The following is a 70,471-nucleotide window of genomic DNA, read 5'->3' as shown; positions in this document are numbered from 1 at the left end:
TGGTGGAAACCCAGAAAAATAAAGGTCAGGAGAAGCATGGTTTATTGGGAACATTCCTGCATAGTAGAAAATCCTTGTGCAAATCATCCCAGGCAGCACTCACATGTTTAATTGCTTCTCTTCCTGGGGAAGCAGAGTTGCTTTCTTTACTCCAAGCAAGATTTTCTCCCTCCTCCCTGGCAAAGAACAAGCTCCCATCCTGGCAAGCGCTCGCTGCATTCCTTAACACTCATCACACCCATGCTAAGGAGAGTGGAGCAGGTTAATTTATCACTTGTTGCAAGTTCTAAGTCCTTCTTAGATAAGGACCACGTTCAGCTGAGTGACAGTGAAGCAAAATGGCAAGCCAGGAATACATTGCCCTGCACACAACATCCTCCATTCCCATGGATGGTTTCTCACTGGCACACGGGAGGAAGGAAGGAACCCAAATGCATCATTGTACATCAAGTCATACATGTTGAGGGATGAACAGATCTCACGGGGATATGGAAACCCCCCCCTGAAAAGCAGTTCAGAGAAATCCTGAGCTGTTTTGTGGTCCTAGGCATGAAGATGCTCAAGATCTTCCACAGATGCTCAGCAGGCAGTAGGATTGCGGTTGGATGTCACTCTGCAAATGCCAGTGGCTCAGCAGAGAGCTCTGGGAATGACTGACACTGCACTGAGAGGGGCCACAGTCCTGCAAGGGGCTTTCATCAGGAGCAAACAGCAGCCTGGAGGGTGGGCAATGCTGGATCTGTACCACTGCGTGCTCATCCTTCACCTGAATGTGGAGCTGCCCCCAAAGTTGCCATGCATCACTTTTTCTTTTTCTCCTCTTGGGTATATTTTGGAGCAGCTGTTCTATGTGGCTTTTGATGGTGATCCTGTGGCAAGCAGCCATTTTCCTGCTGTGCTATCCTCACAACTAATACTAACTCTTCATTTCCTTTGGTTTTATTTGGCATTTTTTATCTATTTGTTTGATTGGTTTGCTGCTGGGTGTGTTTGTTTGATTGATTGATTGGGTTTTTGTCTGATTTGGTTTGAGTTTTTTGTTTGCTTTTTCATAAAAGACTGGTGAAGTTGCCAAAGCCAAACTCAAGATAATGTAAACCAGGATCAGCTTTCCAGAAATTCCTTTTGGTAGGGTTTATCTGCATCCCCTAGGCTCAGGATCACTAGTGTATTTTCAGGTTTTGCTCTGCATATCAGCCTGCCCAGACTCCGCTTGGTGTTTCACAAATGGAGAAGACAATGGACATTGTGCCAAGCTTCCTTTCAAACAGAAAAAATCTGGGTCAGCATGACAGAAAAGAAGAAAAATAAATCACCAGTTAGAACAGAACCAGTGTCCCACCATCTTCCCCTCCAATGTTATTTTGTACATTTAGAGGCAAACCTGGGTCTAAAGCTTGCATCTCTCAGTTCCTGATGCTATTTGCTACCCTTCAGCCTTGACTCGCCCTGATGTGACAGACTGCTGGGCAAGTGGGGCTGGGGATGCTCAGCCTGGAGAGAGGAGACACTGGGAGGCCTCTCTGTGGCTGGGCAGGACTGGAAGGGTTCCACAGGAAAGAAGGGGACAGAGTGTTCAGCAGGGCCTGTGCTGACAGGACAAGGGGGGATGGCTTTCAACTGCAGGGGGTTGATTGAAGCTGCATCTAAGGAAGCTGCTCTTTTCCACTGGGGGTGGTGGGGCACTGGCCCAGGCTGTGCACAGAGGCTGTGCATGCCCCATCCTTGGGAACAGGGCCCTGAGCAGCACGCTCTGGGGGAAGACTGCTCAGCTGGGAACAGGATGTTTTTCCTCAGACTCCCTTGCAAGCCCAACCGCTCAGGGACTCCATCATTCCATGGTCTCCACTGTCCACTTCAGATGGAGCCTGGGAACTGTGATGTCACAGCCCACGCTCCAGCTGGAACGTCCAGCGCCCAGCAAAGGGCACAACACAACCCTTGGCCGCTGTGTTGACACGCTCTGCACCTTGCTCCTGCCCTCACTTTTCACTCTTCTTATCCCCCCGATCCCTCGATCATTCCTGACACCTTCTGAGTTCCTGTATTTCATCATCCAGCCCTGCAGGATGCTCCCCTTTGTTCTGAGGAAGGTATGGTGCCATTCCATGGAGGTGGACACCCCGCACCTGCCCGGGTGGGCTGGAGCTCTGTGGGGATGGAGTGGGACAAGGACTCCACTCTGAGCTTTTGCTACCTCTGCAGGCTGTCCCAGACAGAGAGGAGGAGATGGAGCTTGATACAGAGATTGATATGGAGGAGGAGATGGAAATAGATGGAGAAGACCCTGGAGAGGAAGAGATGGAGGTGGTTGTGAAGGTGGAAGAGGAAATGGATGTGGATATGGAAGAGTCCATTGTGGACATGGATATTGATTAAAAAGGTGAGGAAGAGGCCATGATCTTGGCATGAAGACCAATGCCAGCAGCAGGACAGGCAGAGTGGATCTCCTGCTGCCAGGCTGGGGCTGGGCTGGGTGCTCCCTGCTCAGGGACATTGTACCCAGTGCACTGGATTCTGGTGGCCATCCACAGCCTGTCCTGTGCCTGCTTTGCTCCACACAAGCTCCATCCCAGACCCAGCCAGGCTCAGTTCTGGTAGCAGAGTCCTGCTGCTGGGCCAGCATTTGCCAGCCTGGGGACACATGCAAGAGCCCTCTGTGCCTGACTGGAGTGACCGTGGCATTTGCTTTTCTTCCAGGTGCAATGGACAGCACAGACAGAGACACCACCCTTGTGTATATATGTTCTACAGTTTGTTGTTGTTGTTCTTTAGAATGTCGATTGTAGGGCTATTTTTGACATCTGTAAATACGTTTCCCATAGTTTTGCTAGGTAGGTTTTTATGTATATATGTTCTATCTATTGTTGTTGTTACAAATATTCTTGCAATGTAAGAATATTTGTGCATTTTTGCTGCTGTTTTTCTGTAATAAACAAATTTTACTTTTCCCACCCCAGTTCTCCTTGCATTTGCTTCAGGCACAGGCAGCATTTTGGAAAGTGGTTGTTTCCACTTGCTCCAGGTCGCCAGGACTGGGGGTCCCTGGCACAGCCACCCCAGGAGTGGGGGTCCCTGTGCACAGAGGGGTTCCCCTGACAGAGGTGAGCCTCTCCTTGCAGTTTCTCTGGACACACTTGGGAGCTGTAGGGGCAAAGCCCAGCGTGCCCTGGCCATGGATCCCATGTTGGAGCAGGGCTGAGCCTGTGTGCTCCTGCAGAGCCTCAGCCATGGCTCTTCCCTGGGCAGCCCCAGGGCTAAGGAGGGTGCACTGGGCTGTGGGCAAGCCCTGCTCCTGGGCACCCTGAGGGGCTGGAGCCAGCCTGGAGGGAGCCTCAGCCCTACATGGACCAAGATTTCCTTTGGAAACCCCCTCTCTCCCCAGACTCTGCTGAGCACAAGAAGAATTGATCCTCCTAGCTCAAGGTGTGAAGTTAATTGGCACAAATTTGTCCCTTGCACTTTCTAGCACAGCAAATGTCAGTGCTCATAATCCCTGTTCTGCACACTCTGCTCAGGCAGCAAAACATGTGAACCTGAGGGAACATCTGGAATTAGCACCAACCTGCAGAGAGCTCCAGGGAGAGAACCTACCCGCAAGCACCCAGAGAAATACTTGACACTGACAGTCTGGGGCAGAGCTGAAACTAAAATATTTTAATGCCAAGAGAGAGGATTATTTTATTGCTGAATTCATTCTCCAAGAACAAGAATGGAAGCTTTTGGTCTCCTCACCTGCCATAGATGTGTATTGCCAAGGTTTGCCTCTGGGTTATGACTGATTTTGATGAATCTGTTCAGAACTCTGATGCTGTTCCTGGCTAAGGTGCAGAGATGATATTTCAGAGCCAGATGAACTCAGCACATCTTGTGTAATGCAGAATGTCCCGAGCCAGACATTCAGGCCATGCAAACTGATACTTTTTCATCTCTGTGCAAAGATCAGTATTAGGACATCACTGATGTACCACACACTTCTCAGATGCTCCTCTGACCAGCTTCCCCATGGCATTGCTCCTGGCACAACGTTAAAGCCAGGCAGGTCACACATATTCTCTTCCTCTGACTCCTGCAGGGATGACAACATCAAAGAACAGAAAAGAGATATAATGATCAGGGATTTTCATTGTGTGAGCTCTGCATTCCCCAGGCTCTTGCAAAGGGGAATGTTCATCGGGCAAAGGACACGAGAAGGAGCCTCAAATTGTCCAAAATCTCAGTAAAAATATTATTTCCTATGGAACCCTTCACCAAAGCTGGTCACACTTCAGGCCTTTTATGCACCCATTTCCTAATGTGCATCTCCCTGTGGGGTGTTCCCACTGCTCCAGGGACCCAGCACAAACCTTATAGCCCCACACCAACACACCCCCAGGAGCTGCAGCCTTCCCTCCAAACCTGGGCACCTGCAGCAGCCACCTCTGTGCTGAGCTGAGCCGGTTTCTCCCAAAACCAGGTTCTCCATTTATCCTTGAAAAGATTGACAATAGCATTCTTGTCTTCTCCAAAAGGGCCATCGTTTCACAACTGTCATCTCCACACTGAGACTTTATTCCCTTCAAGTGTTCAAGTACACAGGCAGCACCAAGGAAGGCGCTGAAGTGAGTCAAGGTGAACCCCAAAGAGCTCTGAGCTGCCTGTGAAAGCTCAGACAAGCACTAGAGAAAGAATTAATGCTCCCATAACTGGCACCTAACAGCCACAGGGCAAGTGAGAAGTTGGTATTAGAGAATGAAGAAAAAGCACTGAGTAATAAAAGGTGAGAAAAATCCATCACTCCAACAGGTGAATGAAGGTAAACCACATGAAGAATCAGAAGAAGATGGAGGGGAAAAAACCCACCATTAATAGTGTCCGTGACACCCAGAGCCAAAAGAAGCGCAGGGCATCAGGAAAGAGGGAAGCACGTGCTCCAAACCACAGCAGAAATTAAGTGAGAGCTCTGGAGGGAACAAAAGAAAGAGGCAGCCTGAAGAAAGGAAATAATGCCTCCCTACAAGGTGTTTTGGTTTTTTCAAGTGAGTGTCTCTTGTATCATGTGGTGGAAACCCAGAAAAATAAAGGTCGGGAGAATCATGGTTGATTTGGAACATTCCTGCATAGCAGACGAGATATAGCCTTGTGCAAATTATTCCATGCAGCATTCACATGTTTAATTGCTTCTTTTCATCTTCCTGGGGAAGCAGAGTTGCTTTATATACTCCAAGCAAGATTTTCTCCCTCCACCCTGGCAAAGAACAAGCTCCCATCCTGGCAAGTGCTCCTGGCTTTACTTAAGGCTCATTACACCCATGCTCAAGAGAGTGGAGCAGGTTAATTTATCAATTGTTCCAATGATTAACTTGCCCAGCTGCCAGGTTCAAGAGCCCCAGAGTGCCTCAGGTTGTACAGGATCACAGAAGGAAAAGTTCCATTGAATTCAGCTGCTGCCACACTGGCCCTCTTTGCCTGTCAAACACATTCAGCTGCTCTTGCTCTGCCCTGTCAAAATCCCCCATAAAATACAAGTGAAAATCCCTCTCCACCTGTGAGAAAACACAGTTGGGTTCTGCTCAGGGCATTTCAAATTATGTGGGGTAGTTGTGACCTCCCCTTGCAAAGGCAGCATTTCAGGAAAACCAAAAGTTTCTTTTCAGGGACTCACCAGACTCAGGACACCTTCCGCAAGATCAGGTTGCTCCAAGCCCCATCCAACCTGGCCTTGAACACTTCCAAGGGTGACACAACCACAGCTTCTCTGGAACCTGTTTTGCTCCTCCCAGGTCTAAAATCATACCCAACTTAGCAGCCTCAGAGATAGATTTCTATTCAATAGCTGCATTTTTCTAGGAAAGAAATATGGCAAACCTTGTTTGCATCTGACTTTGCAAAATCAACACAAGCTCTTCAGAAAGGGCTGCTGCCCACTTGTCTTCTTTTTCCCCATTTGGTGGAACATTTTCATTCTGTTGTTGTTTGGAGCAGTATTTTAATCGATCTGGCTGAGGCTGCTGAAAATAGTATAGCAAGTTACTTGTGTGAGGGGTGGAAAACTGAGCTCTTGCACATCCAGTGTTTCTGTTGTTGGAAGTCTTCAATCCCACCTCTCTGGTGGCATGAAATAGGTGCTACTAATCCAATTTCTAAAGTATCATGCATCGAGCTGACACTATTTGAAGACTTAAAAAGAAAGCACCAATTTAAACAAACCCCTGCCCCTTTCCATTTTCTCTGTCCCACAGTTGATGACAGAAGATAGGAGAGAAAGACTGTTTTGGGAACAATTATTTCAGAACTCTAAAAATAATATCAAACCTGCTCTGCCACACTCTCAGCTGTTACAGCCCCAAAAAGCACCGGTTGTCTTTGCTCACAGAGTCACAATTGTGGTGGGATTTCTACCACAGCACAGGACAGCCAATTTTTGGTTTGTTTTCCTGGGAATAACTAGAGCACTTCTGGGTAGCAAGGCAAACATGTGCCTCTTGTAGTGGCCCTTGAAACTGGACATGTGAAATGAGGCAGACAAAGCCAAAGGCCAGCTGAACCCGTGATCTCTGAATGGATCTTCACATTGTTATATTTGCCCAATTATCCCTTCAAAAAAACAAAGCAAAATTATATGTAAGGGAATTTTAATTAAATAGCTTAAAATATATAAATCTGAATACAGTTGAAATATTGACAATGTAATTTGGTTAAAATAAGGGACAGTTTGGTTTTAATAATAACGCATAAGCAAAAATAACCGTGCGAGATAGCGCGGGGTACGGAGTTCAGGGCTTGACCCCCGTCACCTCTCATACAAGCTTGCCAAGCCAAAATTCCCTCTTTTATATTGTATGTCATTACCATCTCCTCCCATTTTCGGTTTGTCACACTTGTATCTCCACCCCCATCATCACCTTTACCACGCATGCTCCACCATTTTTTAGGTGGTCGCACCACTCATTAGAGGTCATCCCTGATGAAGGCCTCTCCTCTTCCTCGATGTATTTTGATTCCCCTTTTGGAATACACATGCGCAGGAAGATAGTATAATGTAAGCCAAAACTAATATAATATAAGCCAATATTATGTTCCAGCATCAAAGCAATAAATCTCATATAATTAGCATTTTCATGATGTCCCACCAAATTTTCCTATCTTCCAACTAAATTTAGTAATACTTATCTCTTGCTTCTTCCTGTTCTGAACATCTGCAGGAGATAGGCTGGGGGGAACCCCTCCTCTCCCCTTCTTTCTTGGCATTATGCCTTTAACTGTTTTATTATTTCCAAATATTAATTAGTGTATCAATATTGATTACTGTTTCAATTGTATCAACACGAATCACACCTATTTATTACACTTTGTCTCCAGTAATAATGATTAGGTGCATTACCTTGCTTCTTTTTGCTTGTTGCTAAAGCCAAGCAGGTAGTTTTATTGAATGTATAATTTAACTTTGCATTGCCTTAACACTCACAGTAAAATAAGACCATTCTTCCCATTGCTTTCTGTGTTCTTTAAATCACCCCACTCAGCTAGCAGAACAGGTATCAGAACCTGATGAAAGCCAGGCTCTGCTGTGATCTAGCTGGGCCCCATGGACTGCAGAGGGCCGCTGTCAGTCCATGGAACCCATGGAAGCAAGGCTCAGATGTGAAAAAGGCGTGCACCATGGAAGCCAAGAGTCCCTCATGGAACCAGGGCTGCAGTGTGTCACCGAGGGAGGGACCTCATGGCAGCAGGAGAGCATTGTGAGGCTGTGCAACAACAGGGCACCAAGGCTCCACTGTGACTTGACAGAACCCCATGGATGTGAATGGCCCCAAACCAGGCCAAGAGACACTTCCCAGACAAAGCCCAAGGAGGGGATTTGCTTTATTCAGCACACCGGGTGTGCGGGGATATCTCCTCCTGACAGCGCACGCAGGCACACAGCAGATTACAATATACAGTTATACTCTATGCATATTCATGTTTCTCCTCAGAAAAGGTGTGGTTATGCAAACGATTTCTCAGTACTCATTACAATCATTAGCATACACGAGGCACAGGTGCAGTGCACACTGGTGGTGGCACTGAGGAAGGCTCCATGACTTCCTCGGGGGTCTCCTGATGAAGGATGGACATCTTCATCACTGTGCCCTTTTCACCTTTCTCCTCTAGGCATGCACAGTCTCTTGTTGGCTGTTTCAGCAATTTCCTCACTGGTTTTAGCAAGCTCTGCCCTTCATTTCTGCCAGTTTTGTTCCCTATTTCTTGCCAAGTTTCATCCTGTGTCTTTAGCTTGTGGCTGAATTTTTGCAAGCTTCCTTATTGGGTGCAATGTCTCTTATTCTTGCCCAAGTATGCCTAGGCACAGTGCTTTTAACCCTTTCACAGCCACAGAATGGAGAGCCACTCCTGGACACTGGGAGTTCCTGCAGGTGCCTCCACCTTTGCAGCCAGTGAGGCTCCAACCTCGCTGTGAGAGGCCACAGCTTTTACAGTGTTAAACAAACAAGCTGACATCACTGCTAGTGTGGGAATAACTGGTTTAATTCTCCTGTTTGGCTTCTTCCAAAGCCTGGCCAGGGCTCAAGGAGGAACCAAGGGAGGTGAATTTGAACCTTCACCCCCAAACAAGGCCAGATAGGGCCTGGTCCAGTTTCCAAACACAGAAAGGTAAATCCATGTTTCACCAATGAACACATACAGAAATCATATTGCTAATAATGATTCATTAATGAGCAGATACAAATATAACATTTGGTTGGAAGGTTTATCTAAAGGTCAGCTTTGGCTCAGGGCCTGTTGTTGAGGCTTCAGTCAGGCAGGGTCTGACTAAAACAGCCCTAATTAGTTGTTATTCCCTATGTTCTTTATTACAGCCCACTTTTTCTTGAGACTGTGTCTCTTTTTAGACAAATCTCAGTACTCCATTTCCAGCACAAGGTGACACAAATACTCTAACATGGATTCATAACACACCAAGTGCTCACACTGCAATGATCACAATGACTGTCACAAATGCATTTCACAGCAGCTTCCAATTCGGGAGCCAATCCCACCAGGAAGAATTTTCTTCTTTCTGCCACTCTTCTCCTGATCTTGCTATCAAGGAGATTCCTGATGGTTGGATATCAAACCCAGCCCCGACAGACATCCCTGCAACATTCCTGTCCTAGAATAGCCCAGGTTCCTCCCTGGCCAGCAAGCAGATAATCCAAGGCCATGTGGTTCTGCAGAATCCCATTTGTGTTTTTTGGAGCTCACAGGATGTACTATTGGACATTTTCACAGCATAATTTTTTACTACTTCTAATAATCAACTTAGTTTGTTAATGTAAATTGGGTGCAGCCATGCACAGCCAGGGGTTTCCATTTCCCCAGTGGGCCATTGTTAAGGGCATGGAGCACATCTGGGAGATGGGGTCTCCATGGGGACAGGTTCCCATCTCCTCATTTTGTCAACTGCTCTTTTAACAACCCCTTCACCCATTTAACCAATGCTGCACCTTGTGGATTGTCTGGAATATGAAAAACCCAGCAGTCTTAATCACTGTATTTTTCACAATAACAGACAAAGCATTCCGCATCACAGTATAAACAAATCCTATTAAAAAAATGCCAATTTCATCCCTTCCTCCTTTATTCATTACGCACAATTCACAAAGTTTACCACTGACATTTGGGTCTTGACCAGTCCTTTTCTCCAGGGTATTTAGTGTTTACAGTGAGCAGCCAAAGCTGACAAATTATTGTCAGCCTTATTTCACATTATCAATTTTTAATAATACAGATATAAATATAGATAATTGTGTTATATATCATTATTATTATTATATCACTTGCACAAACAAACCTGAGCTCAAGATTGAAACCTTCTTCTGTCACTCCATGTGGCAGTGTTCCAACAACAGTTTTTCCTTCAGTTGATGCTGTTTCCAATGTGTCATTAACAAAATTCACCCTTGTCTTCCAAAAACACAAGTTTTTTTTCTTATTCCATATGTAATTTTTGGATGCATTTTAAGACATCCAGGGGTTCAGCTTCTTTTAACTGACTGCCCCACTGCTCACATCTGCTCTGACCTCAGCCCATTCCAGAGCCAGCCAACTCCAGGGAAGGGCTTCCCATCTGGGAATTTCTGATGGCACTGATTCCTCACATTTACATTTAAAAATAACATTTTCTTGTCATCTGGCCCGACTCTGCCAGTTTTGTTTTACCAGTGGGCAGGGTCAGCACCAATGACACAGGCATCAACTGAAGGAATCAGTGTCATTTACTGCAGCTCAAAGCAGCAAAGAATCACAAAAGGAGCAGCTCAGCAATGCACCCAATCATCACCACCAAAGATTGCCTGCAGTGATTAAGAAAGATCCCGAACCAGTTACCCTCAGGCTTCACCATCCCCCAGATCCACACAGCAGCTGGGGGAAGCTGTCCCAGCCAAGGGCTGCAGAGCCCGTCCTGGACACTGGGAATTCCTGCAGGTGCCTCCAGCCACAGGTGAGGCTCCAACCCCGCTGTGAGAGGGCCCAGCTCTGACAGTGCTGAATGAACAAACTGACACCACTTCTAGTGCAGGAACATCTGGTTTCATCCTCCTCTTGGGTTCCTCCCAAAGCCTGGCCAGGGCCCCAGGAGGAACCAAGGGAGGTGACTTTGATCCTTCAGCCCCAAACAAGGCCAGATGTCAGATTTCATGGCCTTGTCCAGTTTCTAAATACAAAAAGGTCAATACAAATTTCACTAAGGAGTGGCTACATCTATCACAGTGCTAATGACCATGCATATTTCATCAGTGAACAGATACAAAGATAACCTTTGGTTGGAAGGTTCATCCAGAGGCCACCTTTGGCTCAGGGCCTGCTGTTCAGGCCTCACTCAGGGCTGTTGTCCAGGCCTTGGCACTTCAGGGACGTGGTTTAGTGCTGGGCTTGGCACTGCTGGGTGAACAGCTGAACTGGATGAGCTCAGAGGTCTTTTCCAATAGAAAGGATTCTGTGATTCCGTGATTCTATCTGCTGAATTCAGCTAGGTCCATGTTAATAGCACTCATTTGCTCAGAAAGTCTCCGCTTGCTCAGCTCTTGTGGCCTGAGGCTTCAGCTCCTTCAGCTCCTGGTGCTAAGCTGCTCATGCTGAACGACACGACTCAGAGAGAACACAGTCCATCCAATTCCGTCTGGGACACTGGGAGGGGAGGGTGTGGAAACAGGAGCATTGTTTGCTGTGGCCTCCTCTCTGCCCTTCATGCATTTCAGTGCTTTGAACCAGCCAAGAGCTTTTTCCAAGAGTGCAATGGAGCAGCTGCTCCTGCTCCCAGGTCTGGCTCTCTCCAGTCTCTGACCTTGCCTGGTTTTGTCCCTCATGCTGTGCCCTCTGTTCCCCCAGGGCTCGGTGGCTGCTGCCCAGGACTGTGGGACTGGCTCAGATCCAGTGGTCGAGACCCTCCTTGCTGTGGCCTTGGAGCTGCCTGAGCTGCCTGGGCCTTGGAAGCTCCCCATGGACAGGGAGTCCCCAGCTCCGTTCCTTGCACAATCTCCAGGAGCCCAGAGCTGCCATCTCAAGTCCTTGCTGGCCCTGGGGGCTCCCAGGTGCCTCAGGCTGCTGTGACACCGCTGCACATGGGAGGGAAGAGTGGCAGGGGCTGTGCTGAAAGTCAGTTCCATGTGCTGCTGCTGCTGCTGCTGCTGCTGCTGTGGGGTCATTTGTCCAGGCCTGCCCCACAGTCAGGGATCAGATCCAGGCCCTGCTGCTGCTCCCTCGGGATCAGCCCCAGTTTGGGTGTTGCTGTCAGGGCCAGCAGGAGCGGTGGCTGGAGCAGCAGGTGCTGACAGTGCCCCAAGCCCCGGGGCTGGAGGGGTCCCTGGGCTGGGCTGGGCTGGGAGGGAGCTGCCCCTTGTTCTCCCTCTGCCCCAAGCAAAGCTGGGCTGGGCACAAGTGGGGCAGCACAGCCAACAGGGAGCCTGCGAGTCTCTTCCAGCCCTGGCTGCTCAGAGTTTGGGCCTTGGAGCCTCAGGTGGCCAAAGGCAGCTGCTCCTGGTGCCTCTGGGTGTGCCCCTGTGTTCAGCAGTGCTGCTCCATCAGTCTGTGCCCAGCAGTGGGGAAAAGCCTCAGCCCTGCAGGGCCAGGAGCGGCCAGGCCCTGCCTGAGCAGCTCAGCCAGCAGGAAGGGAGCTGCTCCACACGGGAACCAGGAGCAAAGGGCTGCAGCACCTCGTGCTGGGGCAGAGCCTGAATTCTGAGAGGGAATAACAGAGTTATTCATGTGCATTGGTGCATCAGCACTGCAGGTGCTGTGCCTGCAAACACAGGGTTCGACATCTGCAAAAGAATTCTGCAGCTCTTGACTGGATCAGGATGTCAGCAGTGCTGAACTCCAGCACAGTCTAAATGAAACACGTCACACCTCTGCTCATATCTGCTAGATTTTTTTCTTCAGGGTATCCATAGAAAAGGAAACAGAGGAGGAGTCTACATTTTCATTGTTTATGAGAAATGTATCTCATTTTGCTGTACATTCCTTTTGTAGGACGAGTTCTCTGTTAAAAACACGGGACAAAAAAGAAAATAAAAAATATGAAAGGTAAAACCAAAAAACAAATGTGTAGTGAAAATCTTCAGTAACTTTGGATTAAGAGGCAACTGATCTTTTTAAGAAGAGAAATCAGTTACTCTGTAAATGTTCTGATGGCATGGATTCATCTTACTGACCTCAGCATCCCTTTTTAAAAACATTCAGGGTTTTGTTTGCAATATTATGTTATTCTAAATTGTGATTGAATCAATAGGAAATTGAAAGATCTATTATGCATTTATGCATTACTGTGTCTTGAGTGTAAAAATATTGCAGTTTGAAATTTGGATTTAAAGTGTTGCAAATGAAAGTTATAAATCCCAATAGATTGTCTGACAGCAGCTTTTCCTAGAGGATGTGCTGCATCACAAAGACTTCATCACTGGGGTTTGGAGTTTCTTGGATCTTTGTCCTGTGCCACTCTGGGATGTCATGGAATGGAACTTCACCTGCCACCAAAGCTCCTTGGGCCTTGTGTCCCCCAGGCAGGCACAAAGTGTTTGTGCTGCTCCCCCTTTTGCACAAACCCACAGAGAACTGGGATTTTTCCAAGTCTCATGTCTGCATTGGGCCATATTCCTAAAGAAGCAGCAGCCCATCCCAATGAATATGGTGAGTTATGTGGATGGTTGTGAGCTCCACTTCCTACCTAGAAATCCTGAAACTGCTTCTGAATGCTGCTCCTTCAGCTCTCGGACACCTTCTCACACAGAGCTGGGGAAAAAATCCCCTGGTCTCTGGCTAAAGGGTGGGTTATGCCAAAGTTAGAGCTCTGTGCGAAGTCTCTATCCATTCCTATCCTATTAATATACCAATATGTGGGGGTGTGCATGGATTTGTCTTGTGTACAAAGGAAGGAGTGTGCAAGCAACGTGACTGACACTTTCACTGTCCATGTTCATCCCATACCCATGGGTACAGAGATGTTATGGAAACCCTGGCACAGACAGAGCCTTCTGTCCATGGATGCACAGACATACAAGACCCCCTGGCACACACAGACCCTTCTGTCCCTGGATACAGAGACACCCAGGAGCACCTGGCACACACAGACCCTTCTGTACATGGATACAGAGACATCCAAGAGACCCTGGCACACACAGACCCTTCTCTCCATGGATACAGAGACATCCAAGAGCCCCTGGCACACACAGACCCTTCTGTCCATAGATACAGCGACATCCAAGAGCCCCTGGCACACACAGACCCTTCTGTCCCTGGGTACAGAGACACCCAAGAGCCCCTGGCACACACAGACCCTTCTGTCCATAGATACAGAGACATCCAAGAGCCCCTGGCACACACAGACCCTTCTGTCCCTGGAGGATGGAGCGTGGTGGGTGGGGGCGGTTGGTGGGCAGCGAGTCCCGGACAGCAGGGCAGACCCGGCTCCAGCCCTGCCAGGCCCTGCCACGGCTCAGTGCTGGCTCCTCTGGAATGGGAATGCCCTTCAGCCTTGTCCCTGCCCAGAGGGGCAGTGCTGGCCTGGCAGCACAGGTTGTTTTCCCCTCAGGCTGCAGGAGATGAGAACACAACACTTGCCAGCACTGAGTTCGAGGCACAGCTCCGGGTGCTCCCCATGAACCTCAGCTCTGGGAGCACTGTCTGCCCCAAGCTCCAGGGGCTGCAGTGGGAGCCCGGCTGGGCTCTACCCTGGGGCCATCCTGCAGGGACAGCTGGAAACAGGGAGCATTCAGCTGCCACAAACAGCCAAGCCAGGGCTGCAGGGCAGCTGCTCCAGCCTGGACTGCACTGCTGTGTGCTGTGCTCTGGGGCTGGGGCTCCCCACACAGGGGACTGGACTGGAGTGCCAGAGGAGACAGAGAAGCTTCAGCTTCAGCCTCACTGAGGTGGGTGCACGAGTTGGGAAGTGTGGGGAGGCTCAAGGGGATTCACAGAGCTCATCTGCTGCAAGGATGAAGAAAAGGGAGTGGGAACTCAGCAGTGAGGAGAGCTGAGGGCTGGAGAGTGGCTCTGAATGACACTAAAATCCCACTGGACCTCTGAGACATTGCTGCTCCTCAGCCAGTGACAGCATGAGTCCCTAAACCTTGGCCTTTCTTGTGGTCAGGGGCAACACGGAAGGCCAGCAAGTAAAGGAGACTGCGATGGGGTGGGAATTCACTGGGTGAAAAAAGGGAGCAGTTGAGAAGTAAAAGGCAGGTGGGGGAGAGAACTGTTCAGAGAAGGGCTGAGCTACACTTCAGCAAGCTGAAAAATGTCATTTGGAGTCAATACAGATTGATTTGATTTCAGAAGGTATTGAGCAAGTTTAATTTTTGGGAGGTGTCATGTTTTCCCTTGGAGGTGTACACTCTGCAAACTTGAGCTGTGTTGCCAAAATGCTCAAGCAAGTCTGTGCTGCAGGTGACACCATTTCTTCTTTGGCTGATTCCGGCCCCGTGCTGAGCTCCAGCAGAGCCCTGGCAGAGCCCAGAGCAGCCTCAGCATCCACAGAGCCCGGCTGCAAGGAGAGAAAGCAGAAACTGCCCGTCAGCTGAAGGCTCCTGTCCCCTTGTCCCAGCTGCCCGTGGTGCCCAGGCCATGCTGGCCGTGCCCAGAGCTGTGCCCAGAGCTGCCCATCAGTGCTGCCTTTGGGAGCAGGGCAGGAGGGCAGGACATGTGCCCTGCCTGCAGCCAGCCATGGCACATCCACCTGCTCAGCAGCTGCCCAGAGCAGGATGCTCCTGTGCTCGCTGCCATCTCCCAAAAGCTCTGAGCCCACCCTGCCAAGCACATGGGGACCCACCTCATGCCATCCATGGCTGGAAGAAAAGCTGGTCCCAAATGATGTCCTCAGCCTGCTCCAAGGGCACGGCCCATCCACGCCGCAGCTGCTCCCAAGAACTTCCCGATCCAGACTGGACCAAACAGAATGCTTCCTCTAGAAAAACAAACAACAAATTGTTGAAAATAGATTACAGACAAAAAGGGAATAAAAGAACAAAGGTAAAAATCATATCTCTGTAAGGGGATTGAGGAAGGCCCAAGCCCTGCATGCCAGGGAGAAACCCAGCCATGTGTGAGCAAAGCCCAGGTTTCCTCCCTTCCCCCTGCACTGTCCCCCACAATAACCATGATCCCAAAGCAAACAAGGGCAGTGGAGCTGCCCAAGCCCTTTCTTGCCTGCACAGCAAAGCACCTGTGCACAGATTTGGGAGTCCCACCTCTGCTCCCACCACGAGGGTTTGTTTGTGTCGGGCTGGCTGCCCCAGCCCCAGCCCCAGCCTGGGGCACGGTGGGTGCTGGGGGCTGTTGGCAGGACCAGGAGCCCACTCCCATTTTGTACCCACCCCAGCCCATGCCTCCAGCCCTGCCAAAAGCAGCTGGGCAGCCGACTGAAGGATCAGCTGCATCTGCCCCCGCAAAGGGGGGAACCTTTGCTTCCCAGCCAGGCTGGGCAATGCCCAAATCTGGGAGCATTTCCCCAGGTGTGGACTCATCTGCAAATTCCCTGTGGAGTTTGGCTTTGAAGAAGGTGCCACAATCAAAGTGCATCACCTTCAACTGCTGGTGGCCAGGTTGAGGAAGAGGTTGTCATCCTTCATGTCATCCTTGATGTCATCCTCGCTGTCTCCTGCAGCAGCAGCCCCACCCGGTACAGCTTCTCTGGGGGCTCCTTCTCCTTCCCTGGGGTGAGACCAGGCTGTCAGGGCTCTGCTCAGGGCCCCAGCTGTCAGGGAACCAGGACAAGCAAAACCTGCTTGGATGGCAGCCACCAGGGCTGGGCAGAGCAGCTCAGCTCCAGCACAAGGGCTGCATGTTCCCATCCCATGACCCTGGTGCAGTGACACAGGCTGGCTTTCTTTGCTTCTCATTGCCAAGGCATGTGTGCAGCTGTAACTTACCAGGGCCCTGCAGCACAGTGTGCCTGTGGCTCTCTCCCTTCTTCTAGGGCAGATGAACATCCTGCATCCAAGGATGACAGAACACCTCTTCTAATGAGGGTCTGGCCAAGGGGTGCATGGATAAACACCACCCAATCAGATTTGGGCACTCTGGGGAGAGAAACCAGAAACTGCCCATCAGTTGGAGAAGGCTCCTGTCTGCTTTGCCCCACTATTCCCTGCCCAGGCCATGCTGGATGCGCTCAGAGCTGGGCCTGAACTTTCCCATCAATTCTTGGTTTTGGGGGAGAGCAGGACATGTGCCACCTCCTCAGCAGCTGCCAGAGCGGGATGCTCCCGAGCCCGCTGCTGTCTCCCAGCACTGGTATTCCCCCCGTGCCCAGAGAAGAGGATTCACCTGGAGAGAGCCGTTGTGGCAGTGAGAGCTGGCCCCAGCTGAAGTTCCAGCCCCTCCTGAAAGGCATCTTCCCACAGACCATCTCGTGCAGCAGGATGCCCAGGGACCAGATGGTAGCTGGCTCGCCATGGTACCAGCCAAAGCGGGTCCATTCCGGGGGGCTGTATGATGGTGTTCCTGTGGAATACAGATGGAGTTCATCAGGGGGATGCTGCTCCTCCCAGAGCCTGGCCCCAGCATCCCTGGGCGTGTGGGGGCTGCATCAGTGGCACACAGGGTGACCACTGTCCTCTCACCAGCATCTGGGACTGGTGTACAAACTTGGGATTGCAAAAGAAGCCACTGGTGTGGGAAGGGGACAGTGGAAGCCCTGGCTAGGCCTGACCATGACATGCAAAGGAAATACCCACTGCGTGCTGGGGAAAAACCATGCCCTCATTCTCCCTGCCTGCATTGACCCAAACATATTATAAAGGCAAGACAAACAGGGCAAGTGGAGCAGTCCAAGCCCTTCCTCTTGCCTGCACACCAAACCAGCTGGGGCACAGGTTCTGACCTCCCTCTCTTCTACCCTGACCCACGACTGTTTTTGTCAGGCTGGCTGCACCAGCCCAGCCCCAGTCCTGGGCACAGTGGTGGGCAAAGGCTGCCAGCAGGGCTGGAAGATGGCTCCCCACCCAGCCCTGCTCTAAAGCAACTCAGCTGCAGATTCAGTCCCCTGAGCGGCAGCAAAAGGGAGAATCCCCGCTGCCACACCCAGCTTGGGCTGTGAGATCTTGGGCGGTGAGATGCCAGGAGCAGGAGCACAGTCCTGTGTAGGCTCACCTGCAAAGTGAGTGTAGGCTGTCTCTTGCAGGTAGGTGCCACAGCCAAAGTCAATCAATTTGGCCTGCCCGGTGGCCAGGTCAACCAGGATGTTCTCTGGTTTGATGTCACGGTGCAGGACCCTGCAGCTGGTGCAGTGCCGCACGGCCTCCAGCACCTGGCGGAACAGCTGCCGTGCCACCTCCTCGCGCAGGAACCCCCGTGCTTGAATGAAATGCAGGAGGTCCTGAGACTGCTCTGGCCGCTCCAGCACCATCACAATGTCGCTGGGCAGCTCAAGCCACTCCAGCAGCTGGACGACACCGGGAAAGCCTGTGGACACCTTGTCCTGCAGCACAACCTCCAGGGGAGCGCTGGTGCCGTCGGGCTGCGGGAGGAGCACGATGCCGAGAGTGGGGCCGATGCTGGGCCAGGGCTGGGCAACCCCTCAGCCAGTCCGGGATGCTCTGCGCCCTGCGCTGGCCCCACGCCCGCTCTCCCTCGGGATGTCCTGGCAGCTCCCACCCTGCCGGGGCTCGGCTCATCCCCGCCCGGCACGGCCCGGCTTCTCCCACTGTCCCGGCTCACTCACCAGCTCGCTCCAATGCCAGATGCGGTTCCGAGGCACCCTTTTCATGGCCACCTGCAAGCCAAGGGGAGCAGCGGGCTGAGCTCAACGCCCGCCCTGCCCAGCCCCATCCTCCTCCTCCTGCGCCCCCTCCTCCTCCGCCCGCCGCCGGCCCCGCCGCTCACCGGGGCGCCGTCCAAGAGACGCGTTGCTGCAAAGACGCTGCCGAATCCGCCGCACCCCAGCAGGGAACCCAGCCGGTACCGCTCCTGCAGGGCCTCCTGCGCCTTCCCTGCTGGCGGGACGCGGCTGTCAGCGCTCGGCCCGGGGCCAGCAACGGCCCCCGAGTGCCCCTCACCCGCCCCGGCCCGGCCATCCCCCGGCGTTCGCTCCCTACAACGGGACAGCGGCGGCTCGGGGCCGAGGGCCGCGCTGCCGAGCGGCGGAGCTCGGGCCGGGCAAGCCGCAGCGGAGGCGGCGGGAGCGGCCGCGCCGCGTGTGTCCTCTGCGGGCCCCGGGAGGAGCCGGGGCCGAGGCCGGGGTTGGGGTCGGGGCCGGGGCCGGGGCCGGGGCCGGGGCCGGGCCAGGCGGAGCCAAAAGCCGGCGATGCCGCCCCAGCCCCAGGCACTGAACCCCGCCCAGCAGCGCCAGCGCCAGCACGGCCAGAGCCGGGCTGGGACCAGACCTCGGCGGGACGGCTGGGGGCGGGCATGGGGCAGCCCCGCCCGGGGCCGGGGGCGGGCCGAGGGCATGGCCCGGCCGGGCACGGGGAGAGGGAGGCGGGGAGAGGAGGGGAGACCGGGAAAGGGAGAGCGGGAGAGGTACGGGACAGCGGGGAGGGAGAGGGAGAGGGAGAGGAGAACGGAATCTAAAGTTTTTTCTCTTGCTGCCGCTGCAGCCGCTGCCGCTGCTGCCGCTGCCGCTGCTGCTGCTGCCGCCGCTGCTGCAACTGAAGCTCCGGGGCCGTTTGTCCCCATGTCCGTTTGTCCGTTGCCCGCTCCCCCCGCCTCGAGCCCCACGTTCCCCGAGGGCAGCCCCTGAGCCTGTCCAAACACGGGAACTTTGCCGAGTTCAGCCAAGAGCCAGAGTCTGGACTCCTGCACAGTGGCTCAGGAATCCCCTCAGTCCCTGCTGTGCATTGTCCCTGCTGAGGGTCAAACACTCTCAGAGCGCATTCCCTGAATGCAGAATTTGTATCTGACACAAACACTGCACTTACCTCTCCAGCATTGCTTTCCAAGAAAAACAGGGGAAGCCAAACTGTGTGTAGGTCATGGTATCTTAAAATGTCTAAAACTTGCCAACTCGTGGATCTTAGCGGTGAGATCTGTTTGGAATTAATGGGATGGACAACTAGTGCAAGATGGAAAAGGGGAGCATAAAAATAAATCGAGAAAAACGTCTTGAATTGTTTCAATTTTCATTTAATTTCTTAAAAGCTCTTTCAGTTTTTCCAGAAACTTCTCCTCAGTCCTGTATGCTTTTTCCAAGAACCTTTCCTGAAGAATGAGGTGCAGCTTCTGTCACAAGGTGTGCCACCAACTGCAGCTTCTCTTGGCTTTCCACACTGTGTGTGCAGCACAACTCTTGCAGCAAAGCAGGACAAATATTTGAAGAACTTGACAGCTTGTTCTTCTCTTTTCCTTGTGGGCTGGGCAGTTGTGCCATTGGTAAGGTTTTCATTGTTACTGCTCTACCCTAAGTAAACACGACAGGCTACCAAGAACTCTTAGGGAATGCAAGCCTGACTGAATGCAGAGAAACAATCTGCAGAGCCTGCAGCCAGAAGTGGAGAGCTGTGTGATAATCATTCCAACACCCCCAAGGACATCTTGAAAATGATCTAGAAGATGAAAATGGGCTGACAGGGAGTTTGTTTCTGTCTTCAGTCCAGATACTTCTACATCTGAAAACAATTCCACAGTCTCCATCTAAATCAAGAGTACAATCAGTTCATGAAAAGCACCAGAATAAACTGTACCTCTCAGGAGATGACTGAAAGAATCTGAAAAGGGAAAATGCAGGAGAAATGCATTTCTCAGCACTGCAGTACTTGCCTACCTGAAACCCTCCTCCATTTCCTCCCCATGCCTGGATCTGGCCCTGTCAGTTCTGTATTCAGTGGTGCCTCCAGCCCTGAATCCCCTCATCTACAGCCTGAGGAACCAGCAGCTCAAGGCTGCAGTGAGGAGACTGATGACTGGACATCTTAGGAAGCATTAAACTGATTGCCATTTTCGGCAAATCACTTGTAATAAAAGTCATCTTTTATAGCTCTTTTGCTTTGGTTCTTTGATTTCCCTGTCGTTTTCCTTTTTAAATATTCTTCCTAAAGCTAGACGATTGTTTCTGCCATCTCTGACTTTGTTTCTCTCCACCTTCCCTGTGGCCACAGACTGTGACAATGATGGGCTGCAGTCTCAAAGGTTTTAAAGGAACTAAAGGATCACCAAGCAAACTTTTCTGCAGAGATCCCACTATTCTTGCCTTCTCTGGAGCTGCAGCAGCAATGTCTGTCTGCAGAGCTGGGGCAGATCAGTGCTGGCACAGCAGCTGTGCCCAGCAGCAGCAGCAGCACTTGGTGTTGCCAGTGCTGCTGCCGTGGCCCTGCCCCGCTGCCCTGGTGGCCCTGGTGTTGCTGCAGGGCCTGAGTGCTCTCGGGGCCGGGCACAGTCCTGGGGGTGGCAGTGCCGGGGCTGCAGCAGGGACAGGCCATGGGCACTGCTGGGGCAGCGCTGACGCCTCAGGCCAGGCCCTGGGGGCTGCAGGCTCCTTGCCCAGGCTCTCTCAAGAACACGGCCAGGCCAATGCTCAGCACAGAAAAGCCCCAGGGTGAGCAGCCCCAGGCTGGCTGTGGGCAGGCTGGGGGCAAACAGCATGGCTGGGGCTCTGCAAGGGCCCTCGGGGAGATGGGAAGGAGCAGCAGAGCAGGGGATGATCCATCCCCAGTGTGCTGCACAGCCCAGGGCAGCGTCCCAGAGCGTCCTGATGGAGCTGCCAACAACATCCCCCCTCTGCAGCCCTGGCCTCTCCCCCAGCTCACATGGGTGCCGCATCCTTGCAGGCACAGCCACGGCAGCACTGGCTCAGGAGCCCCTGTTTGCATTGCACAGAACAGGCAGGAGCAGCCCCATGCTGTTGCTGTGGGGACATGAACCTGAGGGAGCAGAAATGCCATCAGCCCCTGGGGCCAGGAAGAGCTGGGGGACACCAGGGAAACCACTCAGCTTTGTCCTGGCCTCTGCAGTCAGCCAGAAAGTTTGTTCTCATTAGCTGGGAGATTCCTCTTCCACTGCAGATGCTATTACTCAGAGCCAGGGCTGCCTGACAGCCACCCCCAAACTGCCCTCAGAATTTCCTTGGCTTCACCTTTGCTTTTTTTTCCCCTTTGTTTTTGTACCAAATTCTTCCTCTTGCCCACCCCTCTTCCCTCCCCTGCAAACAGCCCATCCCTGTTTGCCCTTTCCTCTCTGGCCCCACTCCCCACTGCAGTTCCTGACGTGGCACCATGGGAATGTCCCGTGGGGATCAGGATCATCCTCCAAGTGCTGCAGGAATTGTCTGCAGGCTCCTGCAGTGCCTGGTGCTGCTCCCTTGCCAGAGGCAGCCCAGGCCAGGGGGGCACATCTGGGCTGCTGTGTCTGCCTGTGGGGCTCCCTGTTCTGGGCAATGAGGAGGAGCTGCAGAGGCTCTGCAGGACTGACAGGTTGGGCTTTGGGCCTAGGAGGAGAAGCTGAGGCACCTGGGCTGCTGGAGCTTCTGAAGAGGAGGCCCAGGACTCGTCCTGCACCTGCTGCAAGGGTGGTTTCAGAGAATCCCAGAATCAGCAAGGTTGGAAAAGACCTTGGAGATCATCAAGTCCAACCTGTGCCCTGACACCACCTTGTCTCCCCCAGGCCTTCTCTTCTCCAGGATAAACAACTCCAGCTCCCTCAGCCTCTCTTCACAGGACTTGTGCTCCAGACCCTTCACCAGCCTTGTTGCCCTTCTCTGGACACACTCCAGCCCCTCCACGTTCTTGCTAAATTTGGGGTCCCAGAACTGGACACAGCACCCGAGGTGCTGCCCAACCAGCGCCCAGCACAGGGGAAGAATTGCTCTGCTGGTCCTGCTGGTGACACCATTCCTGATCCATAGGAGTGCCAGGGGTTGGATGAGGGAAATGGTCGGGAGGGGGCAGGAGACACAGTCTGATTGACTCTCAGCCATGAAGGGTCTTGATTTTCATACCTATTCAGTCTGCATTAGAAGGTGCTGGGGGTCAATATCAACTGGAAATTGCTGATATCAATCTATAAACAGGAAAGAAAATCAAACAACAAACTGTTCTCTCTGCATTGCTTTCAAGACAGTATATACACTTTGAATACACTTCAGATATCTGTCTAATTAATTACAGAAAACTTGAAAACTTCTGTTATTCCAAATGGCTTTTCTTCTTTGGGCATGTTGAACAAATGTTTATGAGCTTTTCTCACTGAATTCCTGAACAGAAGAGCTCAAGAAAGAAGAGGCCTCTGGAGTAGGAAAATTCATCATCAACCTCCAAGTGGCTGAGGATCCATCCCCATCAGAGCAGCAATGAACAGAAATGGGCACAGCTTTGTGGCTGCCCCAGCTTTGGGATGGGCCCTGGGCCTGGAGCAGGAGCAGCTCTTGAGCTGCCCCAAGGCTGGGGCTCTTGTGCTGGCCTGGGCACATGGGATGGCAGCAGGGGCTGCAGAGCTCTCAGCACCTGAGCCAGAGGGGAGCAGAGCAGCCAGGGAGCCTCCTTTGGCCTTGGCCCAGCACCTTCCCCCATGGCTGGGGCAGAGTCCTGTGTGAGCTGCAGCTGCTGCTGTGCCCTTGGCAGGGGCTGAGGCCGTGGGGCCAGTGGCCAGAGCAGCCTGGGCTGAGCAGAGCTGTGGGGCCAGAGCCGGCTGGGCTGGGCTGGGGAGAGGCCCTTGGTGCTGCCCAGAGCTCAGGGCAGCTGGCAGAGCTTGCAGGGAGCTGGGCTGGGCTCAGAGAGCCTGCCCCAGAAACCATCAGTGTCCATCTCAGCCTGGCTGGGCGTGCAGGGGCAGGACTCAGCCCAGGCCGTGTGGGGCAGGGCCAGCGCCTGTGCAAGGCATTGAAAAGAGGCAAGTGCCCCAGAGAGGAGGCTGCTCTGTGCTCTTGGGGGCAGGGACAGAGCAGGGAGGGGGCCCAGGACATTTGTCAGTGCCAGCCTCTGTGCCCAGCCCTTGGCAGCCCTGGCTGCTGAGCCCAGCTTTGCCCTGGGCTGAGTTTGGCTGTGGCCCAGCTCCATCCTCCTGCGGGGCTCAGGGCCTGTTCCCGGCCATGTCCAGCCCTGGCCGGCCTCTCTGCTGGCCCAGAGGCTGGCAGAGCCCGGGGCAGGGCTGTCTGTGCAGGCCCACAGGTGCCAGGGGCTCTGCAGGAGCTGGCAGAGGCTGCCCAGCACGGAGGCCATGGGGCACAGAGCCCCAAGGCTGCTGTGGGCAGCACGGCACAGGGGCCGTTCCCAGCCACAATGCTCCTGGCCTGGGCTGGGCCTGCACAGGGGCTGGGCCACCATGGCTGGGCCAGCACAGGGCCACCAAGGGGCCACGCAGCCGCTGCCGGGGCTGACAGCAAGGCCAGGCACACACAAGCAATTGCTGAGCATGGCCTGCGCTGGCCAGGGCTGACTGTGCCACAGGCAGAGCTCAGCTGCCCTTGGGGGCTGCAGGAACACTCAGGAGCCCAAAGAGCCTCCATGGCTGTGCTGGAGACCAAGGCTGGAGCAGGGAAATGCAGGACTGCTGCGGGATAGGGAGGGCATTGAATTCCAGCACACACCTCAGCTCTCTGATGATCCTGGCACCATGCTGGGCCCTGTTTCAGACTGGAGCAGAGCAGATGTTGATGGGACAGGAGCCCTGTGGGGCTGTCAGGGACCTGCAGCTTGCAAGGTGCTCTGCTCTCCCTCAGGTGCTCTCGGAGAGATCCAATCCCAGCTGGGCACTTCAGGGCACAAGTGGCACTGCCTGTTCATGGGCACACAGCTGATATCTGCTTTGAAAGGGGCACAGGTTTTAATACCTGATAGTTTCATAATATACAAGCTATTCTTTATTATCTGGCTCATTTTTGTTCTTTTAAGAGATGGCAAGTTTTCCCATCAGGAACAGGAATTTCCTGGATTTAACAGATTTGCTACTGATGGCAGGAGAAGCAATACTGATTTTCCCATCTCTCTTCGTCCCCAGTATTCAGTCTAATATTTAATGACCCATTTCCTTCAAGTGTTTCCAGCTCTCCAGTTTAAATGGCCATGTCTAAGGACATCTCTTTCATTTAGAGCTTCTGGATCTATGTCCTTCCTGTTGCTACGAGATTTCCTCCTGCAGCTGGTCTCTGATCATTCCAATTAGTCCGCCTTTAGTGGCTTCATGCTTTGAGCTCCAGGAAGTTGTCCCACTTTCAGAAGTTTCAATAACATCTTAACATCTTAGAGGTAGTTTTATCTTTTATATCACCTCTTTTTATGTCTCTGTCTAAAATCCTTCCTATATAGCAATCCCTTGTGGATGGTGGACATGTCAGATGTTGCTGGGATGTCACAAGGAGTTGAGGGAAGGGTTTTAATATTTATTAAATTTTATTATGTTCACACTTTTTATGTTGGCTATGAAGAGAAACCTTCCTGTGCCTCTTGAGTCTCACCAGTTCCTGACCCCCAAAGGACACAAACATGATCAGTTGTAGTTCCCACTCCAGTGCCTGCACTTGGACGTCCCTCCATAGATAGAGCAGAGCTCCCTTGTCCCAGAAAGTGCCTGGCAAAGGAGGGTTGAAGGAAACAGGACAGGCTGTGGAGATCAGGGGCTGAGCAGAGCCACGGAGATAAATGACTTTTGCATTTGATGGAGCTGTGCCTTCCCTTGGCTTTGTTGGCTGACAATCAATGAACATCCCTCTGTGTCTCGGGCAGCTTCTTCTCCAAGGAAAGCAGGTGGGAACTGGAGCCAAGGAGCTGAAACCTGCAGGTCCAGCCTGGGCTGGAGGGAGCTCAGATTTGCACAAGGCTGCTTTGAATGCCAGGGGTTGGATGGGGGAAATCGTGGGGAGAGGGTAGGGATGGAGTCTGATTGATTGTCAGCCATGAAGGATCTTGATTTTCATATCTATTCAAACTGCATGAGGAGGTACTTGGATTCAATGCCAACTGGCAATTGCACAAATCCATTTATTAACTGGGAAAAAAAACCTAAAGAGGACCTAAAAAATTATTTCTCACTGACTTTTAAAATAGTATATATTCAATTTGAATGCACTACTGAAATCTGTCTAATTAACCCCAAAAGATTTGAAAACTTAAATCAAATTATCCCCAGAGGCTTGGCTTGTTAAGGTATTCTGAATGTTAATGAGCCCTGGGACACTGAATTCCTGCACTGAAGAGCTGCAGGCTGAACAAGCCTCTAGAGCAGTGAATCCAGCAGCAGCCTCCAAGTTGCTGAGGATGTCAGCAGCCCCCACTGAGGCCATCCCTGCCCAGAGACCGTGGGAGAATGGGCAGACAAGGAGAGCGTCCCTGGGGCTGGGCCAGCAGAACTCAGAGGCAGCAGCGGCTCCAGCTGGGCAATGGAGTGTGGAATGTGGCTGGGAAAGCCCTGCCTGGGCTGTGCCAAGCAGGACAGATAAACCCTTACTCTCATCCACTAAAAAACTCTCTCAAGGAGACATTTAAGAGGAATTACAGTCGCTTGTGTACTCTGAGTTTTATGTGCTGGAGAAACACTGACAACAGATTCTCAGGAGGTGAAAACAACAAAATAGCCTTTACTGGCAATTTTAGAAAACTAGAGAAATTTTGCACGAGGTTTAATATGACATTCAGTCAATCAAAGACACTTCAGAAAGCATTAACTTGGCCCATTCAACTTCACAAACTCTTAGCTTGTTCAATTTTAAGTTACTCAAAATGTGCAAGCAGGAGGCTGTGAGGTCTCTTACTGGTGTCTCCATTGTTCCATGAGGACTTGCAGTGTCAATTTGGCCTGTTGGTTCCATGACACCCCAAGGTGTCCTAATGGTCTCCATGCTTCCAGGAGGCCCCACAGGGTCACAATGGTCCCTTGGTCTCACAGGGCCCCACAGTGTCACCATGGTCCCTTGGTTCCATGGGCCCTGTGCTGCTGCATTCCCCCCTCCCCTTCTCAGGCTGCCCTGCCAGCTCAGAAATGCTCCTTGGGCCTCGGCCTTGGCCAACAGCCCCTGGGCTCAGCTCCTCTGCAGCTCAGCACAAACACTGTCTGCTCCAGGCACTGCTGCTGCCCAACCAGCTCCTGGTTGCTGTAGGAGCAGCCCTGGGAACTGCTTTTGTTCCCTCAGTGGCACAACATCCCTGTTCTCACACTGCCAAAGAAAGCTGTTGATGCCAAGTGCAGCCAGGATGAACCATTGCTGTGACTGAAGCCCCTCTCTTGGGGCCTTACAAACAGCGCTGCAAAAGGAGCCCCTTGGAGCTCTCCTGGGCCAGTGACTCCCTCTGAGTGGGGCCTCTCCCAGCCGGGAACTCTCCCATTTGCTGCACTCGGGGATCCCTGAACAACGAGGGAGCCTGGGCTGATCCCCCCACTCCTCCAGGCTCAACCCTTCACCCGCTGGGGAGATGCCAAAGCATCCACAGGGAGCATTTGCTGCCCTCAGGGGAATTTCTCACAGGTGCCTTGCACTGACTCTTTGTATCTGTGTGCACACAGGAGTGCCTGTGCTGGGGAAATGTGGCAGAAATGCTGCTCTCGGAGGGGTTGGAGTGCCTTGGGTAGCTGAGTGAGTCAGGCCTGGAAGAAAGGCTGTCACAAGTTCTAAGTGAAGTTAAATGCTGCTAAGAGTTGTTCTGTTGCTAAGTTGTTATGTTTAACATAAGTTATAAGCTAAGTTGTATATTGAGTGTTATTCCTCTGTTAAATTGCTGATCCCTTGCTGGGGATTTTTCAGCACTCTCAATCCCTCGTTCATAACAGGGTGAAGGAGCCCTGGCCCAGGCTCTGGCCCTGGGGGACACGGGGTTGCTGATGGGGGGTCCCTGTCCCACTGTCCCACCCCCCAGGGCCCCAGCCCCCATCCCCATGTCAGGCTCTGGGGTCGATCTCGTGGAACATCCTCTGGGGGAGGCTGCGGCGCCGGGGGCGGGGGGACCGGCGGGGGACCCCGGGGACAGGGGACCCCGCTGTGTACGAGCAGCATTGGACTGCTCTGGGGGAACTGTGAGGGGGGCTGGGGCAGAGTGACCTCCCCAGTGACCTCACACAGCCCCTGTGATGTCCCTCACACAGCCCCTGTGATGTCACACAGCTGATCTGTGATGTCACCAAGCCCGCTGTGATGTCTTACAGCTCCCTGTGATGTCACACAGACCCCTGTGATATCACAGCCCAAATTATGATGTCACAGATTCTTTTGTGATATCACACAACCTACCCTGGGATGTCACACAGCTATTTTATGCTGTCACAAACTGATCTGTGATGTCACAGGTCCTCTGTGATGTCAGAGAGATACCCTGTGATGGCAGAACATATTCTATGATGTCCAATCTATGATGTCACAGACCCTCCTCTGTGATATCACAGGCAACTCAGTGATGACACACACAACTGCTCTGTGATGTCACAGCCTGCTCTGTGATGTCACAAAGCCCCCTCATGATATCACAGGGCCAGTTCTGGGATATCACTCTGTGATATCATAGAGCTGCACTGTGATGTCACAGAAGACTCTGTGATGTCACAAACTCACCCTGTGTCATCACAGCCTGTTCTGTGATGTCACAGCCTGCTCTATGATGTTACTCAGTCACCCAGTGATGTCACAACCCAGTCTAGGATGTCACAGAGTCACCCTGCATGATGGCAAAGTCTGCTCCATGGCCTCACATCCTACTCTGTGACATCACAGCCAGCTCTGCGATGTCACAACTCCCTCAGTGATGTCACAAAAACCTCTCTATGATGTGATACTGCCACTCTGTAATGCCACAGCACACACTTTCACATCACAGCCTGCTCTATGATGCCATACAGATATGCCATGATGTCACAGCCTGCTCTGTGATGTCACACAGTCCCCTCCATGATGCTGTAGCTGCTCAGTGACCTCACACTACAAACTCTGTGATGTCACAGCCCAGTCTGTGACCTCACACAGCCCACTCTGTGCTGTCACACAGCCCCTTGCTGACATCACAGCTGCTCTGTGCCTCTAGGACACAGCCACAGAGGTGCCGCTGTGACACAGCCCCCTCTGGGACATCCCCCAGCCCCTGCCAGTGCTGAGCCCCTGTCAGCTCTGGCTGTGCCCTGCTGGTGTCCCTGAGCTGCCCTGGCAGTGCCCCAGCCCTGCTGGGCTGTGCACAGGAGCTGCTCCTGGCCAGAGCTGTCTCTCTGCAGCGCTGCCCTTGCCAGGAGCTGCCTCTGGGCCAGGAGCCCGGCCCAGCTCAGCAGCACAGACACAGCAGCAGGACTTTAATGACCCTCTGGGGCTTTGGTGCTCTTTGCATCAGACTCAGTCCCTCAGAGTGCGCTAAAAAAACTTCTCAAGAACTCCAAATCAGATTCAAACACCAAACTTTCTTTAACTTCTAATGGGTCCCAAGGAGAGACACAACTCACTGGAAAGTGTCCCCAGGTTCCAGGTAGAGCAGAACACTGGAGGCAGCAATGACAGGTGGGGACAAGCAAGGGAGAGGTGTCTCTAATGCTAAGAAAACCTGGATGTGCTTCAAGAAGGCAAAGGCCCAAGGCCTGAGCCCCAGCCCCTGGCAAGGCAGATCCTGTCCCTCCCTCCTTGCTCACGGCTCTTCCCGGGATGGGCACTGGCATGTGGGGATGTGCAATGCCAAGGGCAGCACCATGGGGCGGCCCCTGCCAGGCTGCTGAGCAGGGACAAGGAGGCAATGAGGCCCCAGGGCTGCAAGGGTCACTTGTCTTCTGCTCCTGGCTCAGGCCCAGGGCCAGCAGCCATGGCCAAAGTGCTGCCCAAGTTGGCTCTGTCAGGGCCTTGCAGCTGCTGCCCATCCCTGTGCCCTGTGCAGCCCAGGCTGTCCTACGGTGTCCCTGCCCTGCGCCTCTGTCCCTGCAGGCTGTCGTCATCCCCCGGCTGCCCCACCTGGCTGGCCCCTTCCTTTGCTGACAGCTCTGCCTCCTGCCTGCCTCTGCCTGCCCACACAAAGCCTTGGGCTGCTCCAGGCTCCTTCTGCACCACAGCCCTGCCCTGGGGGAGGAAATTCCTTTCTCTTCATGTCCAGTCTGGGCCTCCCCAGCTGCCCTTGTGTTGTGTTCCACTGCAGTAAGCAGCAAAACGACTCCCCCAGCCCCCAGAGTCTCAGACCTCAGGCAGGCATCGATGACCAACAGGGAAAGGAAGGCAACAGGATGGGTCTTGGTTTAGCAAAGCCCAGGATCCTTTATTGTGCCAGGTACCAAAATGTCATGGTTTGACCCTGGCACAATGCCAGGGCCCCCATGAATGGTATATTTCTAAAATGGTTGCTGTGAGATGTGACCCGGGAACAGAACAAAGCAGGCTCCCATTCGGGGATGGAGGGAAAAACACAACAATTTATTTATTACAAATTTAGAAAGGAACACATACTAAACTAAGAATGAAAACCTTCCAGATACCTTCCTCCTCCCCCTCCTTTTTCTCCAGAGATTCACTACCCCTCAAATTATCAACCCTCAAATTTATCAGGGAGAGAGGAGTCCCCCCTTGCCTCATAGGCCTCCCCCAGAAGCACAATTGAAACTTCCTGTGCTTCCATGTTACCCATGGCCCCACCCAGAGAACATCGGCCTTTGTGACTTTTCTCTCCCCATGTTCAGTGCTCTCACTACTGGACTTGGGCCAGGACTGCTTTTAGGGGTCCCCGTTTAAAGATGCTCCACCTACTTCCAGAAACAGCAGTCTCTCAACTTTTGGGACACCAGTCCCCCCCAAATTTCACCCCCTGGGGCCGAGGGGCCTCATGAGCAGAGATCTTCCTCTCCGTGGAGACAGAGGGCATCCCACCTCAGCTGTTTCTGTTCACGCCACTGCTTCACTCTTGACTCCCGGGTGTTGCCTCCCCCTAAATACAGTCTCTGGGTCACAGAGAAAAAACACGGGTTTGTCTATGGCTATACAAGAAAGAGTCTAGCCCAAGGCCACTCCATCATCTCTTCTACTCAGGATTCTTCTCTCTTCTTCCAGCTTTCCTCACGCTTGCCCAGTTCATCTCTCATCTCTTTCTCACCTCATTCTGATTCAGGAGGATTCAGTATTTGTAAGGTTTCCATTAGTCTACAAAGGGGTTAAATTTCACTTCTGCCTGCTCAAGGAATCCTACAGCTGCTGGGCACCTCTCTCGTCGCATCCCCCGCTTCTGGCCGGCTGAACTGCCAGCACAATCTCTGTCCCTCTCTCCGGGGGGGGCTGCCCAGACATCTCAATTCTCATCAACCCCTGCATGTTCTTCTCCACCTCTGCAGCTTTTGGGGCTCCCAGCCTCCTCCCTGTCATGGCCTCCCCCTCCCCCACCCAGACGCAGCTGGGCAGGGGAGAGGCCAGACCTACTCACCAACGCCGGATTCCCAAAGAGGAAGTTTTCTGGGAATCTCTTGCTTTTAACCCCCATGTGTTCTCAGAGGCATATCCAGATCCTCAGTGGCCATATCACATGCCAATTTTGAATTTGGCCACTGATTGGCCCGACTTAGACCTTTCCAAAAACACATTTCCGGGCCAAACCATGACACAAAACAAGAAATGAAGGGGGAGAGGGAGTGATGGCTTGTCATGCGTTTTATATGACACGGTAGGGGTGGAGTTTAGGGTCGGGGTCCAATAGCAGAAGGAGCAGGGGACTGCAAAGGAGTGGATCGAGAAGGACAACCAATGGAAAAATGTGTGGCAGGGACTTTGCAGTAGAATTTGAACCAATGAGGTTATAGAAAAGGAAAAATGTTCTGTGGCCACTCCTTATTTGATCAGATGGGGTGGAGTGTCTTTTCCTGGGCTTGAAAGGGCACAACCACAGGGTGGAGGAGGGGAATCTTCTTTAAATCACGCCCCTCACTTGATGCTGTCTGTCTGGGTAGAATGCCTGCTTCCTGGGGCAGGGGAACTCCACACCCTTGGTGCCATTATTTCTTTCTCTGGATGTTTTATACAAAGAAGAAAAACTCCAGCCTCTCTGAAACCACCCTTCAATCCCTCTCGGGCTGCTCCTGTTCTGTCCTCAGTCTCCACACCACTGAGCCGAGAGCCACCACCTTCTACCTGCTGGTTATGTGATGAGGTATCCAAACCCCATCTTGGGAGATTTTTGGTTACTTTCCAAGGTCTGTGAAAATGGAAAAATAGTGGTCAACATTATTTAGTCCCACATCTTGCAGTAACAGGACATGAGTCAATATTGCTCAACTGAATGAGGGTGGATTTACATTTGTTAGAAGGAGAAATATTTTACAATGATAAGAGTGGCACAAAACTGCAACTGTTTTTCCAGAGAACTGGATTCCCCATCACAGGAATTGTCCAAGAGCAGGAGCTTTGTGCAACCTGACTCAGTGAAACCCTCTCATCCCCAAGCACAGAATTGCTGTTGTGTGGGTTCTCTGATGTGCTGGGTGCCCTCACAACGCTTCTGGCCAGAATGTCTGCTGAGGGCAGCCAGGCTGCTGCAGGGGCAGTGACCTCACAGCCATCACCATGGCAGCCCTGTCCCCTGGGCCTGGCTCTCCCCTTTCCTCTGCCCCTGCCTTGTCTCTGCTGGCATGAAGAGTTTTCTCATTCATATCTTGTGCCCAAGGTGCTGGGGCCAATGGCTTCCCAGGCAGGCTCCTGGAGCAGAAGTGGCTTTTCAGAGCCCAGGCAGAAATGAGCCCTGAGGCAGCAGCTCTGCAGTGCTGGCCACCAGGCCGGGCTGCCAAGGGAGGCTTCTGGCCATGCCCTGCAAGCAGCTGCTGCTGCCAAGGTGCCTTTGGTGCCTCAGCCTCTGCCTGGCACAGCTCCCAGCACGGCACTCTGCCCTTGTGCCCGAGCCCTTCCCTGTGCTGGGGCTGGCCTGGGGCTTTTCCTGCAGCGGGACCTGCCCTGCTCCTGGCACAGGAAAGGCAGTTCCTGCTAGAGCAGGAGGCTCTGCCTGCAATGGGCTCCAACAACTCCAGCAAGGCCCTCTTGACTGCAAAATTGCTTCCTGGAGCACTATATTCAAATAATTGTTATAGTTCCCGTATTGTGGAGTAAATAACTGGGTTTTTTAAAATTTACTCTGTGGTGTAAATAAGGCATGTTATCTAATCATGATCAGAATCAATCAGAGCTGTATTTATACAAATATATCTGGTATTCCATTGTTAATCCTGTGGGACAAATTGAATTAAGGTTTAGTTTTACCTGTCCAATCTTTTACACCTTTGATGAAGTCTGGGCCTGGGATTCGATCCAGCCGCTCCCAGTCTCCTCTTTCAGAAGGAATTTTAGAAGTCTAGGGGTCCTGCAGGCGTTTGAGGATCCATGGTGGGTGTTGGGTGTTCTTGTTTAGGCTGCCCCTTGTGTGAGGACATGAAGCTTGACTCCATTTTCATCAGAAGGCTGATTTATTATGTTATATATTATATTAAAATACTACATTACAACTATACTAAAAAAACAGAGAGAAGAAGATCAGAAGGCTACCAAGACAAGAATAGAATTGAAATCAATAACAAAAATCCTGTGACTGCTCACAGCCTTGGCACAGGTGGCTGTGATTGGTCACTGATTGAAAACAATCCACGTGGACCAATGGAAGATGCACCTGTGGCATTCCACAGCAGCATAGAGTATTGTTTACATTTCTTTCCTGAGGCCCTCAGCTCCTCAGGACAGGAAAAATCCTAGCACAGGATTTTTCACTAAAATATCATGGCTACATCTCACCCTTTAAAATTTATTAAATTAAATAGAAAAAGAAATGTTTGCAATCTCTTCTACTGGGCCCTTGCAGAAGAGAGAACAAACACCCCTTGAGGTTCATCTGTTGCCAATCAAAATCTCAATCATCTGCTGATGTGGAATGGTCAGGGAAATTCTTCACCTGTAGAACATTCAGGGAAATTCTTCACCTATAAAACATCAAATTCTATCATATCACTAAAACAATCTTAAAAATTATAAGAAAATGCAAAAACTCATGCAAACAAAGTTCATTGTTTCAAGTCCAAACAGCTGAGTTTCAGGACAGAGTCCATGGACTGAAGATGTTCTTCTTTGAAATCTCTGGAAGTCCCCTTTGGTCCTGAAACAGGCTTGCAGAATTCTGAAACAAAGAACTGCTAAACAGAACAAGAATTATCAAAAAATCCATTGACAGTCATCAAACAATTCAGAGAGAAAATTCTGGAATGCTCTGGCCACAGCCCTTCATTGAACCACTTGGGCTGAGGCTAATTTTTGGCTTTTCAATGCTTTTGAGCTGCTAGCTCTTTCCACTTTTCTTGATATTTTTTTCTTTCTTTTTTTTTTTCCAAAAGAAGAGCAGCAGCAGCAGAGGGTTTCTAGGACCCTTGGGTGGCCCTGGTCCTGGTGGATGGACTAGAGAACCCAGACCTGGTCCACAGAACGGTGGCCCAGGTCCAGGCAGGGAGCTGAAAGCTCCCAAACCCAGCACTGGACGGGGCAGTGGCCCCAGCCCAGGGAAATGAGCCAAAGAACCCAGAACCAGCCCGTGAGGTGGGCTCTGTGTGCTCAGAACCTGGCAGGACCATGCTGCCAGTGTCTTGAGAGCAGAAATGACCCAATGCTTCCTCCCCCCAGCAGCACCGGTGCACACCGGCAGCTCGGGAAGAGAAGCTTTCTCAGGAATTTTCATCCCAGATCTGAGGGTTTCTTGTCCCCAGAGCAAGCGAGCAATGCTTGCTTTGCTCTGTTTCTCTTGCTCCTGCAAGGCAAATGCCACTGCTCCTGCTTTCTGCCCCTCGGCACCACCCCCATCCCCTCTGGGCTGGGGACCAGAGGCAGAATTTACAGGAGCCAGCTCCCCCACGCCGCTGGGGCGCTCGGAGGGAGGCAGGCACCCCAACCCCCAGGGACAAGCCCCCGACCACACGCGAAATGACCCGTGAACCACGCTGAGTTTGAAAACAGGCAGCCGAACTGCAGCCGTAGTCACCTGGCGAGCCATGCCCCCTCCACGGAAGGACAGGCTCTTCGCAGGGTCTGATGCGAAGGACAGAGCTTCGGAAGCCAGTGGGACAACTGGGGTGGGTGGTGCGGGCAGCACGGGTGCTGGTGTCGACTCTTGAATCGATCCTGTGGGCTCAGCACCATTCTCGGCAAGCTCTTGCACTGCAATTGGGTCGGCTGGAAGCAGCGGGACTGGCACGGGCCGCGGGGGCGCATCCCCCGCCGGGCTGGGTGCAGCAGCCGAGTCTCCTCCGGAGTCTGGACAGTACAGTGCAGGGGCAGACATCAAGGCCGGCTGAGCTGGCCCGGGCAGCAGCAGGGCCACGGGCGGAGCCACAGGGTCCAGTGCCTCCCGTGGGGCTGGCTGGGGCAGAATCGGTTCTGCGCCCTCCCGGAGTGGGGGGAGCGGAGAATGCAGCGGTGGAGTGGGCGGAGCTGGCCTGGAAAGCGGCGGAGCCGGCTCCCCATCCCTCCCAAGAGAAAGAGCGGAGGGGAAAGGCAGCTCTGTCTGCTCATACTCCAAGGGAGCGGAGGAAAACTTTTGCTCAGCCGTGGGCAATGCAGGGGGGCTGCGAACCCGCGGTTCGTCTTCTTTGAGAGGCTTCTCTCGTGCCGAACCTGGTGGGAACGGAGTGCGACCGTGCCACCGAGTCACGATGTCCCCCACAGCCTCCCTTTTTTCCAAAATAGAGAAAAAAAGCCATACGTGCACTCCATACATTATTGGGGGTGTAACACCCTGGTCCATTGTCCACTTAAAAGCAGTGCTCATGAACTCCCAAAGATCTAAATCAAGGGAGTATACGACATTTGTAAAAAATCTATGAAATTTTGCCCATCTGAAAAACTCATAACACAGTCTCTCCCACTGACAATAATTAACTCCGTCCTCGCGTCCCCATCTGTGCCAGAATTTAATAACTTTCTTCTCTGACGCAGTAAACGGAACCAGAGCTTCCGAAGGTACATTTTCCCAACTTTCCTCCCACCTTCTGCAAATGGCAGGATCTTCAGGAAGGGAAAAAATAACAGTACCTTTAGACAGTGTCCTTGTGGATCCATCTGTGCAGCTCTGCTGCTCTGCGGTCTCTGGACACAATCTCCAGGAAAGTCCAACAGGTTCTCCTGTTTGCCTTGGCTGTGAACTCTGCCCATCTTCAGGGTCTCATTTCTTCAGCTCCAGTCTGGACTCCGTGGTCACTCTTGGGGTGACCATCAGTTTCACACGTCCAGGGGTCACCAATTCTTAGACAAGAAGCCCTTGTGTGAGGACACGAGGTTTGACTCCATTTTCATCAGAAGGCTGATTTATTATGTTATATATTATACTAAAATACTACATTACAACTACACTAAAAGAACAGAGAGAAGATGATCAGAAGGCTACAAAGACAAGAATAGAATAGGAATGAATAACAAAAATCCTGTGACTGCTCACAGCCTTGGCACAGGTGGCTGTGATTGGTCACTGATTGAAAACAATCCACGTGGACCAATGGAAGATGCACCAGTGGCATTCCACAGCAGCATAGAGTATTGTTTACATTTCTTTCCTGAGGCTCTCAGCTCCTCAGAACAGGAAAAATCCCAGCAGAGGCTTTTTCCCTAAAATATCATGGCAACAGTGAGATATTACGATCATGAAATATCAGACTGCATGTTGGCGGCAAAGGTAGAGGGGAAGATCAGAATTTCTCCTCCTGACACCAGTAGAAGAATCCAGTAGATCCAGGAAATTCCTGTTCCTGGTGGGAAAACTTTGCCATTTCTTAAAAGTACTCAAGCAACCCAGATAATAAAGGTTTGTTTGTATATTATGAAACTAGCAGTTATTTAAACCTGTGCCCCTTTCCAGGCAGACATCAGCTGTGTGCCCATGAACAGGCAGTGCCAATTGTGCCCTGAGGTGTCCAGCTGGGATTGGATCTCTCTGAGAGCACCTGAGGAACAGCAGAGCACCTTGCAAGCTGCAGGTCCCTGCCAGCCCCGCAGGGCTCCTGTCCCATCAACATCTGCTCTGCTCAGTCTGAAACAGGGCCCAGCATGGTGCCGGGATCATCAGAGAGCTGAGGTGTGTGCTGGAATTCCATGCCCTCCCCATCCTGCAGCAGCCCTGCATTTCCCTCCTGCAGCCTTGGTCTCCAGCACAGCCATGGAGGCTCTTTGGGCTCCTGAGTGTTCCTGCAGCCCCCAAGGGCAGCTGAGCTCTGCCTGTGGCACAGTCAGCCCTGGCCAGCGCAGGCCATGCTCAGCAATTGCTTGTGTGTGCCTGGCCTTGCTGTCAGCCCCGGCAGCGGCTGCGTGGCCCCTTGGTGGCCCTGTGCTGGCCCAGCCATGGTGGCCCAGCCCCTGTGCAGGCCCAGCCCAGGCCAGGAGCATTGCGGCTGGGAATGGCCCCTGTGCCGTGCTGCCCACAGCAGCCTTGGGGCTCTGTGCCCCATGGCCTCCGTGCTGGGCAGCCTCTGCCAGCTCCTGCAGAGCCCCTGGCACCTGTGGGCCTGCACAGACAGCCCTGCCCCGGGCTCTGCCAGCCTCTGGGCCAGCAGAGAGGCCGGCCAGGGCTGGCCATGGCCGGGAACAGGCCCTGAGCCCCGCAGGAGGATGGAGCTGGGCCACAGCCAAACTCAGCTCAGGCCAAAGCTGGGCTCAGCAGCCAGGGCTGCCAAGGGCTGGGCACAGAGGCTGGCACTGACAAATGTCCTGGGCCCCCTCCCTGCTCTGTCCCTACCCCCAAGGGCACAGAGCAGCCTCCTCTCTGGGGCACTTGCCTCTTTTCAATGCCTTGCACAGGCGCTGGCCCTGCCCCACAAGGCCTGGGCTGAGTCCTGCCCCTGCACGCCCAGCCAGGCTGAGATGGACACGGATGGTTTCTGGGGCAGGCTCTCTGAGCCCAGCCCAGCTCCCTGCAAGCTCTGCCAGCTGCCCTGAGCTCTGGGCAGCACCAAGGGCCTCTCCCCAGCCCAGCCCAGCTGGCTCTGGCCTCACAGCTCTGCTCAGCCCAGGCTGCTCTGGCCACTGGCCCCACGGCCTCAGCCCCTGCCAAGAGCACAGCAGCAGCTGCAGCTCACACAGGACTCTGCCCCAGCCATGGGGGAAGGTGCTGGGCCAAGGCCAAAGGAGGCTCCCTGGCTGCCCTGCTCCCCTCTGGCTCAGGTGCTGAGAGCTCTGCAGCCCCTGCTGCCATCCCATGTGCCCAGGGCAGCACAAGAGCCCCAGCCTTGGGGCCCTCAAGAGCTGCTCCTGCTCCAGGCCCAGGGCCCATCCCAAAGCTGGGGCAGCCACAAAGCTGTGCCCACTTCTGTTCATTGCTGCTCTGATGAGGATGGATCCTCAGCCACTTGGAGGTTGATGATGAATTTTCCTACTCCCAAGGCCTCTTTTTTCTTGACCTCTTCAGTTCAGGAATTCAGTGAGAAAAGCTCATAAACATTTGTTCAACATGTCCAAAGAAGAAAAGCCATTTGTAATAACAGAAGTTTTCAAGTTTTCTGTAATTAATTAGACAGATATCTGAAGTGTATTCAAAGTGTATATACTGTCTTGAAAACAATGCAGAGAGAACAGTTTGTTCTGTTTAATTTTTTTTCCTGTTTATAGATTGATATCAGCAATGTCCAGTTGATATTGACACCCAGCACCTTCTAATGCAGACTGAATAGGTATGAAAATCAAGACCCTTCATGGCTGAGAGTCAATCAGACTGTGTCTCCTGCCCCCTCCCGACCATTTCCCTCATCCAACCCCTGGCACTCCTATGGATCAGGAATGGTGTCACCAGCAGGACCAGCAGAGCAATTCTTCCCCTGTGCTGGGTGCTGGTTGGGCAGCACCTCGTGGGCTGTGTCCAGTTCTGGGACCCCAAATTTAGCAAGAACGTGGAGGGGCTGGAGTGTGTCCAGAGAAGGGCAACAAGGCTGGTGAAGGGTCTTGAGCACAAGTCCTGTGAAGACAGGCTGAGGGAGCTGGAGTTGTTTATCCTGGAGAAGAGGAGGCCGGGGGGAGACAAGGTGGTGTCAGGGCACAGGTTGGACTTGATGATCTCCAAGGTCTTTTCCAACCTTGCTGATTCTGGGATTCTCTAAATCCACCCTTGCAGCAGGTGCAGGATGAGCCCTGGGCCTCCTCTTCAGAAGCTCCAGCAGCCCAGGTGCCTCAGCTTCTCCTGCCAGCCCCAAAGCCCATCCTGTCAGTCCTGCAGAGCCTCTTCAGCTCCTCCTCATTGCCCAGAACAGGGAGCCCCACAGGCAGACAGAGCAGCCCAGATGTGCCCCCCTGGCCTGGGGTGCCTCTGGCAAGGGAGCAGCACCAGGCACCGTAAGAGCCTGCAGACAATTCCTGCAGCACTTGGAGGATGATCCTGTTCCCCAAGGGATGTTCCCATGGTGCCACGTCAGGAACTGCAATGGGAAGTGGGGCCAGAGAGGAAAGGGCAAACAGGGATGGGCTGTTTGCAGGGGAGGGAACAGGGCTGGGCAAGAGGAAGAATTTGGTACAAAAAAAAAAGGGGGGGAAAAAAAGCAAAGGTGAAGCCAAGGAAATGCTCAGGGCAGTTTGGGGGTGGCTGCCAGGCAGCCCTGGCTCTGAGTAATAGCATCTGCAGTGGGACAGGAATCTCCCAGCTAATGGGAACAAACTTTCTGGCTGACTGCAGAGGCCACGACAAAGCTGAGTGGTTTCCCTGGTGTCCCCCAGCCCTTGCTGGCCCCAGGGGCTGATGGCATTTGTGCTCCCTCAGGTTCATGTCCCCACAGCAACAGCATGGGGGTGCTCCTGCCTGCTCTGTGCAATGCAAACAGGGGCTCCTGAGCCAGTGCTGCCGTGTCTGTGCCTGCAAGGATGGGGCACCTCTGTGAGCTGGGGGAGAGGCCAGGGCTGCAGAGGGGAGATGTTGTTGGCACCTCCATGAGGACGCTCTGGGACGCTGCCCTGGGCTGTGCAGCGCACTGGGGATGGATCAGCCCCTGCTCTGCTGCTCCTTCCCGTCTCCCCCAGGGCCCTTGCAGAGCCCCAGCCATGCTGTTTGCCCCCAGCCTGCCCACAGCCAGCCTGGGGCTGCTCACCTTGGGGCTTTTCTGTGCTGAGCATTGGCCTGGCCGTGTTCTTGAGAGAGCCTGGGCAAGGAGCCTGGAGCCCCCAGGGCCTGGCCTGAGGCGTCAGCGCTGCCCCAGCAGTGCCCATGGCCTGTCCCTGCTGCAGCCCCGCCACTGCCACCCCCAGGACTGTGCCCGGCCCCGAGAGCACTCAGGCCCTGCAGCAACACCAGGGCCACCAGGGCAGCGGGCAGGGCCACGGCAGCAGCACTGGCAACACCAAGTGCTGCTGCTGCTGCTGGGCACAGCTGCTGTGCCAGCACTGATCTGCCCCAGCTCTGCAGACAGACATTGCTGCTGCAGCTCTAGAGAAGGCAACAAAAGGGCATCTCTGGAGAAAACTCTGCTGGGTGATCAATTAGTTTGTTTAAAGTCATTGAGAGAACAATTCCTTGTTGACACAAGCTGGGGCTGCTCTAAATTAGGAGAGAAACGTAATGAGAAATGGTACAAACAAGTACATTTCTTTTTGGTCAGTATTAATAAAAGTAATACAAAAGAACAAACCCACAACAAAACTAACAGGAATTATCAAAGATTACTTTTATTAGGAGTGGTTTGCAGAAACTCTCCAGCAGTTTAATGTTCCTGAAAGTATCCATTCATCATTCTCCACACTGCAGCCTTGAGCTCCTGGTTCCTCAGGCTGTAGATGAGGGGGTTCAGGGCTGGAGGCACCACCGAGTACAGAACTGACAGGGCCAGATCCAGAGATGTGGAGGAGATGGAGGGAGGCTTTAGGTGGGCAAATGTGCCAGTGCTGAGGAACAAAGAGACCACAGCCAGGTGAGGGAGGCAGGTGGAAAAGGCTTTGTGCCGTCCCTGCTCAGAGGGGATCCTCAGCACAGCCCTGAAGATCTGCACATAGGAGAAAACTATGAACACAAAACAACCAAGTGCTAAACAGGCACTAAAAGCAATTAGCCCAATTTCCCTGAGGTGGGATTTGGAGCAGGAGAGCTTGAGGATCTGGGGGATTTCACAGAAGAACTGGCCCAGAACATTGCCATGGCACAGGGGCAGGGAAAATGTATTGGCCGTGTGCAGTAGAGCATTGAGGAAGCCACTGGCCCAGGCAGCTGCTGACATGTGGGCACAAGCTCTGCTGCCCAGGAGGGTCCCGTAGTGCAGGGGTTTGCAGATGGACACGTAGCGGTCGTAGCACATGATGGTCAGGAGGCAAAACTCTGCTGAGATGAAGAACAGATAGAAAAAGAGCTGTGCAGCACATCCTGTGTAGGAGATGGTGGTGGTGTCCCAGAGGGAATTGTGCATGGCTTTGGGGACAGTGGTGCAGATGGAGCCCAGGTCGCTGAGGGCCAGGTTGAGCAGGAAGAAGAACATGGGTGTGCGCAGGTGGTGGCCACAGGCTACGGCGCTGATGATGAGGCCGTTGCCCAGGAGGGCAGCCAGGGAGATGCCCAGCAAGAGGCAGAAGTGCAGGAGCTGCAGCTGCCGCGTGTCTGCCAATGCCAGCAGGAAGAAGTGGCTGATAGAGCTGCTGTTGGACATTTGCTGTGACTTGGCATGGGAATCTGTAAAAAAATAATCATGGAATACTTGGGTTTGGACAGGACTTTAAGTATCCCAGTACAGCTTGGGTGCACTTTCCCCCCATTGCCTGCCCAGGGCTCTGCTGCCTGGAGCTGTCCCTGCCAGCAGCTGCTTCCCTGTGCCCAGGGCTGGGCCCTGCCAGTGCTGCCAGAGCCCAGCCCAGCCCTGGGGGCTCAGCTCTGCCCTGCAGACCCCTCCCAGCTCTGGCACTGCCCAGGGGCAGCTCTGGCTCTGTAGGCTGTGATGGCATTGTCAAAGGAAACCGAAGTAGGCTGGAAAAGCAAGCCTGATTCTGCCTGTGCTGATTTCTGTCACTGCCTAGTTAATAACCATCTGGAAAAAAAAATTATTTTTCTCACCCTCAAGTGAGAGATGAATATCTGTTTGCAATTTACAATCCAGACAACCCAGAGCAGTAGATTAAAATCACAGGATTTTCTCTTTTATGCAGCCCCTTCCTCGCTCTGCTTCTGATATTATCTCATTCAAAATGTTCTGCAGTTAAATGTCATGCTGAGAGCAGTCCTGAACAATGCAGCATCCTCACCACACAAGGAGAACACTTCCAACCCTTACCAGCTGTCTCCTGCCACCCAGATCTTGTCCCCCAGTGCTGGCAGCAGCTCCCCGGGCCGGCTGAGAGCTGTCCCAGGCAGGCAGCAGAGTCCCTGCCCCAGCACAGCGCCCTGGGCTGCAGGAGCCTGCTCTGCAGGACAGCCCTGGGCACCCCTGGCTGCTCTGCACAAGAGACAATCAGAGAATGTACTCACAGAGTCTGCAGGCATTGGGATGTTCCAGCTTTAGGAGATCACTCCAGGAGCTGCAGCTGCATTGTCCTGCAGCCAGAGGTTCCTGTGCCAAGGGCTGGCAGGGATTCTGCCCCAGGCACTTCCCAGCACCTTCCCAGCCCTGACTGATTGAAGCTCTCTGTGCCTCTGGGCTGTGCCCGGGCTGGCTGCAGGCAGTGCCCCAGCCCTGCAGGGCTGGCAGAAGAGCTGCTCATCAAGAGAAATGTGCTTTTGAAGCTCTGCTTGCTTACCAGGAGCTGCCTCTGTGCCAGGAGCCCAGCCCAGCTCAGCAGCACAGACACAGCAGCAGGACTTTAATGACCCTCTGGGGCTTTGTGCTCAGGCCCTGAACATCAGTCCCTGAGAGGCAGCTGAAGAAACCTCTCCAGAACTCCAAGGCAGAATCCAACTCCAAAGTTTCTTGGACTTTTAATGGGTCCCACTGAGGGACACAACTGAGAAAGTGTCCCCAGGCCCCAGGCAGAGCAGAGAACTGGAGGCAGTGATGCCAGGTGGGGACAAAGAGAAGCCAAGTCTTGGTGGCCTGGGGCACAGCAGGGTCTGTGCCACCAAGGGCTGGGAGGAGACACCTTGTCCTGAGGCCCTGGGGCCTCCTGGCACAGCCCCAGCCAGGCTGGGCACTGTCAGCCCCTTGTCCTGCCCTCAGCATCCCCCCCTAGCCCACATCCCAGTGGCCTCAAGGATCTGCTGGAAGGAGTCCCTGGGGAGCCTTGCTCAGCAATGGCCCTGGGGGCTCCTGAATGCTCCCAGCAACTGCAGGGTTTTCAAAGGACTTTGGGTTTTGCTTTTGCCTTGGACACTCTGAGAGGTTTGTGCAATCATGGCCTCCAATTATCTGCTGTAATTAGTCCCTGGAGAGGCTTTGTCAGGAGCAACACTCAGTGGGGCTCATTAATACTTCAAGGTACTTCAGTTATTTTAACATAGTTGGTGTTTCCCTTTTGATACAGACTCTGTGAGAATTTGTGCAATCATGGCCCCAATTATCTGCTTTAATGAGTCCCTTGAGAGCTTTGTACTGACACTCAGTGGGGCTCATTAATACTTTGAGATACTCAAGGTTTTTAAAGTACTTTGAATTTTCCTTTTCACACTGAGTCTTTGAGAAGTTTGTGTGCCATCCTGGCTTCCAGTTCTCTTCTCCAATAAGTCCATGATCAGCCTGTGTTGGGGATTAGTAGGACCCATTCATGACTTGACATACCTGGGGTTTTCTTCTGACTTTGACTCCTGGAAAGGTTTGTACAATCTCCTCTCAGGTCCTGACGTTCCAGGGCTCAGCTCCAAATGCACCACGGGGCTTATTAGCGTCAAGCAAGTCCTGACAAACCATGGCTCTGTCTTGATTTCCCTCTGCTCTAGTGCTGTTCATCAGGAAGGTTTCCTCCTGCAGAAATATTTCAAAAATTTTCTAGTAAATATGTATTCCTATTTTAAATCATGTCTTTTATTATTTTTCTTATTACACAAGAGGTGATTGAAGCATTCTGTGATTGATATTGATCCAGGGACTCTCCTAAGGAGGTCTGGCCTGTTCTGAGAAGCTGTGCCTTGAGCTCTGACCCAGTGTCAACAACCTTGCTCCACATTCCCCATCCCCATCCTGTCTCTCCTCACTCACTTGGGATCTGCTTTGCTTGGAGATCTGACTGCACACAGCCAAAGAGGGATTTTGTCTTTTTAATTCTTTGAAGCAATCTAAAACTCTTGAGTTTCTCTGTAGAAAACATAGACCCTCTTCAAGTCTGTGCCAAGCCCAAGGTGCCACCAAGGTGCCAGCATGGCCACTCCAGGCCTGCCCTGGGCCAGCTGTGAGGGTGGATCATCATCCCAGCCTGCATTGGGCCATTGCAAAAACCAAAATTCTGCTTAATTTGATGTGATTTCTGTTAGGGACCGGACACCGTCGTACCACAGATACAATATTTTCTAAAATGTCCTTGTTGACCACACCAGAAACAGATTTTTGGGCCCTGTAATTGTTGCTGGGGCCCCTTAAAGGGGAATGGCATGGCCACTAGGGCCTCTGCAACTCCTTGCCCAATGGCCTGGGCTTGTATGGCCGCTACGTGTTCTGCTGTCCTGAGGCAATTACAGCCTCAATCATCTGCAGGAGTGTGGGTTCCATCTCTAGTGGAAGGGCACGCAGCCCTTTCTTACATTCCAGGTTGGCATTGGCTACCCCCAATGATTTTAGTAATTCATTTTGAGTCTTTTCATCCCAGACTTGTTTCTCTAGTGCCTGTTTAAGGCAATCAATCAATTTCATGCAGGGCTCTCAGGGTTCTTGTCTTATGTTTACATAGTCCAAACGGGGGGTGCTACCATCCGGTACCTGGATTAAAGCTTTCAGAGCCATCTCTTTTATATCGTCCAATACTTCTCTGGGGATACCTGCTGCTTGATCATCTGGCAGGCTGTGTTGTCCTTTTCCAGCTAGATAGCTGATTGTCAATTGCGCCCTTGCCTCATTATTAGCATAGTCTGCTATTAATTGATTTAGTAAACACTTCCATCCCCCTTTCCCACAGGGTGTATTCTGTAGGTGACAAAAACATGGTCATATATATTTTAAATCATAGGGGGTTACATGTGCTGTAAACATGGCCCTCATTAGGCCATTGAAACAAGGTGAGTCCTGTCTCTAGTCTTTAGCTGCCCTACACAGCTCCTTGATTTCCCCATAAACCTGTGGCTGATACCTGGGATTCTGCTCCCTTCTTTCATCATGTCCTGGGGCAATGAGGAGTTTCAAGACTATTTGCCAGTCTCCTTCCTTAACTGCTTCCTTCCAGATCCTTTCCCCGGGATCTTCTAGGCTTGAGGGGAGAGGTGGCTCTGGGGAATCCAAACTGTCTTCTGGGGAGGAAGAATAACTTGGAGCAGAAACACTTGGATTAGAAATAGTGTGACAGTTTGGCTTAGTATCCTTGACCATGGGGTTTATATTGTTGCCAGAGGGTGAGTAAAGGGTGCTGCCATTTTGTCATTTTCTGGAGCTGTGGCCCAGGGTGGACGTGGAATGAATGACAGTGGAGGCGTGACCTGCAGGCACGGGGGTGGAGTCTGGAGGTTCGTTCAGAGTGGAAGAGAAGGTTGTGGTAGCAGGAGGTGGAGGAGCCAAGATGGAGGGAGGATGGCCAGGCTCCCGAGCCACATTCGGGCTTCTTCCATCTTGGGTCTCCAGGGCACAATGCTCCAAGACAGCGTGGCCATTGCCATCTTGGACCATCATGGAAAGTCCAAGAAAGGCAGGTTTCAGGGAAGGTCCCGGGTTAGGAGTGACTGATGGATCAAGTTTTCGACTCAGAGCTTGCTGGCGAAGGGTCTCAAGGATGGTGTAGAAGAAGGGGCTCATGCGGGTGCAACGGGGTCCCTTTTGATCGAAAGGTTCTACAATTTAAATCCCACAGAGTCACAAAATTCAGTAGTATGGATATCGTCAGCATAAGTGTCTGGAAAATTTTGAATGATTCACCTCACGATTGATTTTAATTTGTTCTTTGAAAATATTTTGTCATGATCAGTGAGAATTAACTTAAAGTGTCCATACAACCTCCTTTCTACTTTGGACAACTGACCACCCATTTTTCTCCTTCTCCACTTTGGGGGGAACAGCCACCAGAACGCCCCAAATCAATTATGGGATGTGGATCCGTATTTGAAAAACACGGTGACAAAATAGGCAATAAATGTCCTGCATTTTCCCAAACCCACCTGAAATCCTCCACAGGAAGAAACCGTCATCGTCCCCACCAATGCTGGCTCAGGTCCCTCAAAGTGATGGGAAATCCACTGGGCCCACAATCCAAAATCCCGGGGAGCACTGGCCTATCTATCAGCTAACCCCAGCTGATGTAACTGAATGTCAGGGTCCCTGCTCAGGGGCCAGATGTCACAGTGAGGGTGGCTGCAACAAACCTCTCTGGTTCCCTGACTCAAGAGTGAAGTTGGCAAAAATGAAAAGGAGTGGGTTCAATGGAATTGCCCAAAAAGAACTTCAATAATGGGGTGAAAAACAATAAACATGGAGAAGTTGAGCACAGCATGAAGGGCAGGATCCAAAGACCTGAGATAAAGGGAAAGCAACAACATATACACTTGGGGCTAGAGAACTAGAACAATACTCATATAGGGGAAACAAGTAACCAGTAGGGAAGCAGAACTTGGACAACTTAACTTAACAACACTAAAGGCTTATGGGAGAACTCCCAAGCTCATCCTAAGTTGAACAAATGATTCCCAGGGCTTGAACCTCACGCTGGGTTCTTTTGGAGTAAAATCTGGCTGACTCCGAGTTACAGCCGGGCTAACTCCCACACTGCTGCTTTGCACTGGCCCCTTGGGACCGTGGGGCCCAACAGAGCCACAGTGATGTCCTTGGTTCCACGAGGCTCCACAGTGTCACAATGCCCCTGCATTTCACAAGGCCACCAAGTGTCACACTGGTCTTCATAAGAAGGAAACCACAGAACCCCCATGTTTCAGGAGCTGATGAATGGCAGCCACCAGAGGCTAAGGCAAGCCTGACCTGTTTGTCCTGGCAGGTTTGTCTGGGAGCAACCCTTGGATATTCAAAATTATGAATGTGGAATCCTAATTTCAGACATTTGTGCCTGGAGAAGGAGGATTTTTTCCACAGAAAGAAAAACATAGAGCCCTTTCCAGTGTTTGGAAAACAGGTGAGTGCTGGCACTCAGGAATTAAAGACCATCCAGATCTGTCTCCTCTGGCAGCTTATGTCTGGCAGCAATCCTTGGATACACAGAAATTCGAAGGTGGATCCTAATTTTGGCCATGGATACCTGGAAAAGATGGACAGTTCTTTTCCATACAAAGGAAAGCCCAGAGCCCCAGTGTTTCAGGGGCAGATGGGAGTGGCCTTCCACATTCCAAGGTCAGCCAGACCTGTCAGGTGACTCCTGGGAGGGCAAGACATCCAGACCTATTTTGTGTTCTCTTGGTTCCATAGGGCCCTGCAGTGTCACATGGCTCTATGCTTCCATGAAGTCTTGCAACATCACAGTGGTTCTCTTGCTTCCATGATGTCCTGTGGCATCATAATGGCCCCTTGGTTACACAAGTTCTTAAGGATCTTAATGGTCTCCATGGTTCCAAAAGGCCCCACAGTGTCATAATGGTCTTTGTGTTCCATGAAGCCCTGCTGTGTCACCATGGCCGCTTGGTTCCGTTGGGGCCCAGTAGTGCAACAATGGTTCCACAGCTTCCCACAATGTCACAATGACCCCTTCCCTCCATGAGGCCCTGCAGGGTCACAATGGCTCTTTGGTTCCCTGGGGCCCCACACTGCCACAATGATTCCATAGGGCCTTGCAGTGCCACAATGGTCTCCATGGATCCATGGTGCCCCACAGGATCACAACGGCCCTTTGGCTCCATGAGGCCCTGAAATGCAACAATGGCCTCTTGGTTCCACAAAGCCCTGCTGCTTCACACTGGCCCCTTGGGGCCATGCAGCTCAACAGAACCGCAGTGATGTGCTTGGTTCTGTGAGGCTCCACAGTGTCACAGTGGTCCCTTGGATCCATAGTGCTCTGCAGTGTCACAATGCCCCTGCATTTCACAAGACCCAAAAGCGTCACAATGATCTCCATGGTTCCTCAAGACACTACAGTGTCACAATGATCCCCTTGGTTCCACAAGTTCCTACAGTGTAACAATGCCCTTTGGCTCCACAATGCCCCACAGTGTCACAGTGGTTTCCACAAGAAGAAAACAGGCAAGCCCCAGGGGCAGATGAGAGGCAGTCACCAGAGGCCAAGGCTAACCAGACTTGACTGTATTGGCAGATTTTGTCTGGGAGAAAGCCTTGGATATAGGGAATTTTAGAGGTGCAATCCTAATTTAAGCCATGGGAGCCTAGACAAGAAAGATAGTTCTTTTCCATAGGAAGGAAAGCACGGAGCCCCAGTGCTTCACAGTCAGATGGGAAGTGGCCCTTGACATCTCAAATTCAGCAGGACCTGTCAGACAGGCCCCAGGAGGCCAAAGCAGGCAGACCTGTTCCATGTTCCGCTGATTTCATGGGTCTCCACACCATCACAATGGTCTCCTTGATTCCATGAAGTCTGGCAATGTCACAATGGCTTCTTGGTTTCATGAGCCCCAACAGAGTCATAGTGGTCCCTTGGCACCATGCGGCCCTGCTGTGTCACAATGGCTCCTCGTTTCTATGAGCTTCCACAGGGCCCCTGAACTGCACAATGGTTTCCTTGATTCCATGCAGTTCCACAGTCCCACCAGAGTTTCCTTGGACCCGCATTGTCACAAGTGACCCTTGGTTCCATGAGGTTCCGTACTGTCACCATGGTCGCTGTCAGAGTCTGGATGAGATCGATGTCCCGAGACACCTCGGGGTGCTCGGAATGCCCGTGTGGGGCCAGGGCTGGGTCAGGCCTTGGTTTGTGGTGGGACAGAGCCCCGCCCCCAGCCCTGGCAGAGCTGTCAATCACACAGCAGGGGCTGTTCTAACCAAGCTCTGATTGGCTGAGCTGTCAATCAATAACACAACCGCTGCACTAGCCGAGCTCTGATTGGCAGAGCTGCCAATCAATCACACACTAAAAGCTGGTGCCATCCCTGACTCTGATTGGGCAAGCCACTGGCAGTCCCACCCCTGGGGCGGGCCCATGAAGGCCCAGGGGATTAAAGGCTGGAGCACGAGGCCAAGCCCATGGTCTGGATTCTGCCTTCTGCTGGGGTTCTTCAGTTAGTAACACTGGAAACAGAACTGTTCATACTTACATGCATGTCTATCGATTGTCTGTTTTTCTGTTGTTCTCTATTTCTTCTCCTTGTAATCCTACTTATGTGGAACGTTTTTGGATAACTGAGGTAGTGGGTTCAATCCTTGTGTGGGCCAATCACTTCAGAGCTGGACTTGATGAACCTTGTGGGTCCTGTCCTACCAAGAATATTCTTTCCATCTGGCCATGTTGAGAATATCTGGTTGCTGTTTCTCCTGTGCACCAAAATCAAGGAAAGGAGCCTTTGGTTCCCCCCATCATTTCAGTGTTCTGGGGTGTTCCAGCCCTGCAGGCTCACAATGGCCTCTTGTTTCCATGAGGCCCCATAGTGTCACACTGGCCCCTTGATTCCATCAGGATCTGGAGTGTCACACGGGTTGATGGCATTTGTCCTTGCTGCCCCTCACATCCCCCTGCCCCACAGAGAGCCCCGAGCCACCCGTGAGGGACAGGCCCTGCTGGCCCAGGCTGGGCTCAGGGCTTGGCCTTTCTGCTTCCCCCAGCCAGCCTAGGCCTTGCTCAGCATTGCAGTTCCCTGCCCAGAGCCTTGGGCTCCCTGCACTCCTGTCCTCAAGGATCTGCTCTCAGCAGTCCCTGGGGAGCCATTGGCACTCCCTGCCCTCCCTGGGGCCCAGTGATGCTCCAGGGGACTTGGAGTTTTGCTGCTGACTCCTTGAGCAGCTTCTTCATCCTTCTCTCAGTGCCTGAGGCTCCTGGACTCAGCCCCAAATCCAACATGGGGATTGTCAAAACACAGAAAGCTCTTGAGGGCTCTTTCTTCAGTGCTCTTCATGTGTCCATGGCTTGTGCAGCTGATTGGAGTCAGTGTAGAGTTCCTTTAAGGATGAAAGATTTCAAAGTGCACCTCATTATTATTTTTTTTCTTTAATCAAGTATTTTTTTATGTTCCAGTTCAGAGAAGAGCTGATAGAAGCATTCCCCAGGTGATCTTGATGCTGAATGTCTCCTTGGGAGGTCTGGGCATGGAGAAGAATGAGCCCCTTGAGGGCTGACCCTGTTTGGACAAGCTGCTCCTCATCCCCAGCCTCACCATGTCTGCACTGCGTGGCTCCTCCCTCTGGGCAGAGCACCTCACAGTGGGATGATGTAATTTTTATCGGTCCTGCAGTTACACTCAATGGCCCATTAACAAAAGATATCTCCCTGGAGGGAGGATTGATTTGTTGAAGAGATAAAGAAAACTGCCCAATTAGCAGAAGATAACTGCCCTACCTCTGACAGATGGCAAATACAATACACACATTATCTCTCAATCCAAAACAACAGGATTTCAAATTTTGGAATTTAACTTAACATTGCTCAAATCTGACAATAATGAAGCTTAACTTTGCTTAGTGTTATCAACCCGGAATTTGGATTAAACATTACAGAATCAAAAATTAATATCCTTAAAAGTATACATATAACAAAATTGAACTTATTCTGATGCTATTCATGGAAAAAAGGCACTGAAAAGTTGAACAATCCGCAATTGAAATAACAGTGTGATGGATTTACTGGGGAGATTCAAAGGATGTAATAAGTGTGTCATGTTTTTATGTAATTTAGTTTTGAGATAAGCCCATGGTAGCCAAAATTTTATGCAAGCATAAATTTACTAGACCTTTTAAAGTGCAGTTTTACTGAAAGAAACAACAATGTGGAATTCAGCAAATTGCCCGGCAAACCAGCAGCTTCTTGAAATTGTATTTAGTGTCATTCCAGATGGTCAATTTACCAGCATTTCTGTTAAAGAACCTCCAGCCAGTGCCGTGGTGGGGGGGCCTGGCGGAGCCGCGCCGGGGGCTTGGGGGAACCGCGCCGGGAGCAGCCGAGCCATGCACCCCAAAGCGCCCGCGGTTCCCCCTCCTGCCCCAGAGCCTGTGAATGTGCCTCCGTGCCAGAGGGAAGGGGAAGGAGATCCCCCAGTGCATCCCCAGCAGGACGGCGTTGGCAGTGGGGTTGTCCTGCAGCCAGGGGCCATGCTGGGCTGGGAGATGGAGCAGGAGAGAGGGGGAAAGGGGCACTGACTTCCTCCTCACCTGCCTGAGTGTCTCTGGGCATCCTCCTCTTCCTTGCAGTCTCCTCCTCCATTGGGCCAAGATTTGGGAAGGGGAAATCCTGGTTTGGGGAAAAACAAGGGATGAGCACAGTGAGGCTGAAGGTCTTCCGCCCAAGTCCATCTCTAGAAGTCACCTGGTGTCCATAGAAACCTTCAAAAAGCACAAGTGAATCTAAAAAAGCCACCAGGAGTGTCCCACTTCCAGTCTCATCTCTCTGGGGTTCTGGTGGTCCCTCTCTCATGGCTGCCAAAGATCCCATAGCTCCTGGGGATCCCACCTCTCCAGGGTCCTGCTTAGGGATGCTGGGGAGTTTCGGGGTCCCAGGGTCCCTCTCTCCAGCCTCCACCCTACAGCCACTTTCGGCTCCCCCTCTCCCCACTGCCCTCTCCTGGTTTAGGGCAGATTTGGGAGAAAACCTCCAAAAGGGGTGTCCTCTAGAAAGCAAATTCAAGCAGCCCCTACCCCAGCCAGTTCGGTAAAAGTTTTCCTTGGAGAAAAGTGGAAAAAAACCTGTTTATTTAACAGAGAAATCATTCACGAGCACAGCAAATGACCAATATTAAACAATAAGACCTCTTGCCACTCCAAAAGAGATGACAAACTCAGAAAGTCCCTCTGTGGGCTGTAACTCCTCCCAGTCAGTCTCTTATCAGTTTCACCAGCACTGGAAATGCCGTGGACCAGGCTTGGCCCAATGAGCCACAGGTGGAGCTGCCAGTGCTCTTCTGGATGTTCAGAGCAGGTTTAAACAGCTCTGAAGTAAAGGAAAAATCACAGTCCAGGGCACTTATCTGCCTCAGAGAGCTAAAAACTAACTAAAACCAAAGGAGAGCCCTGTCCTGCTATCTGTCTGTCCAGGAGCCAGAATATGGAGGAGTGCAGTTCCTTAAAAAACCTGCTCACTTCCTGCCTCCCTTTGCTCTCAGCACCTACCTTAAAGGTGCAGAACTCATTTCTGGGCTAAAGAGATGAAGAGGGTTTGAGCATGATCCCAGGTCCAGCCCTGTTGTGGTGCAGGGTTCATTTGGTTTATTCTGTTTCCCCCTAAAGTTATAATGGTTCGGTTCTGGGGTTCCCTCCCCCTCCTCCCCTGGTAACCCCTCCTTTTGAGAGTGTCAGTTTTTTGTCTCCACCCCTGTTCCCCTGGTTACCCTCTGTCAATCCCTCCCTGAGTTCCTGTCCATCACCCACTGTCCCCTTCCCTCTTTCCAGAAAGTTCTCTCCTCCTCGGTGGGTGACTGGATCGGGAACAAGGGTCCCTCCCTGTCGCATTCCCTATTGGCGAGCCGGCATGTTTGTCACGAGTTTGTTCCCTCCCAAGTTCTCCCTCATTGGTTGAAGTGTTGTGTATGTTCTGCCCCCTTTATAATCTGCTGTATTCCCGGTTCGCGGTCTTTTCTCGGCTAGCTCCCCTGGAGAAAATAAACCTCTGGACTTTGCCCCCAAGAAGAGTCCCTCTTTTCTTACTTTGCTCAGCTGGTGCAGCCTCCTCCCCTGCCCGGGGGAGTAGAGAGAAAACCTCGGACAGCAGCTCGGCAGTCTTGGCGCCCAACGTGGGGCAGTGGACACCCCTGGACCCCGCGGCAGGAGGTTAGTGGCCAGCGGGCAGGTTTTTGCCCTTCCTGCTTGGTTCATTGGTTGCTCCGTGGATGTCAGACTACCCGTGTCCATGAGCAGACCTCGTTTTAGTGGCGGCGCTCTGGATCGGGACAGGATCGACAGCTCCAGCACCTCGGAGTCGGTCCCCGGCGAAATCTCTCCCTTGGAGTTTTATCCCGGTCGGCGCTGGTCAGAGGGTGAGTACCCCCAGCTCCCCATCTTTGGGTGGTCCCTCTCACTTAACCCCCCCCGGTTTCGTCTGGTCGGGTCGGTGGTTTTGTCCCAGACCCAGTGGGGTTAGGGCTGGTGCCTGAGTGGTTTTTTTGTTCGCATTATATTTATTTTCACTCCAAGGGGTGGGTTTGCTGTGTCAGCATGGGTGCTAAACTGTCGACACAGCAGAAAAGAGTTTATCTCCAAGTTATAGCTATCCTTGGTGGAAGGAATATTAAGTTAATTAAGAGGGAGTTAAAGCAATTGATAATGTGGTTGTTTACTCAGTTTCCTCAGATTGCCCCTGAAATGGTTCATAGGATAGATTTTTGGAATTCGGTTGGAACAAAATTATCTCAATTGGATTCTGAGGGGGAATCAAAGAGTAAAAAATTAGTTTGTTGGAGCTTCCAAATTATTACAGCTTTAAAGGAACAAGGGAAACTGAGGAAACAACCACCCCCTGGTTCACGTTCACCCTGTCCCCAAGCCCTAGACCCTTGTTCCATCTCCTCTGTACCTCGGAATAAGGGGATCCTGAGGGGAACAGCTCACACAGGCACAGTGCCGGGTCCTTACCATCCCCTGGGTTTTCCTCAGGGTCCTCCAAACCCCCGCCTCCGGAGTCCTGGCCAGACTTCGGAGGGTTCTCTCCCTAACCCCGTTTCCCCTACCCCGAAGTCCCCGGTTGTCAAACCCAAAGTTGAGTTCTTAGTCCCAGAGGGTGACAACTCTCAGACCCTGTCCCAAAATGGCTCCCATGGAGCTCAAGATGGAGGTGGCCACATGGCTTTTCCCTCCAAAACCCTGTCTTCTTCCCACAATCCTTTTCTTTTTCCCTCCAAGCCTGTTGTCCCCTCCCCTCCCCTACAAAACCCCGCCCACCCCTGCTTTGCTCCACCTGTTAAAGCTCAGTGGTCCCCATTCCCCCACTCCACCATCAAGGAGCTGTGCAAGGTTCAGAAGGAGTTCTCCCAGGAGAGTGAATATTTCCAGGGACTCCTTCGGGCCTCTTTATTAGAAACTAATGTTGTTCCCGCTGATTTGCGGACGCTTTTTTCATGTCTCCTCAACCCCACTGAATTCGGGGTATGGGAGGAGGCATGGAAAAAGGGAATAAGGGACATCCTCCCAGAATTATGGGCGGATGCCCAAACAAGCACAATCCGTGGTGGTGAAGCGGTGTGTACCGAGCACCTTATCGGTACCGGAAATTGGGCCGACGGGGCGATCCAAGCAAGGGATATCCCCCGTGCTGTGCTCCGGGAAAGCGCCAAGGTAGCGGACCGGGCTTTCCTGTCGTTGAAGACTCCAGTACCATCTCTTACATTTTCTAAAATAATCCAGGGCAGTGAGGAGCCTTTCATAATCTTTGTCGAGCGTCTCCGCAGGGCTATAGAACAGCAAGTCCACAGCGAGAGCGCTCGACCGAGCGTCCTGCTCGAGATGGCTGCCACCAATGCAAACATCGCCTGCAAGGCAGCCATCCTCAGCCTGCCCTTGGACCCGCCTCCCACCATCCAGGCAATGATAGAGGTTTGCCAGACGAAGGTTCCGGTCATCGCTCGGCAGGACACTGACACCAAGCCATCGCCCCGCCGGGTGTCCTTCGCCGAACCAAGGAACTTCTTTGAAGCAATGCCCGCACAGCCACAACGGACTCCTACCCTGCCAAGGCCGCTGCCGCGTGGACAGTGCCACCTCTGTGGCAGCACCGAACACTGGATGCCGGACTGCCCACTCCGAACTCAGTTTTATGAGTTCAGGAGGAAGCAGACGGCATCCCAGGAGGGTCTTAAGAAAGATCAAAAAAACTAAAGCAGAAGCGCAGCCCCTCCCTGCGCGAGGACAAAAATGGGGTGGGTGATTCAACATCTAAGAAAGGGGATTTGGGGAGGGGATCCCAATTTACCCACCCAACTCTTCAACACAATTTACCGGACTTGACTTCTTGCAAAACACCGATTCTTACGTCTCTAACCACCTCCTCTTTGGTTTCGCCCTACAGGTTGCAGTTGGTCGAGTCAGTTAAGATCATGGACTCCCAGTGCTATCTTGCGATGGTCGCACCTCAGGCACCAGGTACCTGGAACCGGATCAAGAGTGAGTGCGTTGTCATTGGCGACACCAAGTGCACACCACCGGAAATCACTATCATTCCGGGTTTATTACCACATGCCATTGATTCATTTGCGGTGGGATTTTTTTGCATATGCCCACCGGTTACATTGCAAAAAGGTCAAATTATAGCCCAGGCCATCCCTGTGGAGTTATTTAAATCAGTAGAAAACACAATACCACCTTCAATACATGCTACAACACCAACATTACGCGTAAACTGGACTCATGCAATTGGAAGGGGGAAGCCCCGACTAACATGTAATGTGAGCAGGGATGGTCAATTGACCAGAATCAGTGGCATGCTCGACACAGGGGCGGATGTGACGATCATTCCTAGTGAGGAATGGCCGCCACATTGGGAGTTGCAACGTGCGGCTGGACGCGTTCAAGGTGTAGGGGGCATACAATTGGCTAAGCAGTCTAAGAGCGTGGTACAAATTACGGGGCCAAATGGGCAATTGGCTTCTATTCGCCCATTTGTAATGGACTATGCGGAACCCCTGGGGGGGAGAGATGTTTTGGCCCAATGGAATGCCACAATTGACTTGCCTAAGGTTCCTCAGCTTTTTCAGTAGCGGCCACTGAGGAGTGCCCTACCCAAAAATTGAGTGTGAAATCAAATTCACCTATCTGAGTAGAGCAGTGGCCGCTCAACAAACAGAAGTTGAAGGCGCTCATGGAGCTCGTACAGGAGCAGCTGGATAAGGGTAACATGGTGGAATCCACGTCACCGTGGAACTCCCCTATCTTTGTCATTAAGAAACCCAACAAAGACAAATGGCGGCTCTTGCACAACCTTCGCCAAATTAACAATATTATTGAAGACATGGGCGCTCTCCAACCAGGGATGCCGTCCCCAACCATGCTCCCCAAAAACTGGAAATTGGCTGTTTTAGACATAAAGGATTGCTTTTTTCAAATTCCCTTACACCCTGACGATGCCCCGCGCTTTGCCTTCTCGGTTCCCACCATCAACCTGGAAGCCCCAAGGAAGAGGTATCATTGGCGGGTCCTCCCTCAGGGCATGAAGAACAGCCCTGTGATCTGCCAATGGTACGTCTCTTCCTTGCTGTCCCCTGTTCGAGAGGCAGCAAAAGATTCCATCATATTACATTACATCAATGACATCTTGCTGTGTGCACCTAACGACAACGCACTTACCCACGCGCTTTTCCTGACAATCGATGCATTGACTTCTGCAGGGTTTGAGCTCCAGGAAGAAAAGATTCAAAGGATGCCACCCTGGAAATACCTTGGCCTGGAAATTACGAAGCGGACCATTGTTCCGCAAAAATTGGCATTCAACGCCCAAATTAAAACCTTGGCCGATGTCCACCCACTGTGTGGGTCTTTGAACTGGGTGAGACCTTGGCTGGGTATTCCCACAGAAGACCTAGCCCCCCATTTCAATCTTTTGAAAGGGGGAGAGGAGCTTAGTTCTCCCAGGATCTTTACCCAGGAGGCCGCCACAGCCTTGGAAAAGGTGCAAAACATCTTGTCACAGAGGCAGGCACACCGTTACAATCCGGACTTGCCGTTCAATTATATCATCCTGGGAAAGCTGCCACACCCGCATGGGTTGATTTTCCAGTGGGAGTCATCCACCAAAACATCTAAGGACCAGGGTTCGAGGGACCCTCTCTTAATTATAGAGTGGGTTTTCCTCAGCCATCATAGGTCCAAGAGGATGACACAGCCACAAGAGTTGGTAGCTGAGTTGATCCGGAAGGCTCGCCTCCGGATCCGGGAACTGGCTGGAGTTGATTTTACATGCATTCATGTTCCAATTAATTTGAACTCGGGCCAATTAACAAAGGCCATGTTGGAACATTTACTCCTGGAGAAAGAGGCTCTCCAATTTGCACTGGATTCGTTCACCGGACAAATTTCCATTCATAAACCGACCCACAAATTGTTTAATTCAGAAATGTCATTTAAGCTTTCACTTAAAACCATTCAGAGTCGGAAGCCTTTGAAAGCTCTGACTGTTTTCACAGACGCGTCCGGAGCATCCCACAAGTCCGTGGTGACTTGGCGGGATCCTCAAACTCGGCGGTGGGAGACAGATATTGTAAAGGTTGAGGGCTCACCTCAAATCGCCGAGTTGGCCGCGGTGGTCAGAGTCTTTGAAAGGTTCTCTCAACCATTCTATTTAGTGACCGACTCTGCATATGTTGCCGGTGTCGTTTCTAGAGCAGAGAGAGGAATTCACACATATCACAGAGTTTGGCAAGTTCAGGTTTGTGCATGTCTCTGTGGACACCTTTTCTGGGGCTGTCTACGCCTCCGCCCACACAGGGGAGAAGACTGCAGATGTCAAAAAACATCTATTGCATGCCTTCTCCGTGCTGGGCATCCCCAAGGTGATCAAAACTGACAACGGGCCGGGGCATACCTCCAGGGAATTCCAGAGCTTCCTGCAGGAGTGGGGGGTAAGCCACAAAACCGGCATCCCTTACTCTCCCACAGGACAAGCAGTGGTGGAGCGGGCCCACCAGAGCCTCAAAAGGACTTTAGAACATCAAAAAGGGGCAATGAAGGTGGAGTCCCCTCAGATCCGGTTGGCCAGGGCCTTATTCACCATAAATTTTCTCAATTGTAGTTTTGAGTGCCTGAACCCGCCCATCGCAAGGCACTTTAACACCTACAAAGATGTGCACCTGAAGGCGAAACCCCCTGTGTAGTGAAGTGTGGGAACTCAGTACATCACTCCGGATGTCCAGAGCTACCGAGACAACCCTTGGGGGGCTCGGAGGTCCTGGAATGTTGCCAGAAGTACCTGGTGGCTTGACTTTGATCCTTCTAAAGAAATGACACCTGAATGTGAGGAAATGAGAGAATTTCAGGTCTGAATGGTGAGGGGATGATGCTCACTTGATAAAATTCGAATTATAATGCACTGTACAGGGGGGTTTTTATATGTTGTACAGGGGGGTCTAGAATTCTGTGCATGGATCAGGAGTCCCAAGATGGAGGAATTTGGGCGTGCCCTGTCCTTCTTCTTTCTTCTCCTTGGCATCCATGTTCAGGATGATGTTGGCATGTGTGGATTGGTTCATAGAGAAGGTGCACTTGCCAACAAGGGCAGAAAGTATTGGGAATTAAAGGTAAATATCTAATACGTAGTTTTTACTATAAAAGAGACAACCGCCCCGTGGGCGGGGGAGAGTGCCCTTGGCTGTCTTGCTGATCAGACCTCGGCTGGACAGACAGAAAAACTTTGTAGATAAGAAACAAGAAACGCAACTGAAGACCAAAAGCAAGAGTCCAGACTCCTTCTTCGAGAGCGCGGCCTGCCCAGAACCACCTTTTCCCGTGCTGGGGCAGAGACAACTCACAGCCGACCCCGGCAGTGAAGGACCCGGAGACCTGGAAGGTGGAAGGCCCCTTTGACCTGATAACGTGGGGTCGTGGATACGCTTGCGTGTCCACCCTCACAGGGTTGAAGTGGGTGCCTTCCAAATGGGTGAAGCCCTACCTTCCAGGGAAAGGCCCACAACATCGGCGCCGCTGCACAGGTGGGGTCAATGATTTTCCCCCTCCATTATTCCCTGCCCTGAAATCCTTGTTCCCACAGTCTGATCATGAGGATCGCCCCACACCCTGCATTGTGTGGCGAGAACTCTTGGCAGTTCTCAATCAAACCATCGATGAGCCCACAGAATTCAAACTACTCAGCTCCACACGCGCTTCCCTCTGTCTCCACTTTTTCCCACACCCTGGGTCGAGCCCATTTCAAGAAGTCCACCTCAAAGATGAAAAATATCAAGCTTCCAACTGGTGCAACCACACCATCGCCATATACGCGCCATCCACCTTTTGTGGGCAGCCCAGATTTCTTCCCAAAGGTGTTTTTAAGTTGTGCAGAGACCGAGCGTGGGCCGGAATTCCCTCTCGTCTGTCCGGAGGGCCCTGCACTTTTGGGCGGTTGGCACTGCTACACCCAAATTCTAGATTGGAAAACTAAAAATGTCACACGTCATCCAGCCAGAGTTAAGAGAAGCACCCACAAAACTGACCCAGAGTGTGACGCCGAAATTGTGCATTGGTCCAAACCCAAAAACATTGCGGTTTCGGTATTTTTGCCGTGGGTGGCCGCAGCAAAGGATTGGTTGGGGGACTTGCCTGCAAAAATTGGACTTTCAAGTTGGGTGGGCTCCATCATTCGAATGATTTTGGTTGTTATATTCTTCCTACTCTGTTTGACTTTTGGTTCTTGTGTCATTTATAAGTTACTCACCCGAGTTTTATTTACCGCAACATCCCGGGTTAATCATGTAGAGGCACCCCCTGACGCTGCTCCCACCTCAGATGAACCCCAATGTCTAGAGGTGAGTTGGGAGCAAACCCCAAATACAACTTAATAGTTTCAAAGTGATCAGGAGGACACTACTCCAGTTTAAAAGTAATTTCTGTTTTATTTTTTAAACAAAAAAGGGGGAGACGCTGCGGTGTGTTCATTTTTATTTGGGGTTGATTAATTCTGTTACCCCTGTTTGTAATGATGGGTCAGTCTGGAATTCCCGTCCTTGAGTGGCTCACTTTGTGGCAGGGAGCTCCCTATAGGGTAAATCAATGGCTCACTATGTGGCAGGGGGGTCTCTATGGGGTAAATCAATGGCTCACTATGTGGCAGGGGGTCCCTATAGGGTAAATCAATGGCTCACTATGTGGCAGAGGGGTCTCTATAGGGTAAATCAATGGCTCACTATGTGGCAGAGGGGTCCCTATGGGGTAAATCAATGGATCACTATGTGGCAGGGGGTCCCTATAGGGTAAATCAATGGCTCACTATGTGGCAGAGGGGTCCCTATAGGGAAAACAAATGGCTCACTATGTGGCAGGGGGTCCCTATAGGGTAAATCAATAGCTCACTATGTGGCAAGGGGTCCCTATGGGGTAAATCAATGGCTCACTATGTGGCAGAGGGTCCCTATAGGGTAAATCAATGGCTCACTATGTGGCAGAGGGTCCCTATAGGGTAAATCAATGGCTCACTATGTGGCAGGACATCCCTATGGGGTAAATCAATGGCTCACTATGTGGCAAGGGGTCCTAATAGGGTAAATCAATGGCTCACTATGTGGCAGGCAGGGGTGCGGCTCACTATGTGGCACGGCGGTCCCCCTGGGGAGATTCAATGGCTCACTTTGTGGCAGTGACCCCGAGCTCACTATTTGGCAACACCTGACTCACTATTTGGCAGCCCCTCCCCCCCCCCGGGCAGGGCTCGGCTCACTATTTGTCAGGGCCTCGCCCCAGGGCTGGGCTATGGATCACTATTTGGCAGCCAGGCCCGCCCCGCTCCCCGCCCCTCCCCCACCCCCCGGACGGGTCCGGCCGCCGCCCCTCCCCCACCCCGACCCCCCCCACCCCCCCCGGAACCGCGGGGTCACCCCCGCCCCTCCCCCACCCCCGCCCCGCCCGCCGTGGCGCAACCGGGGAGGAGGAGGGGGATGGGCTGGGGCTACTGGGAGGGACTGGGACCAAACTGGGAGCGACTGGGAGGGACTGGGAGGGAACTGGGATGAACTGGAACAAACTGGGACACACTGGGACGAACTGGGATCTCACTTTATTGAAGGCCGGAAGGGGCGGGGCCGAACCCGGAAGCGCTCACGCTGACACCGGGGGGGCGTGGCCACAGCGAGAGGGCGTGGCCAAGCACTGGAGGCAGCAGCCAATCAGGTGAAGGTGACGTCAACGCCGGGGAGCAGCTCGGCCAGGTGGGCGGGGCCAGAGGGGGCGGAGCCCAGCGGGGTCTCAGCCAATCCCAGGCGGGTGAGGCGGGGCCAGGCGGCCAATGGGGCGAGAGCGGGGGCGTGGCTAATGGCTGGGGGCGGGGCCGGTCAGTACGGACCAGTACGGACCAGTATGGACCAGTACGGACCAGTATGGACCAATACGGACCAGTATGGACCAGTATGGACCAGTACGGACCAGTATGGACCAATACGGACCAGTATGGACCAGTATGGACCAGTACGGACCAGTATGGAGGCTCAGGGCCACCCAGTGCCCTCCCAGTACAAACCAGTAACCCCAAATCCCCTCCCAGTTCAACCCAGTTCCCTCCCAGTTCAAACCAGTGACCTCCCAGTATGAACCAGTATGGCCCAGTTCATCCCAGCAACACCCAGTCCCTTCCCAGTTCCCTCCCAGTTCATCTCAGTCCCCTCCCAGTTCATCCCAGTAACCCCCTGGTCCAAACCAGTTCCCTCCCAGTATAAACCAGTACGGCCCAGCCCCCTCCCAGTCCATCCCAGTCCCTCCCAGTCCATCCCAGTTCATCCCATTTCCATCCCAGTTCCCTCCCAGTTCATCCCAGCCCCCTCCCAGTCCAAACTAGCCCAACCCAGTATAAACCAGTATAAACCAGTATAAACCAGTATCAACCAGTATCAACGTACGGTTCCGGTCCAGCCGCAGGAGCCACAGGCGGGGGAGGGGCGGGGCCACGCCCACCTCGGTCACGTGATTGTCGGAGAGGTCCAGTTCCTGCAAACTGGGATTACTGGGAGGAACTGGGAGGCACAGGGAGGGAACTGGGAGGGAACTGGGAGGGACTGGGGGGGACTGGGAGGGACTGGTGTGTGTTACTGGTGTCACTGGTGTGTTACTGGTGTGACTGGTGTGTGTTACTGGTGTGACTGGTGTGTGTTACTGGTGTCACTGGTGTGTGTTACTGGTGTCACTGGTGTGTTACTGGTGTGACTGGTGTGTGTTACTGGTGTCACTGGTGTGTGTTACTGGTGTCACTGGTGTGTTACTGGTGTCACTGGTGTGTGTTACTGGTGTCACTGGTGTGTGTTACTGGTGTGACTGGTGTGTGTTACTGGTGTCACTGGTGTGTGTTACTGGTGTCACTGGTGTGTGTTACTGGTGTCACTGGTGTGTGTTACTGGTGTGACTGGTGTGTGTTACTGGTGTCACTGGTGTGTGTTACTGGTGTCACTGGTGTGTGTTACTGGTGTCACTGGTGTGTGTTACTGGTGTCACTGGTGTGTGTTACTGGTGTGACTGGTGTGTGTTACTGGTGTGACTGGTGTGTGTTACTGGTGTCACTGGTGTGTGTTACTGGTGTCACTGGTGTGTTACTGGTGTGACTGGTGTGTGTTACTGGTGTGACTGGTGTGTGTTACTGGTGTCACTGGTGTGTGTTACTGGTGTGACTGGTGTGTGTTACTGGTGTCACTGGTGTGTGTTACTGGTGTGACTGGTGTGTGTTACTGGTGTGACTGGTGTGTGTTACTGGTGTCACTGGTGTGTTACTGGTGTCACTGGTGTGTGTTACTGGTGTGACTGGTGTGTTACTGGTGTGACTGGTGTGTGTTACTGGTGTCACTGGTGTGTGTTACTGGTGTGACTGGTGTGTTACTGGTGTCACTGGTGTGTGTTACTGGTGTCACTGGTGTGTGTTACTGGTGTCACTGGTGTGTGTTACTGGTGTCACTGGTGTGTTACTGGTGTCACTGGTGTGTGTTACTGGTGTGACTGGTGTGTGTTACTGGTGTCACTGGTGTGTGTTACTGGTGTCACTGGTGTGTGTTACTGGTGTGACTGGTGTGTGTTACTGGTGTCACTGGTGTGTGTTACTGGTGTCACTGGTGTGTGTTACTGGTGTGACTGGTGTGTGTTACTGGTGTGACTGGTGTGTTACTGGTGTGACTGGTGTGTGTTACTGGTGTCACTGGTGTGTGTTACTGGTGTCACTGGTGTGTGTTACTGGTGTCACTGGTGTGTGTTACTGGTGTGACTGGTGTGTTACTGGTGTCACTGGTGTGTTACTGGTGTCACTGGTGTGTGTTACTGGTGTGACTGGTGTGTGTTACTGGTGTGACTGGTGTGTGTTACTGGTGTCACTGGTGTGTGTTACTGGTGTGACTGGTGTGTGTTACTGGTGTCACTGGTGTGTTACTGGTGTGACTGGTGTGTGTTACTGGTGTCACTGGTGTGTGTTACTGGTGTGACTGGTGTGTGTTACTGGTGTCACTGGTGTGTGTTACTGGTGTCACTGGTGTGTTACTGGTGTCACTGGTGTGTGTTACTGGTGTGACTGGTGTGTGTTACTGGTGTGACTGGTGTGTGTTACTGGTGTCACTGGTGTGTGTTACTGGTGCCACTGGTGTGTGTTACTGGTGTCACTGGTGTGTGTTACTGGTGTCACTGGTGTGTGTTACTGGTGTCACTGGTGTGTGTTACTGGTGTGACTGGTGTGTGTTACTGGTGTGACTGGTGTGTGTTACTGGTGTGACTGGTGTGTGTTACTGGTGTGACTGGTGTGTGTTACTGGTGTGACTGGTGTGTGTTACTGGTGTCACTGGTGTGTGTTACTGGTGTCACTGGTGTGTTACTGGTGTGACTGGTGTGTGTTACTGGTGTCACTGGTGTGTGTTACTGGTGTCACTGGTGTGTGTTACTGGTGTCACTGGTGTGTGTTACTGGTGTGACTGGTGTGTGTTACTGGTGTGACTGGTGTGTGTTACTGGTGTGACTGGTGTGTGTTACTGGTGTCACTGGTGTGTGTTACTGGTGTCACTGGTGTGTGTTACTGGTGTCACTGGTGTGTTACTGGTGTGACTGGTGTGTGTTACTGGTGTCACTGGTGTGTTACTGGTGTGACTGGTGTGTTACTGGTGTCACTGGTGTGTGTTACTGGTGTCACTGGTGTGTGTTACTGGTGTGACTGGTGTGTTACTGGTGTCACTGGTGTGTGTTACTGGTGTCACTGGTGTGTGTTACTGGTGTGACTGGTGTGTGTTACTGGTGTCACTGGTGTGTTACTGGTGTCACTGGTGTGTTACTGGTGTGACTGGTGTGTTACTGGTGTCACTGGTGTGTTACTGGTGTGACTGGTGTGTTACTGGTGTCACTGGTGTGTGTTACTGGTGTCACTGGTGTGTGTTACTGGTGTGACTGGTGTGTGTTACTGGTGTGACTGGTGTGTTACTGGTGTCACTGGTGTGTGTTACTGGTGTCACTGGTGTGTGTTACTGGTGTGACTGGTGTGTGTTACTGGTGTCACTGGTGTGTTACTGGTGTGACTGGTGTGTGTTACTGGTGTGACTGGTGTGTGTTACTGGTGTGACTGGTGTGTTACTGGTGTCACTGGTGTGTGTTACTGGTGTCACTGGTGTGTGTTACTGGTGTCACTGGTGTGTGTTACTGGTGTGACTGGTGTGTGTTACTGGTGTGACTGGTGTGTTACTGGTGTGACTGGTGTGTGTTACTGGTGTGACTGGTGTGTGTTACTGGTGTGACTGGTGTGTGTTACTGGTGTGACTGGTGTGTGTTACTGGTGTCACTGGTGTGTTACTGGTGTCACTGGTGTGTGTTACTGGTGTCACTGGTGTGTGTTACTGGTGTGACTGGTGTGTGTTACTGGTGTCACTGGTGTGTGTTACTGGTGTCACTGGTGTGTGTTACTGGTGTGACTGGTGTGTGTTACTGGTGTCACTGGTGTGTGTTACTGGTGTCACTGGTGTGTGTTACTGGTGTGACTGGTGTGTTACTGGTGTGACTGGTGTGTGTTACTGGTGTCACTGGTGTGTGTTACTGGTGTGACTGGTGTGTGTTACTGGTGTCACTGGTGTGTTACTGGTGTCACTGGTGTGTGTTACTGGTGTCACTGGTGTGTTACTGGTGTGACTGGTGTGTGTTACTGGTGTGACTGGTGTGTGTTACTGGTGTGACTGGTGTGTGTTACTGGTGTGACTGGTGTGTTACTGGTGTCACTGGTGTGTGTTACTGGTGTCCACTGGTGTGTTACTGGTGTCACTGGTGTGTGTTACTGGTGTCACTGGTGTGTTACTGGTGTGACTGGTGTGTGTTACTGGTGTCACTGGTGTGTTACTGGTGTCACTGGTGTGTGTTACTGGTGTCACTGGTGTGTGTTACTGGTGTCACTGGTGTGTTACTGGTGTGACTGGTGTGTGTTACTGGTGTCACTGGTGTGTGTTACTGGTGTGACTGGTGTGTTACTGGTGTCACTGGTGTGTGTTACTGGTGTGACTGGTGTGTGTTACTGGTGTGACTGGTGTGTGTTACTGGTGTGACTGGTGTGTGTTACTGGTGTCACTGTGTGTGTTACTGGTGTGACTGGTGTGTGTTACTGGTGTCACTGGTGTGTGTTACTGGTGTCACTGGTGTGTGTTACTGGTGTGACTGGTGTGTGTTACTGGTGTGACTGGTGTGTTACTGGTGTCACTGGTGTGTTACTGGTGTGACTGGTGTGTTACTGGTGTCACTGGTGTGTTACTGGTGTCACTGGTGTGTTACTGGTGTGACTGGTGTGTGTTACTGGTGTCACTGGTGTGTTACTGGTGTCACTGGTGTGTTACTGGTGTGACTGGTGTGTGTTACTGGTGTGACTGGTGTGTTACTGGTGTGACTGGTGTGTGTTACTGGTGTCACTGGTGTGTTACTGGTGTCCACTGGTGTGTGTTACTGGTGTCACTGGTGTGTGTTACTGGTGTCACTGGTGTGTGTTACTGGTGTGACTGGTGTGTGTTACTGGTGTCACTGGTGTGTTACTGGTGTCAGTGGTGTGTTACTGGTGTCACTGGTGTGTTACTGGTGTCACTGGTGTGTGTTACTGGTGTCACTGGTGTGTGTTACTGGTGTGACTGGTGTGTGTTACTGGTGTGACTGGTGTGTGTTACTGGTGTCACTGGTGTGTTACTGGTGTCAGTGGTGTGTGTTACTGGTGTCACTGGTGTGTGTTACTGGTGTGACTGGTGTGTGTTACTGGTGTCACTGGTGTGTTACTGGTGTCAGTGGTGTGTTACTGGTGTGACTGGTGTGTGTTACTGGTGTCACTGGTGTGTGTTACTGGTGTGACTGGTGTGTTACTGGTGTCACTGGTGTGTGTTACTGGTGTGACTGGTGTGTGTTACTGGTGTCACTGGTGTGTGTTACTGGTGTGACTGGTGTGTGTTACTGGTGTGACTGGTGTGTTACTGGTGTCACTGGTGTGTGTTACTGGTGTCACTGGTGTGTTACTGGTGTCACTAATGTGTGTTACTGGTGTGACTGGTGTGTTACTGGTGTCACTGGTGTGTTACTGGTGTCACTGGTGTGTTACTGGTGTCACTGGTGTGTGTTACTGGTGTCACTGGTGTGTTTACTGGTGTGACTGGTGTGTGTTTACTGGTGTGACTGGTGTGTGTTACTGGTGTCACTGGTGTGTTACTGGTGTGACTGGTGTGTGTTACTGGTGTGACTGGTGTGTTACTGGTGTCACTGGTGTGTGTTACTGGTGTCACTGGTGTGTGTTACTGGTGTCACTGGTGTGTTTACTGGTGTCACTGGTGTGTGTTACTGGTGTCACTGGTGTGTTACTGGTGTCACTGGTGTGTGTTACTGGTGTGACTGGTGTGTTACTGGTGTCACTGGTGTGTGTTACTGGTGTCACTGGTGTGTGTTACTGGTGTCACTGGTGTGTGTTACTGGTGTCACTGGTGTGTGTTACTGGTGTCACTGGTGTGTTACTGGTGTGACTGGTGTGTGTTACTGGTGTCACTGGTGGTGTGTTACTGGTGTGACTGGTGTGTTACTGGTGTCACTGGTGTGTGTTACTGGTGTCACTGGTGTGTGTTACTGGTGTCACTGGTGTGTGTTACTGTTGTCACTGGTGTGTGTTACTGGTGTCACTGGTGTGTTACTGGTGTCACTGGTGTGTGTTACTGGTGTCACTGGTGTGTTTACTGGTGTCACTGGTGTGTTACTGGTGTCACTGGTGTGTGTTACTGGTGTCACTGGTGTGTGTTACTGGTGTGACTGGTGTGTGTTACTGGTGTCACTGGTGTGTGTTACTGGTGTCACTGGTGTGTGTTACTGGTGTGACTGGTGTGTGTTACTGGTGTCACTGGTGTGTTACTGGTGTGACTGGTGTGTGTTACTGGTGTCACTGGTGTGTGTTACTGGTGTGACTGGTGTGTTACTGGTGTCACTGGTGTGTTACTGGTGTCACTGGTGTGTGTTACTGGTGTGACTGGTGTGTTACTGGTGTCACTGGTGTGTTACTGGTGTCACTGGTGTGTGTTACTGGTGTACTGGTGTGTTACTGGTGTCACTGGTGTGTGTTACTGGTGTCACTGGTGTGTTACTGGTGTCACTGGTGTGTTACTGGTGTCACTGGTGTGTGTTACTGGTGTGACTGGTGTGTTACTGGTGTCACTGGTGTGTGTTACTGGTGTCACTGGTGTGTTACTGGTGTCCACTGGTGTGTGTTACTGGTGTCACTGGTGTTGTTACTGGTGTCACTGGTGTGTGTTACTGGTGTCACTGGTGTGTGTTACTGGTGTGCACTGGTGTGTGTTACTGGTGTGACTGGTGTGTTACTGGTGTCACTGGTGTGTGTTACTGGTGTCACTGGTGTGTGTTACTGGTGTCACTGGTGTGTGTTACTGGTGTCACTGGTGTGTGTTACTGGTGTCGACTGGTGTGTGTTACTGGTGTGACTGGTGTGTTTACTGGTGTCACTGGTGTGTGTTACTGGTGTCGACTGGTGTGTGTTACTGGTGTCACTGGTGTGTGTTACTGGTGTGACTGGTGTGTGTTACTGGTGTCACTGGTGTGTGTTACTGGTGTGACTGGTGTGTGTTACTGGTGTCACTGGTGTGTTACTGGTGTCACTGGTGTGTGTTACTGGTGTCACTGGTGTGTGTTACTGGTGTCGACTGGTGTGTGTTACTGGTGTCGACTGGTGTGTGTTACTGGTGTCACTGGTGTGTGTTACTGGTGTGACTGGTGTGTTACTGGTGTGACTGGTGTGTGTTACTGGTGTCACTGGTGTGTGTTACTGGTGTCACTGGTGTGTGTTACTGGTGTGACTGGTGTGTGTTACTGGTGTCACTGGTGTGTGTTACTGGTGTCACTGGTGTGTGTTTACTGGTGTGACTGGTGTGTGTTACTGGTGTCACTGGTGTGTGTTTACTGGTGTCACTGGTGTGTGTTACTGGTGTCACTGGTGTGTTACTGGTGTGACTGGTGTGTTACTGGTGTCACTGGTGTGTGTTACTGGTGTGACTGGTGTGTGTTACTGGTGTCACTGGTGTGTGTTACTGGTGTCACTGGTGTGTTTACTGGTGTCACTGGTGTGTGTTACTGGTGTCACTGGTGTGTGTTACTGGTGTGTCACTGGTGTGTTACTGGTGTCGACTGGTGTGTTACTGGTGTCACTGGTGTGTGTTTACTGGTGTGACTGGTGTGTTTTACTGGTGTCACTGTGTGTGTTACTGGTGTCACTGGTGTGTGTTACTGGTGTCACTGGTGTGTGTTACTGGTGTCACTGGTGTGTGTTACTGGTGTCACTGGTGTGTTACTGGGTGTCACTGGTGTGTGTTACTGGTGTCACTGGTGTGTGTTACTGGTGTGACTGGTGTGTTACTGGTGTCACTGGTGTGTGTTACTGGTGTCACTGGTGTGTGTTACTGGTGTCACTGGTGTGTGTTACTGTTGTCACTGGTGTGTGTTACTGGTGTCACTGGTGTGTTACTGGTGTCACTGGTGTGTGTTACTGGTGTCACTGTGTGTGTTACTGGTGTGACTGGTGTGTTACTGGTGTCACTGGTGTGTGTTACTGGTGTCACTGGTGTGTGTTACTGGTGTGACTGGTGTGTGTTACTGGTGTCACTGGTGTGTGTTACTGGTGTCACTGGTGTGTGTTACTGGTGTCACTGGTGTGTGTTACTGGTGTCACTGGTGTGTTTACTGGTGTCGACTGGTGTGTGTTACTGGTGTCACTGGTGTGTGTTACTGGTGTGACTGGTGTGTTACTGGTGTCACTGTGTGTGTTACTGGTGTCACTGGTGTGTGTTACTGGTGTGACTGGTGTGTTTACTGGTGTCACTGGTGTGTTACTGGTGTCACTGGTGTGTGTTACTGGTGTGACTGGTGTGTTACTGGTGTCACTGGTGTGTGTTACTGGTGTCACTGGTGTGTTACTGGTGTCACTGGTGTGTTTACTGGTGTCACTGGTGTGTGTTACTGGTGTGGACTGGTGTGTTACTGGTGTCACTGGTGTGTGTTACTGGTGTCACTGGTGTGTGTTACTGGTGTCACTGGTGTGTGTTACTGGTGTCACTGGTGTGTTACTGGTGTGTTACTGGTGTGACTGGTGTGTGTTACTGGTGACTGTGTTTACTGGTGTACTGTGTGTGTTACTGGTGTCACTGGTGTGTGTTACTGGTGTGACTGGTGTGTGTTACTGTGTCACTGGTTGTGTTACTGGTGTCACTGGTGTGTGTTACTGGTGTGACTGGTGTGTGTTACTGGTGTCACTGGTGTGTGTTACTGGTGTGACTGGTGTGTGTTACTGGTGTGACTGGTGTGTGTTACTGGTGTGACTGGTGTGTGTTACTGGTGTCACTGGTGTGTTACTGGTGTGACTGGTGTGTGTTACTGGTGTCACTGGTGTGTGTTACTGGTGTGACTGGTGTGTGTTACTGGTGTGACTGTGTGTGTTACTGGTGTCACTGGTGTGTGTTACTGTGTGACTGGTGTGTTACTGTGTCACTGGGTGTGTTACTGGTGTCACTGGTGTGTTACTGGTGTGACTGGTGTGTGTTACTGGTGTGACTGGTGTGTTACTGGTGTGACTGGTGTGTTACTGGTGTCACTGGTGTGTGTTACTGGTGTGACTGGTGTGTGTTACTGGTGTGACTGGTGTGTTACTGGTGTCACTGGTGTGTGTTACTGGTGTCACTGGTGTGTTACTGGTGTGACTGGTGTGTGTTACTGGTGTCACTGGTGTGTTACTGTGTGACTGGTGTGTGTTACTGGTGTGACTGTGTGTGTGTTACTGGTGTCACTGGTGTGTTACTGGTGTCACTGGTGTGTTACTGGTGTGACTGGTGTGTGTTACTGGTGTGACTGGTGTGTGTTACTGGTGTCACTGTGTGTGTTACTGGTGTCACTGGTGTGTTACTGGTGTCACTGGTGTGTGTTACTGTGTGACTGGTGTGTGTTACTGTGTCACTGGTGTGTTACTGGTGTCACTGGTGTGTGTTACTGGTGTGACTGGTGTGTGTTACTGGTGTGACTGGTGTGTTACTGGTGTCACTGGTGTGTGTTACTGGTGTCACTGGTGTGTGTTACTGGTGTGACTGGTGTGTTACTGGTGTGACTGGTGTGTTACTGGTGTGACTGGTGTGTGTTACTGGTGTGACTGGTGTGTGTACTGGTGTCTGTGTGTTACTGGTGTCACTGGTGTGTTACTGGTGTGACTGGTGTGTGTTACTGGTGTCGACTGGTGTGTGTTACTGGTGTCACTGGTGTGTGTTACTGGTGTGCACTGGTGTGTTACTGGTGTCTGGGTCTGGTGTGTGGGTGTTACTGGTGTCACTGGTGTGTGTTACTGGTGTCACTGGTGTGTGTTACTGGTGTCGACTGGTGTGTGTTACTGGTGTCACTGGTGTGTGTTACTGTGTGACTGGTGATGTGTTACTGGTGTGACTGGTGTGTGTTACTGGTGTGACTGGTGTGTGTTACTGGTGTGACTGGTGTGTGTTACTGGTGTCGACTGGTGTGTGTTACTGGTGTCACTGGTGTGTGTTACTGGTGTCACTGGTGTGTGTTACTGGTGTCACTGGTGTGTTACTGGTGTCACTGGTGTGTTGTTACTGGTGTGACTGGTGTGTGTTACTGGTGTGACTGGTGTGTGTTACTGGTGTGACTGGTGTGTGTTACTGGTGTCTGACTGGTGTGTGTTACTGGTGTGACTGGAGTGTGTTACTGGTGTGACTGGGTGTGTGTTACTGGTGTCACTGTGTGTGTTACTGGATGTCACTGTGTGTTACTGGTGTCACTGGTGTGTGTTACTGGTGTGATGGTGTGTGTTACTGGTGTGACTTGTGTGTTACTGGTGTCACTGGTGTGTGTTACTGGTGTGACTGGTGTGTGTTACTGGTGTGACCTGGTGTGTGTTACT

The 70,471-nt window shown here is 52.1% G+C and overlaps 1 protein-coding gene and 2 long non-coding RNA genes across 3 annotated transcripts; 1 reads left to right on the top strand and 2 right to left on the bottom strand.

Annotated features, from left to right (window-relative positions):
- Positions 1-1,947: 1,947 nt before the first annotated feature.
- Positions 1,948-2,870, top strand: LOC135305805 (uncharacterized). Its single transcript, XR_010366787.1, has 3 exons — positions 1,948-2,093; positions 2,206-2,383; positions 2,701-2,870. It is a non-coding gene; the product is annotated as an uncharacterized LOC135305805 (long non-coding RNA).
- A 37,063-nt stretch (positions 2,871-39,933) lies between these two features.
- On the bottom strand, positions 39,934-40,926 carry LOC135305804 (olfactory receptor 14J1-like). Its single transcript, XM_064429459.1, has one exon. The coding sequence runs from the start codon at positions 40,924-40,926 to the stop codon at positions 39,994-39,996; it is 933 nt and encodes a 310-aa protein (XP_064285529.1). The 3' UTR covers positions 39,934-39,993.
- Positions 40,927-60,096: 19,170 nt separating this feature from the next.
- On the bottom strand, positions 60,097-61,089 carry LOC135305803 (uncharacterized). The gene is made up of 2 exons (XR_010366786.1): positions 60,951-61,089; positions 60,097-60,373 (listed from the first exon to the last, which is right to left on the bottom strand). It is a non-coding gene; the product is annotated as an uncharacterized LOC135305803 (long non-coding RNA).
- Positions 61,090-70,471: the final 9,382 nt, after the last annotated feature.

This window comes from Passer domesticus, chromosome 8, assembly GCF_036417665.1.
Source record: "Passer domesticus isolate bPasDom1 chromosome 8, bPasDom1.hap1, whole genome shotgun sequence".
NCBI lineage: Eukaryota > Metazoa > Chordata > Aves > Passeriformes > Passeridae > Passer > Passer domesticus.
This window is presented reverse-complemented; position numbering and strand designations above follow the sequence as displayed.

Coding starts and splice junctions, on each gene's coding strand:
- LOC135305804 (XM_064429459.1), bottom strand. CDS start 40,926: ATGTCCAACAGCAGCTCTATCAGCCACTTCTTCCTGCTGGCATTGGCA.